The 72,089-nt window shown below is 40.9% G+C and overlaps 3 protein-coding genes across 8 annotated transcripts; all 3 read right to left on the reverse strand.

Moving 5' to 3' along the window:
- Positions 1-206: 206 nt before the first annotated feature.
- Positions 207-11,287, reverse strand: tm9sf4 (transmembrane 9 superfamily protein member 4). The gene is made up of 18 exons (XM_041045804.1): positions 11,250-11,287; positions 8,727-8,837; positions 7,494-7,593; positions 7,143-7,299; positions 6,667-6,811; positions 5,965-6,088; positions 5,743-5,864; positions 5,537-5,648; positions 5,239-5,309; positions 4,913-5,045; positions 4,590-4,671; positions 4,405-4,480; positions 4,190-4,273; positions 3,141-3,316; positions 2,967-3,030; positions 2,700-2,819; positions 2,383-2,472; positions 207-1,637 (listed from the first exon to the last, which is right to left on the reverse strand). The coding sequence occupies exons 1-18, from the start codon at positions 11,265-11,267 to the stop codon at positions 1,488-1,490; spliced, it is 1,935 nt and encodes a 644-aa protein (XP_040901738.1). The 5' UTR covers positions 11,268-11,287; the 3' UTR covers positions 207-1,487.
- Positions 11,288-11,592: 305 nt separating this feature from the next.
- hck (HCK proto-oncogene, Src family tyrosine kinase) lies at positions 11,593-30,400 on the reverse strand. 4 transcript variants are annotated; one of them, XM_041048271.1, is made up of 13 exons: positions 30,211-30,400; positions 22,385-22,524; positions 20,687-20,720; positions 19,843-19,936; positions 19,529-19,624; positions 19,209-19,312; positions 18,107-18,256; positions 17,769-17,921; positions 17,494-17,676; positions 16,556-16,632; positions 15,438-15,591; positions 14,958-15,089; positions 11,593-13,934 (listed from the first exon to the last, which is right to left on the reverse strand). In XM_041048271.1, exons 2-13 carry the CDS (start codon positions 22,514-22,516, stop codon positions 13,732-13,734), a joined length of 1,512 nt encoding a protein of 503 aa, XP_040904205.1. In that variant the 5' UTR covers positions 22,517-22,524; positions 30,211-30,400; the 3' UTR covers positions 11,593-13,731. The 4 variants fall into 4 exon arrangements, with proteins under 4 accessions (XP_040904205.1, XP_040904196.1, XP_040904218.1 ...); XM_041048262.1 differs by having other exon boundaries at positions 22,385-22,527; XM_041048284.1 differs by lacking the exon at positions 30,211-30,400 and adding an exon at positions 26,495-26,645.
- Positions 30,401-33,975: 3,575 nt separating this feature from the next.
- Positions 33,976-44,460, reverse strand: rbbp8l (retinoblastoma binding protein 8-like). Of its 3 annotated transcripts, none has more exons than XM_041064010.1 (14): positions 44,334-44,460; positions 42,275-42,384; positions 42,096-42,138; positions 40,573-40,668; positions 39,693-39,805; positions 39,483-39,558; positions 39,078-39,259; positions 38,923-38,966; positions 38,401-38,486; positions 37,162-37,909; positions 36,961-37,057; positions 36,796-36,860; positions 36,463-36,604; positions 33,976-35,810 (listed from the first exon to the last, which is right to left on the reverse strand). In XM_041064010.1, exons 2-14 carry the CDS (start codon positions 42,333-42,335, stop codon positions 35,749-35,751), a joined length of 1,815 nt encoding a protein of 604 aa, XP_040919944.1. In that variant the 5' UTR covers positions 42,336-42,384; positions 44,334-44,460; the 3' UTR covers positions 33,976-35,748. The 3 variants fall into 3 exon arrangements, with proteins under 3 accessions (XP_040919944.1, XP_040919953.1, XP_040919935.1); XM_041064019.1 differs by having other exon boundaries at positions 36,796-36,857; positions 36,961-37,060; XM_041064001.1 differs by having other exon boundaries at positions 36,961-37,060.
- Positions 44,461-72,089: the final 27,629 nt, after the last annotated feature.

Raw genomic sequence — 72,089 nt, forward strand, 5'->3', positions numbered from 1 at the left:
GGTTCCACCCATATTCTGAATCCATCTGAAGTCTTTTGGCTGCAGCATACCTTAAAATTTCTGTTTCTACAAAAAAGTCATTTAAAAAGAAAAAAAAACAAAACAAAAACCCCACGAGTTGTTATGCAAGGATATGGGCACCAGTCTACACAAAAACACACTGTACACATCTAATAAGAACACTGAGGATTACATTTCAATGTTCATCCCATCACACCCAATGATGATCTACCTCTACAGGTAGAAACACACAGAGGTCGTCTTGCTGGCTTTCAAAAATCTTTTTTTTTTTCCATATTATACACAAAATGTATCATACATCAGATTTCAACTTGAAGAAACTACAACTGATATTTCTCAACAGAAATGGTCCTTTGAAACACCCTTCACAAACAGCTATTTTGCACTTCTTTCCATTACTGCATAGTTCAGCAGGCATCCAAGCACTGCTAAGGCTACACTGACGGCACGGCTAATGTAAGTTACCGCTGGGAAAGCTTCAAACACATATCTGTGTGGCAGACTTTCTCATTGAAAAGGTTACTCCTCTTTGTCACGTCTGAGCGGACTGTAAGCTTTTCTTTTTCTCAGACTCCAGCGGCTTCACACAACAGTCCACTGCTTTAGGGCACAGGGTTCATAGACCCATTCAGAGCTGTTCTGTCTCATTTAGAACAAATGGACCAATATTTTGACATTAATAAAAGACCCACTGTTTTGGAAGGAGAAGCTAATATTTTGATTACAGTTGTGGGTAACATGGTCACACCAGGACATGGAAACTGAAGTAAAAAATAATAGAACATTTAATTTATCCTTTCTCGTGTTACAATGTCGATCTTCCCAGCATAATTTCCATCCATATCAGTTCAACACAACAAAGTTACCACCATAACCATAGTTAGACTCCCCAATCCTTCCCTGATCTGTAAAGTCTCACATTCGAAAACAGCGACAGTGGAAAAAAAAATGTGAAGACAGAGTTTATGTAAGGAAATTAGAAGAAATTAAGTCAGAGATAAATCCTGGGATGACAAAAAATAAAATAAAATAAAAACCCAGATAAATTAAAGTCAAAACACAAAATGAAAAGACAAAACAAAAAAAGTGCAGAAACCATCCATTTTTGACAAGCTTTGGCCCACTGTGGTGTGCGCAAGGTGAAACAGCAGAAGAAATGAACTGTCCAATCAGACGAGAATTCCCTCTGAGTCTCTGTCCTGGAGAGAGGAGGGGGAAAGAGGCGAGGGAGAAAGAGAGAGAGAGAGAGAGGAACAGCTGGTTCAGCTCCGGCACCTTGCTGTTCTTTGCCATGAGGCCAGTGGGTGGGGCTGTTGCACCATAGAAACACCCCTGCTCATTCCCTCGACACACAAGTCAGTGCTTGTTGGACATGAAGAATAAAAAATATATATTAAAAAAAGAAACAAACAAATGTGACAAAAAAACAAACAAAAAAAAACAAAATCAGCAGCGATGGTGATGACTCAGTCGATCTTGACTGCAGCGTAGATTTTCCTGATGAACATGTAGGCCGCATAGAAGCCAATCGTGCCCGTTAGCAGCCAGAACGACAGCACCATCAGGGCCGTGTAGCCGAAGTACAACAGAGAGGGGATGAACTCCACAATGTCCAGCTGGGGAGGAATAAACAGAGGAGGGATCAGTTTCAGCTGCCTGTCCATTTCCCATCTTTAGCCTTCTATTAGAGAGGCAGAAATGTAGTATTCACATTGATAAAGTTGGATCTACAACAGCTGAGACTTTAAAAAACAGCCAACATTAAAACAGCAGAGCCGGACATATTGACTTTTACGTTCACGTGTTACAACTTTATTCAGACACAAGAAAACGTTGAGTTAGAGAGCCACAACGCTCGTATGATCTTTGGCACTGGGTGTGTGAGATATGGAGCATCATCGCTGCTGGGAGCAGCAGGTGGCTGTACAGCACCACATCGGTGAAAGAGTTCAGCAGCTGAACACACTCATGACCTTCTCTCTACAATGGAAATCAAACATTGTTTCAGAGGGTCCGTCCCATCACTGCTGCAGAAGCTGAACTTGCAGGTTTCTTTGCTTTCACCTTCTGTCCAGTTCATCCCAAAACTCTCCATCATGTGAAGCCTCCGTCTGGTTCTGTTCTTCTAATGTTCTGGGTCATTATGTTGCTGTAGGATGAAGCACTGACCAACCAGTCTGTCTCCACTCTGACAGAAATATACACAACTACTTCCTGCAGTACTGTGTTGTATGTAATATGTGACTTAGACAAGTGTGATGCAGAAACATGAAACCTACAGGTAACCTTCACTGATCTTGTGTGCAGCTCTATTAAGACACTTGTGTCTTCAGCTGCAAAAGCGTCAAACGGGGCTTTTACCTTGTTGACAAAGTAGAAGACAGCGTAAACGAGGACATAGAACGCTGATCCTCCTGAAACCAGGAAAGTTCTCCACCACCACCGGTAGTCCTGAGAGTGAGGAGACACAGAGACAACACAATGTGTGTATGAAGTCTGAGCACCAGAGTCCCTTCACTGCTCAGTTCAAGCAGCTGCCCTCTGGAAACCAGCTGCAGAGCATCCTGCCCAAATCACCATGTTCATCTTTTTAATCAAACACTTGGCATCCCAAAGACAGAGGGACATTACAGGCCACAGTACCTATGTGTATTCAAACCAAGCCTCACTCAACTTACCTCTGCACAGAGCTGGAAATAAACCATGACAATACTGATCTGAGAGCAGGAGACCACCAAGATGATGAATACCAGAAACAGGAAGCCAAAGAGGTAATAGAACTGATTCTCCCAGATGGCCTGCACGTGGAGACACAAACACATCGACGCTGGATTAAGCTAATGACTTCACATCAGTTACTTATCCTCTAAATGAAACTGTATCAAGATACTGACATAGTCAAGAACCCACACACTGATCTGGATTGAGCAGAGCGTTGTACTCACACTGAAAATGAAGAAGAGCTCGATGAACATGGCACCGAACGGCAGGATTCCAGCCATAAGGATTCTGAAGGAAAGAAAAGAAACTATTATATGACCAGAAAGCAAACCTCAACTCAGAAGTTCAAACCCTCCACCATGACAATCAGATCAGACTCAGACTGGGTAAACACTCACCCTACAAACTTGTTCATGTACCAGCGCTGCTCTGGGACCTGCCGAGGGATCTGGTTGGTGCGTACTGGGTTATCATACGGCTGTTTGCGGAAGCCAAAGTAGTAGCCCAGGTAGACCAAGGGCATGGAGATACCGAACCACATACACAACAGGGCCAACATTGTGGTGAAGGGGACCTGATGGAGAAGAGAGAGGGAAGACACAGGGAGAGTGGTCAATGGATAAAGCACAATGTTTAACAATCCATGTCACTGTACCGACTGTCGCCTACATGCTCTTAATTTGGAATAAATCAGAGGACAATTCAGAGGATGTTTTGTGTTGCAGCGTGCCATACTGTTGTCAATCATTTCACTCTAATGTACCTGCACAAAGCTACAGCTACACCTTCAAAAACAAGAAAAACAGACACAAATGATAGATTTATGTTTTGAATGTTGTCTTGTCTAAAGTGAAGCTGTAATTTTTTGAGAGAAAAAATAACATGTACTTCCTCTTATAAATGATAAGCTGAATTCATGAGCAACAAAACACACGTTTGCGTTTACTTCAGTACACTCAGCAACTCTGCTGCTACAGACTTATTCCGTCAGCAACTGTTTGTGCTGATGTGCCACTACTTCTCCGCACAAAGATTTCACTAACGGTGTGCTTAGTTCCTGGTTTACCTCAGAGATAAAACCATTGAAATGTGTGTCAGAGACATGTTAAAAACAGGGGGTGGCAGTGACTCAGTGATGTCAGTTACACAGTGATATCTAACATTAGCCACCGTAAGCTACTAGTCATACCAGAGCCAGTAAGTCCGTAGCTACAAAACCCCTGAGTGCACTAAAATGAGCAAGGGTATATTTTATTGGTTAAGAGTTTCACTTTCTATTTGTAAGAAGAAGATTTATTGACACATTCCTCTTTGCAAAGGTTACACAGCCTCACTTTAACATGTAAATCTTTTCTAGGAACAAAGTATTATAAATAAAATGATTAACCTTCCTGGTTCCTATGAATGTTCACTGAATGCATGCATTATAGATTGTCATGATACTCACAGCCCCTGAGGAGTGTTCTCCCCAGATGAAACAGTTCAGGATGAAGCAGATTCCGAAAACCACAGCGGGATACAAAGTCGCTGTCTGCAGAGGAGACATAACAATAAGACAAGCTAAGCCTTACAATTCTCCTTCATTCAGGGGGAAGCACAACTCAAAGCAAACATTCTGTTTGCATGGCTGAGGACTGATGATTGAATTTATTATTGACTAACACAAAATGCTCCTTTCTTCCACCGATGGCCCTTCAATGTGCGGTACAGCCTGCCAGCAAAGTAGCCACCAAATACCCTGGAGGAGAAACATCCACAGCGTAAAGCAGTGTAAAGTCAAAGAACTGTGCTATCTGAAAATAGGCATCTTTCTTAATATGGATCACTGAGATGAATATGGCTCTTACCCCATGAACATGAAAAGGAAGCAAGCAGTGGTCATCAAGGCTCCTCTGCTGGACGGAGACAACATGCCCAACATGGCAACAACTATGACGCACACAGGAAAACGCGGCTGTTAGAATGTTTCATAGATTTCACTGACAATCAGCTACTTGCTCCTTATGCAGAACTGAAAGTTAATCCACTTAATTGATTGATCCGATATAAATTGAAGTTCTTTTCTTATCACTCATTAAAGAATGAGAAGAAGAAAAGAACCTTGTGGGTGAAGGAGAGACACGCACTGTCAAGATCTACAGGGAGCCGACGACAGAGAACATAAACTCACAGATGACAATGAGGATCATGCAGAAGAGCTGGATCCCTGACCCCAGCAGAGAACTGAGGATCATGGGATACTGAGGCGGCCTGAAGACGTCACCGTGGACATTTTTCCATCCTGACTCCTCCATGGTGTCCTCCTGGTTAGGGAGAAGAAAAATGTGGTGAAATACCTGGAATATGCTGATTTCAAATCTGATTTCAGTAACAGTAAAATGAGTTACCCTAAAATCCTTTGGATCTATACAACATCTCAAAGACATCATTAAAGTTCTTTCCCCAAAGACTTGTTGAAACCATACCAACTGTCTTATTAGGTGTGTGTTTTCTTACTATGTCATCTTCTCTGTTGTAGTTAGCAATGTCCTTCCTCAAGGTCCTGATAATGATCATGCTCAGAATACCTGAGGGAGAAAAGGCAGGGAGCATCTCAACGTTTCACATGCTGTCATCAAACTATAGATTTACTTTTTGTATATGACATAATATATGGAATTAATTGCCCAACATCACATCCACAAGTGTTAAAAGTCCATGGGCCAAATGAATAACAGTGCTTCATTGTGTTGATATGGACATTTGAGGGACGACAGCTGAGCTGAGCAGGATTTGTGGAAAAGTTAGGACATACCAGACAGGAAGAAGACGACCACCACAGAGTTGACAATGGAGAACCAATGGATCTGGACATCGCTCATGGTCAGGTAAGTGTCCCATCGAGACGCCCACTTCACCTCACTCTCCTGCACAGAGGAATTTATTTGGGGTTGTAGATTGGTCTAACTCCTTGTTACAAGATGTTCCAAGCTAATGAGAATCTATGCAGCAGTCACTCACCTCCCAGTGGACAGAGTAGGTGAAGAGGACCTCGTTCTCCTTGGCTGGGTCAATCTCCTGGGGGGCTGAGCCACTGGCCTCAGGCAAGGTGCACGTCTTTTCATTTTCTACTGCTTTCAGATCTGAGAATAAATAAATACAGAGTGAGTGCTACAAGATGTCAGTGATCTTTTTTTTTTTTACTTTACTGACACAAGCTATTCAGAGTGTGTTGACACCTACCATCTACTTTTACACTTTGGGGTACGACCTCAAATCGCACCACCCTATAGTCGTGAATGTCCCCCTCTTCCAGCTTCTCCCTGTGGAAATACAGGATGAAGGACAGGTGGTTGTGCAGATAAAACTGGGAGGGAGAAAAGAGAAGAGGGAAGACAAAAATCAGTGCCTTTAAAACCAGAACGTCATTTTAGTCCTACATCTAATAGAAACCTGACTTCTGTTGTATTTCTAGCACAGCTGGTGACATACACTCCTTGTTTTCCACATTTCAATTTCAAAAAACGATAATAAAAAGACAAAAACATGTTTTTGCCTGTGTTACTGAATCCCCATTGTTTTCATCTTGTCTCATCCAGAACATTACCAGAAGATTTTCTACAAGAGACATCAAAGTTTCTGTCCATGAATGTTTTATTAAAGAGTACAAAGTTACAGTGTGTTATGTCTATGGCTGTACGTCTGAGACATGTCCTTGTGTCTGCATCTGTGGCTTTTAGTGTGAGCCTGAGAGCAGACAGTTCTCAGCAAATGAATGTGGCAATTTATTTCATGAAAGAAAACATTCCTGGTGCAAAAATGAAAGAAAGTGCAAAATACAGATCTATAACTGACGTCCTCTGATCATCTGCTACCAGTGCTCTCCACCTTCTCTGCGTCTCTTAACAGTGTATTCAAGACAGGAGGATTCGATATAATATCTACCTTGTTGCTGTCAACGAAGCCCAGTCTGTAGCCATGTTCAAACTGGATGTCTTTCACCACATCCTTCTTCTGCTCCTCTTCGCCTCCTGCCTCTCTGTTGGGGTAAAACTCTAACCTGGTGGCAACTGGCAGGTTATCTGCAATACTGAAAGGCACAGGGAGGTCTTGAATTAGTTTTGGTTTGCATAATGTACATGAAAAACCTTAAATGCTAGAGAACCAGGTTAACTCAAAAATATAAGGCCAAGAAAAAATATCTTCCAGCAATGTTTTTGGCTGCTACAAAACACTAAATAAACAGACCTGCTCTAATCAATTTGTAAAAACTGATTAGAAAAAAAAAAGCTCAAAGTTCAGAGTCACTGAAAAAAAAGACTTTAAAATAAACAAATGCGTGTTATTCTACTTAGTAATACGTCAAGATCAGCATTTAGAGGGATTCCCCTGCCAACAACAGTGATGAACAAACTGCTCACAGGTGAATATAATACTCCTCCTGGATGCGCTCAGCAATCAGCTTGCTCTCTTCTATGCTGAGCTTTTTCTTGCTGCACACCATCTCACATTTCTTGTCTTTGTTCATCTCAACATTATAAAGGGTATTCACAATACGGTCCCCACGTAACACCTCACCTATAAAACAGAGTAATGAAAAAAATTAACAGAACATATATCTGTGAAAACACTTTAAAAAAAAAAAAAGAAAAAATGTGTATTTTAAATTGAGATGCATGTAAGATAACATTACTTTTCCCAAACTGGTTCAGGTGAAATGAAGTGATATATTTACAGAGACTTTCCACACAGATCTGCAGCAGTCCACTTACCCAGGTTCTCTCCCTTGTAGAAAACAGCGTCTGGCTTACAGAAAGGGAGGGAGTAGTATTCATAAGGAAGCTGGGTACGGGAGCTGGTCAGCTTCACTGCCTGAAAAACAAACCATTTGACTGACTGTCTGATGGACTGGGTAACAAAAGTGCTAAATTATATTCACAACAACGTGGTCTGAATGACACTAGAAACTGTACTTTGTTTGTGGGCTTTGCAAACATGATCAGTAGGAACTAGCAATTACTTTCCTGCCAGTTAAACATCTTAAACAAATAATAGTAACTTTCCAATAACTGTTGGACAACTGACATAAGAAATAACTGATTTACATAAATATGTATTTTATATGTAAATGTCTGTGTACATGTATTTTATTATTATTTTACTTTTTAATGTGCAACCAAATGCAGTTTAAATAAAAAAAAGAATCACCTCTATGAAATAAGCTCTCATAAAAACACAAGTCCCAGGTTTAACCCACGGCTGCTCACTACTGGGAGCACTTTTCAGCAAATGTTCAAAGGCAGCTGGCAAGCTGTGAGCCTCTGAGGTGCTTTCCAACCATACCTGTTCGTTCAGTTTGTTTCCGTTTGTGTGAAACTCCACCGATCGCTCTCTAGTGTGGTTTGTTTTTGATGAGAACATAAAGCAGACCAGCCACAGGATTTGGTAATAACAGATATGGGATTTCAGCATGAATTCAAACTCTGCTAAATAGACTGCTGTTAAATCAAACAGCTGATCATGGGAACTGTCCTGGTCAACAAGAAAATCCAGTAGGGGTTTAAACAAAGGTCTGCTGTGCTTGTGTGCTACTCACTGCATTAATGCAGTTCCTCAACATAAAAGTGAGTGTTCTCCAGAATTTGAATGAGTTACCTGTTAAATAATATATTTTCATGGATACAGCTCTTAGTTTATTTATAGTAAGTCAATGGGAACATGAAAAGGACCAGAACTAAAAGGCATCAATGCATCATTTCACTCCTTGGTCTGGACCAAACAAACTAAACTAAAGGTCCGTAAGTGAGCTAACATCCATGTTTTCGGTGTGGGAGCTGGGCACCCGTACAAATACAGAAAGATCCACAAAAGCCACAGAGAGAGACCTCAGTTTGGTTTAAACAGAACAGTTGTCATGTAAGGCAAATGGTGACAACCAATGAACAACCAAATCACAATTTTTCAGCTAATCTGTGAAATGTTGATCAAGTGAATTTTAGTCTTACCTTGATATCTACAGTCTCACCCTCACGAAAGTTCCGGGGAGCAACTCCAGGGACATAGAAGGGCCGGACCACAGGCAACAAGGACAGCAGCAGCAAGGCCCACCACGTCTCCTGCAACACGGACGCCACCAAATATTTTACCACACAGACAGACATAAGCTGCTTTATCACATGCACTGCAACCCTGAACTTTTCTAGACATCACATGGAGGAGCTGTGTGTGTATGTGTCAATGTCTGAATCAGTTGAACCAGACATCAAACAGACTTTAACCTGCCAGCTCCCTACTAGGTCTAAAGTCTGCGTAATGTCCGAATGAGCCGATGTGTGAATAGAGCAGGCCATTGTTCAGAGGATTAACGGCAAGTGGGTGGGGATATGGATGAGTGTTTCTACCCTGCCTTCTGAAGTGCCTTCGAACGATGCCGGCCTCCTGCTCACTGTACCCAGGTGCCACCCCTCGCCTAAACCAAATCGACTCTTTCCAGTAGGTGAGACGGTTTCTCACATGGACAGTCTCTGGCTGTGTGCTGCATGTGTGTTCGGACCTGACTCTCCAGACACTGTCTGGAGTTCATATGTGAAAACAGCTATAGACACAAACAAAAACACTACACAGTTTGTGTTTAGCATGCGATTTGACTAATAATAATACCGTGTGAGTGTATGCAAGACAAAAAGCTTCTAAACATGAACCGATTTCATTATTCCATATAAAATACAAAATGCAGGCTATGCTGAGCTTCATAACAACTGCCTGTCCCAATGTAACTGCATTCACAAAATAAATGTTATACCTTATCTGTAACCTCACCTGCAAAAGTGTTGTTTCTGTTTGTGTGGAAGACAGTGTCACATCAAAATGCAAATGATGCCTTGTTTACCCAGAAACATAATTAGGGCTTTTGCATGTACTTTGCATGGTAAAATGGATACAGTCATAGTACAACATCAGTAAATAATGGAGAGGGATCTATTCAAGTCAATACAAACTGGCTAGCTGTTATTCTACTTAGTAATAGGTCAAGATCAGCATTTAGAGGGATTCCCCCTGCCACACACCACACTTCCAAGTACATCATTGAGTCAAACAACTTTCCAAACAAGAGAAAGACTTGAAAAGAACAAATTGTGGAATAATATTTGTATATTCTTAAGGCACTGAATAATCTCTAGAAAGTTTTTGGTTTTTTTTGGTTTTCATTGAAAAGCTATAGCACAACTGTAAACATGCCTGGAGCAGAGTGCTCCTGTGAGAAGAAATCTGTGATGGTTCTCAGTCAAACAGGTCATGGCCTGTAGACACTGATGGAGCTACACAGGTCCAAAGTGAGAGACAGGAGACACTCAGCATACAACTGTTGCCCAGGGGATTCAGTAATGGCAGAGCCAAAGAGAAAGACTTCACATGACAATTACCCTTGTGTTTGCCAAAAGGCGTGTGGGAAACAGAGTCCTCCACATGCCTTTAGTAACACTGGCTGCAGTCAGAACTGGAAGTGATACTATGGACGGGATTTAGCAAGACAACAATCTCAAACATGAAGCCACAGCAACAGGAAAAATGGTTTGACAGCAACAACGTTCATGGCCAAGTCAGAGTCCACACTAAAACCCAAAGCAAAATTGAAATGGACAAGCAAATGTGTTTATGTGATTTACAGTTTAGCCCTCTCCTATGAAAGGCTAGAGTTTCTGCCAAGGTTACCTTTACTAAATACTAACTCGACGGGAGGGTGGCTTTATTGATTTAAAATAACCATAATATGTCTTTAAGAGACTGTTTTATTTAAGAGTCATTTTCTATTGTTCCGTGCTAAAAAGCCTAACTGTGACTCTATGATGAAATAACAGATGATGAAGTCCAAGGGGAGCACATGTATTAGTTGATAGCCATTCTGAGTTATGATACAGTACTGAAGGAAGTTAGCAAGTATGGCTACAAATTAAATGACATTTGAGTTATCACAAAGTACCAGCATAGTTAAATAACACAAGCAGACTTTGTTCGTGTTGTGATTGTATTTTGTAACTGATCTGCTGCCTTCATCTTGACTTATTTCAGCACTTATAACTTGCTACACCGGCAACAACCTCAAACTGACGCTGCCTACTACAACTGCTAACAGCTAACATTAAGCCAAAGTTCGACCAGCTGACTGATCCTGGCTGTACAGTAAATGACAACCCAAAAACTGAGTGTGTGTTTATGTATACTCTGTCAGCACAGTTTCACACAAAAGACAAATTACACAAATCGGTGTTTAGAGCCACAGCACACTGACAGTTATGCTAGGTAACGTTAGCTAACTTAGCTAACTTCAGCAAGCAGTTAGCATGATTGTCCACATCCGAACAACATCGAACTCCTGAAAATCCGCATCTACTTAACGTTTAAATATTGTTTACCGACTATGGTTGATCCCTACTCTGCCACAATTATAGGGCTGTGTCTAAGTTAATGTGCGAAGACAGTATCAACGATGTGCAGTTTGAAGAAAAAGAGTTCGCTTTTCCACTCACCATAGCCGCGGTCGCCATTTTGAATACGTGTCATTAGTGACGTCTTGTTTCGATTAATTCATTTTCTTTTTTTTTTTATTATTTGAAATGTAGTCCTACTTAACAGCAAAGTCTTTTTTACGTCCACGGTGAACTAACGTGAATACTAAAACAAATAAATCGTAATATGTTTAAAATGAATTACTGATCTGTTAACTATCACCATAGACTATCACACGAACGATTTTTAAATGAGCCTCTTGGGATGCAGTTCATACACACCAAGAAACACATTAATCTAATGTGTAAATAACGATACATAAAACCTTGTACGGTGTTACACATATACACATTTAGATCAATAAATGTTTCTAAAACAATTTATTTTAATATTTTTATCACAGTAGTATTGAACCAAGCATCTAACAAAATACGCAAAGGGTTTTACATTGATAAAGAAGAAAACAAAAACATTTGTAACCTTATGAATAAATGTCCAGTGCTATGCAATGATTCAATATTGTCTAATATCAGCTCTTTACGTGTGTAAAAGCAAAATTCTCTCACATATTGTTGCTCACGGTTCTGTCTGATACCAAATCTGTCACAGCATGAAATCATCATTTGAAACACCCAAGAATATTCTGCTGAAAGTTTAGCCCACAAAATATGTACTGTAGTCATTTGGGTCAATTAATGAACATGACATTGTTATCATATGATTTATGTTTAATTCAATTATCTCCATATAACAAACACGTTATCCTTTCAGCATTGAGTGACTGTGCAACAACTGCTATACCATTTCCAACAACATGAGAAACACATTATTCAAACAGTATAGAAAAAACTAAAAAAAAAAAAAAAGAAAAAAAGGAAAAAAAGGATAGAAAAAGCATTTACTTTTGGATTGCCATTACATTCAAGATAAGATACAGTGATGTTCAGAGCAGTACTAAATGAACAAATAATTTATTTTACCAAACAGAGAAAAAAGGCAGAAAGATGTGAAATGTATGTGTGAATAATATTTAACATAACATTTTATGGCTGAAAAAAAAGCAACAATAATAATTAGTTAATATGGTTTCACATTAAAGACCCTATTCCTAAGCACTTGTATTCCTTTATGTATATCAATAAATATACAGAGCATATGGAAATATATTGTAAATGTTTAGTCTGAAAGCAACAACCACTGTAAAAGGCACTTTTAAGGATTAATGCTGAACAAGCCACAGCATTATGGAAAAAAAAATCTATAGAAATAGTGGATTTTTGCATATTTATCTGCCCTTTATAAAGTCCACAGTCCCCACTTTGCTTTCACAATGTAAAACACTGCACATTTAACAGCTTTGCTTGATCAATCATTGATATCAGCCCAGTGCAGCTGAACACTGTACATATTTCACTGTGAACATCTGTGTTGTGGTCATACCTTCCTTTGATGAATGCACGATGTGTGCTGGAACATAACTTCACTTCACATAACTTTTTTTGTGAAGATAGCCATGTACATTTGTATTGTGTAAAATAAAATTTTGTGTGTGAGATAGTCATGATTATACAATAGCTTGTACTGGACAGTATGGCCTTCTACATACTGTAAATGCTACATAGACATACCTTCAAAGCTGTTGGAATGTTAGGGACTGTACAAAAATGATAAGGCAGAAAAAGAGAGGGAGGGCTGTATAGAATTTTTTTTCTTTGGGGAAAAAATGTATACAGCACTAATGGGGGGCCCTGCTTTTTCCTCATGGTCTGTTTTACTTCAACCATCCTGTGCCATCCTTATTCAAGCACATTTTCTATTTTCACTTATACATGTAGAGACAAGTCCTGTCTGGGTCCAGTTTTGGAACCCACACGTCCCCTGCAAACCTCAGTAATGAAACCAACCTGTTACCCACAGTTATCTCTAAATAGAGATGTGCACTAAATGTCAGGGCACATGTTTACTGTACATAATGATGTGCAGCTTTAATGGTCAGTTTTATGAAGATAAACATCCAGTACATCTGATGTAGCTGTGGCCATATTAGCCTATGACCAAACCTTTAGAACATAATTCTACAGTATATATTGTGCTGTGTCCCTGACCTGAGTATGAGGTAGGATTGTGTTGTCATAACATTAGTAATAGTAATAATAATATCTACTGTCTGCATTGTATTTATATTTTGCATGTCTTAATCTCTCTACCATAGTTGTGTTACTTAACAATGTTACAATTCAAAGGGAGAAGGGCCCAATGAAAATAATCAAAATATTAGGTAGGGCCTGTCATTCTAAGAGATAAAGTTTCAACCCAATAATTTTTGTACAGTCCCTTGTTATTATAGATTATGTGTGTGAGAATGTGTAGGAGAAAGAGAGACTGCAGCAGTGCAGTCCAGAGCACTCTCTGAGTTGCACTGCTGCAGGTAGAAAATAGACTTGCTGTTAAGTATGAATAGAGCAATATTGTGACAGAAAACATGTTTGTGGATGTTCATTTTCATGGCTGCTGCTGGTACTGGCTCTCTGTGGCTGTGTAGAAATCCTCCAGGACGCTCTGCAGGTAATCAAAGGTCGGACGGTCCTCAGGCTTGTTCTTCCAACACTCCAGCATGATTTCATAGAGTTCGGTGGGACAGCTGTCCAAGCGCTGCATTCTGTAGCCCTTTTCCAAGGAACGAATCACTTCTGGGTTGGTCATCCCTGAAATCAAGAGCACATGATTGCATAAATCATGCTAACTTTAAGGCCATATGGATGGTACTGTCAGTGGGTTGGTTCACCAGTTTGGGACAAACTAAACTGCCATGAAACTTTGTGCAGACAGCCATGATACCCCTGACTTTCATGACCCCTGACTTTTCCCCCTAGTGCTGCCATGAGGTTGTGGTTTTGAGTTAAATATCTTTACAACTACTGGATAGGTTGCTGTGTCATGTCATCATCTGCCGCTTATCTGGGTCCAGGCCCAGGTCGCGGGGGTGACTCCCGCCCAGTCCACAATGCACCAAAGTCCTATGGCACCTCCCACAGGTTGTGAGCCCATAGGAGGTGGTGCCGTCCAGAGTGGGCCTCAAACCCATGACCCCGAGAGATTGAGTCTCGTGCTCTACCAACTGAGCTAACCGGACAGCAGGTTGTAAGTAGGTAAAAAAATTCACATTGCCCTCATGAGGAATTGGAATAACTTTACAGATCCTCTGCCTTTTCCTCTGACCCCATCATGACCACATTTTAAGTGGCCCAGCACTTTGTTGTATGATCACTTACCTGTTAAACTAATGACCTTCCTCAACTGTGTTAATTACCATTAAAACATTTTTAATGGTTATTAGCCGGTGTTAGCATGTTAAACTGTTAAGCACTAAGGTGATGTGTTGTTAAACAACACACGAGGAAAACTACAGATGGAAATTCCACACCCACACAGTGAGTCTTTATGGAGTGTTGCCCATCTGCCTCTAGCTTCAATAAAATCCAATTCACTACTGTTATCCCATTCCAACATGGACCTACAGTATGTTACCAGTCCTTAACACTTTAAACCGAGGGTAAGATAATTAATTAGTTTATTAATTAGGATAATGTGTTTGTTGAGTTGAGGTGTAGAAATGGGACAAAAGCATTGTGTACTAACTGCAAGTGTAAGGTTCTTGCTCTTCAGAGACATTATGGCAATTAGTATAAGCTTTATTATTATAAAGCTGAAATTAGTGATCCACTTACCTGGGTATGGTGTGCGTCCATAGCTGATAATCTCAGTCAGCAAGATGCCAAAGGACCAGACGTCAGATTTGATGGTGAAAGAGCCATAGTTGATTGCCTCAGGAGCTGTCCATTTGATGGGGAACTTGGCTCCTGGTTATTGGGGGAAAATTGCAAAATGTGAACCGGTGTTGACTTTGTTATTGAGATGTTAGCTGGCTGCTAATGCCACTGCTGAGGCGTTTCCTGCTGCACTTACATCCCCTCAAACGCATACTCAACACATTGTCTGCTCATTCAGTTAGCCATACAGCAAGTCACACTTGTCTTCACTATTTTTGCAACCCATGTTGAAATCTGACACCTTCGTGACACTAAGTAATTTCCCCTGAACTGACGAAACTGTGACTGTTCCCATTTCATCACTTCACCAGTTTCTTAATCACTTCTACTGATGATACCTGGCTAACACAACATTTGGTAGTGAGTACAGTGTCGTACCTTCCCTGGCTGTGTACTCGTTGTCTTCAATGATGCGAGCGAGGCCAAAGTCAGCAATTTTGCACACTAAAGCCTTATTGACCAGGATGTTGGCAGCTCTCAGGTCTCTGTGGATGTAGTTCCTCTGCTCAATGTAGGCCATGCCCTCTGCAGTCTAGAGAGATGTTAAAGAGTCAAAACATAGTTCCTCATTGTAAATGTCACTGGCAATGAAATTGCAGCATTATCAGTGTTTCCTCGTTAAAAACTTCTTCCAGTACACCAGCATTGCTGGTAATAACAGCAACAGACATTTACTATAATATGAGTGAGAATTTATTCACACAAGTATTCTCTCTCTTTAACTCTCTTGCGTTAGCAGTAGATAAGACTAATCTCTCTAACTATCTGATGAGTGATTTAACGTGATAAAATCTTTCATGGTAGGATTGAATCAAAACAGACAGATGTAACCCTTTTCCTCTTCCCTTCCCTCTCTGTTCTTTGTATTAGATGTCAAGCAGATCATGCAGCAGAGTGCTAACTCCCTCATAAACTCACAAACTCATGCACATTTAGAGGGGTGCAGATTTTCTTAAAGAGGGAGCTGTTTGGTCTTTGAGTAGCGCTATGCATGCTAACCCACATGTATAATGCATACATGTTGATGTTGCCACCTACAGGTACAGAAAGTAACAGCAGGACTAAGTTGAAATGAGTACTACAACCTCACTTTTTTCTTTGTATAACAGATGTCTTCATTGTATTTTTTTAAATCGCATTCGCAGAGTAGGATTTATCCTATCCTACCATGAGGTTGACAGTTGAGGTTTTGAGCAAGTTTGGCCAGTGCTTTGGTTTATGACTAAATAGTATTTGTAATGTCATTCCAACCAGCTTCAACTGTACTTTGTGTTTATGGCTAATTAGCACATTTGTAGCATGCTAAGTCAGTAATCTAAATGTGAATGAATATAGTAAACATATGCTGCAGCACTTTCACTTTCAGCACAATCCTTATCAATAGAACAATGGACTACTGAACTCAAGATGGTAATACAGGAAAACATGAAACAACCGAACAGCCAGAGGATCTGGTCTGTTGATTTGTATAATGGAGGACTGACAATGACACTCACCTGGGCAGCGAAGTCGATGAGCTTGGGGAGCTGGACACGGTTGCCCTCATCACTCTTTATGAAGTCTAATAAACTACCTGTAGGCACACACACACACAAACACATCAATAAACCACAGGCCACATGTAAAGGTCAGTGCACCTGATGAGGGAAAAAACAAAACAAAACAAAAAACTACAGATATCCTTTAAAAAAAGTTTCAACCAATAGATATATTTCATCTATATATCTATATATAATCTGTAGTGAGATTTCATTTTCTTTTTCCCTTTAGTTTACAGGGAAAATTGTTCACGTACAGCAGTGATTCCCAACCATTTTGTCTTAAGTATCTCCACAGTCCACTCAGATGAACGCCAGTCCACCTTTATTGACTTCACCCATCATGTTCCGAATGTGTTCATTTGAAGTTTTCATTTCATTTGCAGTGGCGGAAGCTGGTATGTTCCAATCAATTACTACTTCTAGCTAACTATTTCAACCATTTATCCATTAATTTAAGATAACTGTTAGGGCATCTCTGCTTGCTATCTAGTTTTTGCACACTCTCAAATGCAACACAGATGTTCAGAAGTTACAGCTGACTCAATATGCAGATTATTCGTTTCTTTTTCTTTAGTTTCAAATGATCATGATTTTATTTTATTTTTTAAAATTTAGTTCAGCTACTACACAATCTTTCCACATGCAGCCTGCAAACTGCAACAGCACTCCCTGGGACCTAAGTACTAGTCCTAAGTAAGAATTACTGTCTTGCGAGTTTCCTTTGGTTTGGTTTTAGTGTAATACAATATAGATTTTTTATAGGCTTTCCATAGAATAAAAGTTTAGGGGAAAAAATAATATTTAAATGGAGGGCTAACAACTTTACACAAGTGTTTTTACGTACTGTGCCTGCATTCACACACATACATTCAGTCAGGTATGCACACACATACCCTTCTCCATGAACTCTGTGATGATATAGATAGGCTCCTCCTTGGTGACCACAGCATGGAGTCGGACCAGTTTGTCGTGCTGAAGCGTCTTCATCAGGTTGGCCTCCGCCATGAAGGCTTCAACTGACATGCTGCCAGGTTTCATAGTCTTCACTGCAACCTTGGTGTGCTTATTGTATGTGGCTTCAAACAAAATAAGAAGTAGCATTAGAAAATAAAATGCTAGCTTCCTTTCTCCAAAAACTGTGTTCTAGCATGATTCATATCTATCTCACCCATCCAGACTTCTCCAAACTGGCCAGCACCAAGCCTCTTTTCCAGTTTGAGAGATGACCTTGGGATTTCCCAGGCGTCTTTCTCCCATGGCTTCTCAGGTTTGGGACTCAGGCATGGGTTGGTCAGGGTTTGGCACAGGCCATCTCCCTGCTCTAGAATAAGCAGATACAAATATTTGACCTTGGACTCTTTGGACTTTGCTCCTTACATCATTATTTTTAATGAGGACAGCCAATAACTCAACTAGTCTACTAAGAGAGACAGCTGTGAGGAGGTCAGATCATTCATTGTCAAACTGAGGAAACAGCCTGAACTCTGTAAACAGTAATGAACTTACTCTTGTAATGGCCGACCAGCTCCTGCAGGGTGCTGAAGGTGATGCGAGGAGAGATGTAGAATCCTCCGTTGTCCAGCGTACGGATCTTATAATGTTTAACTGTGTCACCAGCCTGGATGTCGCTGTCCCTGACAGACAGAGAGTAGCTGCCTGTGGTAAAACAGAAAGAAAACAGTAGTTACCAGGTGACACACAGGGGGTTTTTGTCATCTTGTCATCAACATCTTTGACTGGGTTATATTTTTAGATGATTCAAAATTTTAAAATCGTAACATTTTTGTGTCAGAAAACTAAAGATATCCAGTGTTTCCCAAAAATGCTACTTCTTGTGAGAGTAGAAAAGCTTCTGGGACTTCCTGCATATCAGCATGGGACGCTTAAAGGGACACTCCAGTGATTTTTAGTTTCTAATATCAGTCAAGCTATGAAAATGCTGGATCCTATGTTTCCCATAATTTAATGTAGGCTGTCTGTTAAAAATGTAAATTCACAAGCCCAAAACAATTTAACCTGAGAACATTTTTCGAATATTAGAAGCCTCCCTTCAGAGCCAGAGAAGACATTATACCACTGTTTTCACAGGCTGAGAAGAACTCCTTTACTCATCTTATCCATTCATTTGGAGGATTCAGTCTGTAGTCAGCCCTGAAGTTAATAATTTGTTAACAAAAATGTAATGATTGGTCACTTGGGGGCATCAGAAACAAGCTGTGAGTACAGCATTGTCATATTATCACTGGTTTAGCTAATGTAGCTGACGTGTTGGCAAACAGTTGCCACTTTGCACGTCCGGTAGACACTGAGCAACTTTAGCATTAATTTGGAGTCATGTTTGTGGCAACCTGACAAATGTGCAAATGCATTTCCAATGGCTTAAAATGTGTAAGGTACAAGAAATTAGTACACATCTGTTAAAAACACAGTTTTTGTTACAGCAGTAACTGCCAAAATCAATTTGCATTATTTGTCAGATGAGGTTTTTGCTGTCAATAATTTCTCTTTATGAATACTTAGCCCGCTGCACTGCATGTAGTACAGAAGTACTGAGTACTCACATCATAAAGGCCAAAATATCTGTTTATGAATGTGTTTTTTTACTCACCCTTGGTGGTCTCACTGTCTCGGATCATGAAGGATCCCACTTTGTTCCCAGGGGCCAGCAGCTGCCTCTCTGCATCTTTCCTGCTCACGCCCTTAAAGAACCACCTCAACAACAGGAAACAGGTTGGTTGGTACAGAAACCTCTTAACGGCTCTTTCTGTACAAGCCTTATTTTCCATTCATATAGTGGGCTTTGCTTCCTTATACATTTTCAGTTTGTGATAATGATAATAATAAGACAACAGTTGATATGTATAGTATTTATATATATAGTGAGAAATTAATCATGCATATACATTTATTTTCCGTGTGAGTACTTACTCCTCTGCCTCCAGAGTATCTTTGGCTACATAATTACTGGGGATGTAGCCTTCCTGGCCTGTACTGATTAACATAGCTCTCCACCACTCCCCTGACCTACAGAGAGAGAGAGAGAGAGAGAGAGAGAGAGAGAGAGAGAGAGAGAGAGAGAGAGAGAGAGAGAAAAAGCGAGAGAGAGAGAGAGCACAAAATGTGTGAATATTTGTTGACACCAAAGACATAGACATGATAAAGCGTACCAGTCCGGAAACTGAAGCTTATAACTGAAGCAACAAAGAATTAATGATCTTTCTCACTGCTGATATTCTACTTACTCCTCTAAGATTCGGAGCTTATCTCCCTTCTTGAAGCCAAGGTCTCCCTCGTGAATGGCCTCATAGTCGTATAGTGCCATGGCAATGCTCTCTCCTACAGCAAGAAAAGAAGAAGGCCTCGTGTTTAGAGATTGCAGTGTTAAACATGACCCCTTCGCCTTATCTCGTGAAACCTGTTTACATGCTGTGAACATCTTTGGGCTTGTAAAACACTTTCACACTCGATTCAGATAGATGGAAAGACTCAATGGCAATGATAGAGCTGAAACCAAATTAGTTTCTCTTAGCTTGTGAAAACTCTACACTTGAAAGGACATATGAGGTTTGAGGTGAGAGGTGAGAGTGTACATGGCAGATTGTGCATGTTGTTTTTTTTTTTTTTAGTGGACACAAGTCTGAACTGTGTCTGTCTTTGTTAGTAGCACTGGGTTCCCTGTGCTTTGCCTATGTAACTGACTTCCTTGTAAGCTTGATAATAATAGCAATAGAATATACTGAAGGCCTGTGTGGTGAGACAGTGAGAGGGGATATCACTCTCTACCCACACACTGACTCTCCTTCCTCTCTCTCTCTCTCTCTCTCGGATGTCGTGTTGAGTTTCAGGCAGTGTTGCTGTCTGTCTAACCAGCACTGACCAAGATGATGTTGTTTAAGCTGGCTGTCTTTTCTGTGGCGGTGTTGACAGTACAAGGCGGGAGGTAAAAAATAAACCAGAAAATTGACTGACCTTAGTGTCTCATTAGTGCTTAACTTTAAAATAAGACGCAGAGTCAATTACAGGGGAGCAAGGGTTGCAAGTTTCAAGCGGAGGTATAATAGTATGTCGATTAAGATTGTGACTCACCTTCTGAAGCGTTTGCATTGGATGGCATTTTGCTCTGTAGAGAGAAAGAAGACAGAGACTCCATCACATTTTCACATGTATAAGTACATACGTATACATATGTGTTTGTTTCATTGTAAATACAAAAACACTGATTAGTGCAGTTTTTGAAGTTTGTGTATCTGACATGATGCTTACAACACTTTGTATGGTATATACAGTACAGATTTTAAAGTTTAAAGTAAATTCTACGTTGTCAGTGTGAAAGATTGTCTAAATCAGGTCTGTCCTGCAATGTTCCTATATATTATTTTCTGTTAAAATAAATCAACATATATATTTGAATCAAATAATGTACTGTATTTATTTTAGTTTCAGCTTTTAAAGAGCACAATTATTTCTCACAGTAAGTAAGACCCCAGTTCAGCTTCAACATTTGAAAGGACGGGAGGAAGGAAGAACTTAACATCATATCAGGTTTAAATATCAAGTTGTTGTTAGCAGTTATCTCTAGTACAGGGTTCTGGGTCTGTAATTGGTTTTCTCGGCATCAGAAACCCCACTCTCAGCAAAGTGCCATGCTAGAGCTACGGTATAGTCTGCCAGCCCAAAAGACTGAGATAATACGTATCTTAGGCATTGCTTAATACTCAAGTTTTAATAATACGTCTCCTGTCTGAGTACGCTGTTCCTTTTCTGTCACTTCCTTTTTTTTTCATTGAGGGTACAAGAGTTGTTACAGTCATCACACAGGAAGTAGTCGCCAGATGAGCCACATTCGCACAGTAGCACTGCTACTTTACCGATGGCACAGATCAAAGTCTGACCAGTATGCAAACTAACAACAAGCCACAGGAATGTGAACAGTGTATGTCAGTGCACATACATCCTCTCTGAAAAGCTCTGGAAAACTGTCCACTATCACCTGTGGGAGTAACCAGTGAAACACTTTTCTCTCCTGTACCTCATCACACTTTCGCTGTTTCCGCATTTGATACCATTAATCTTCCTCATTCTCCATTTAAAGTCACTGCCCTTTTACTTGTCAACAGGTCCACAAACATTTTTTTGTTTACACATACAGTAATATGGCTTAAGATGCATGCTCAGTGATGGAAAAGTAATTACGTATATATACTTTAGAACTGTACCTGAGTACAATAGTTCTGTTTTTATACTCTACATTTATCTGCCAGCTACAGTTATTAGTTACTAGTTACTATTCAGATTGAGGACTTACAATGCATCAATGAACAATTAAACCAGTAGTTCCCAACAATTTGGCTTAAAGCAGTGTCTAATTAATGTCCCAGGTTATATTCAAGACCCAAGGAGGTAAAATGATCCAGGAAAATCCAAAAACTGAAAGCAATTCTTTTCTATCCTATTAGTCATTTCATGACCACTCAAATTTGGCTTGCGACCCTTTAGAGGGGATCAGATCCCTAGGTTGGGAACCACTGGATGGAACTATGAGTATGTTTACTTGCACTGTAGTATTTCTACATTGTTGCATTGGTACTGAAATCAAAGATCTGAATATGTCTTCCATCAATGGCCCTGTGATATTTATTTGTATTAGAACACAGCAATTTTAAGGCAAAGTGTAAATGATTACCTCTCTGTGTGTTCTATTATGTTGAGGTGTTATTTGCCACAAGATGAACAACAACTAGTTACTTTTCAGAGATTTTTATCTGTCACAACATCTGTGCTTACAGCTTTGCTTGAGGAGTTTCCTGTGGTGGGGTCTTTGACATAGTGGGCCGTGTGTGCGCGGTTCTGCAGCTCATCGTTACCCGTCCCTTTGCTGAGAGGCTCCTGCTCCTGCTTTGAGCCCACACAGCCCATGGTGCCTTCTGCTGGAGGACAAGAGGAGAAACAGCAGGACATGAGGGCTGAGGTTACCAGTTTATTGTTTAAAAGAACTTTTATCTGATAAATGTTCATTTCCAAGCTTTTGTCACACAAACACTGTTGTATTTCTAGTTCACACATCCAGAACCCCAAGACTCAAGGTTATGAGCAGGTTATAAACCAGTTTCTGTGATAATGTATTCACATGTGCACTTTGTAAATAAGCAGATAAAACATTAAATGACCTTTGAATACTACAAAAGACACTGTGCTGATCAAACATTGTCAAACACTACAAGGAGTTAATATAAGACTAGCGACTTCCTGGTACTCCTGGATATTACGTATAATAATCTTTCATGTTCTCTGTGTGGCATCTGGTGTTTGCAATTATTTGAGGTGTTATTGCAAAACATCACAGATCAGCACTGAGGCACTGAAGACAATTTCTTACTAAATAGCTTTGCTTGATAGGTAGAATCATATGTGTTTTTAGAATATCCAATGAAAAGAGCATTGCACAAAATAAGACAGTGGACTGTTTTTAACTTGACAGAAAAACTGTAAGACAATGGTAAATATGATGATGATGATGATGGGTTATCATATCTATGGCATAATCGTAATGTTCAAGGAGATGAGGAGATGATTTTTATCACAAATCCCACAATGTTATAGGAGTGCAATGCTAACCTGGGGGAGTCCTCTTTTAAATTAAAGAGAAAAACAGTCAACTCTAAGTAGCTTTAAGTAGCTATTGAACATTTAACATTGTGTGCTTTTATGCTTATTTGTATATTCATTTATTTATTTACTAACCATTATGATATTAACCACTTGTATTACGCACTTCTTTTGTCTCCTTTTTTTTTAACTTTCACTTGCATCTGTGGTCACATACCTTCTTGAGGATCATCACGGAATAAAAAAGTCAGTCACATGATCGGTCGCAGCCTGTATTACTTGGGCATTGTGCATGTATTGATCTCACATTTCTTTAGGACACGTAGATTTTAATGAGCAGGCAGCATCTAGAGTCGACAGTGAATTTGCCAACTGTGACACTTTAAGCTCTGTGACACAGAACTGAGACCTTATCTATTCTCAGCTGGGTGCTACTGTAAATATGTTTCAAAATGTTTCTAACAATGGGTGGATGTGGTGTGAAAGTCACATATCACATGATGCTGTTAGATATTCCTTGCCGCAGGGGGAAGACTGAGAACACAAAGATGTCTTATAGCTAACTCAGTCACTCAACTTCCTGGATGATCTTGACTGTAGGATTTTTGGGATGATGGATGCTTCTGCAGTCTCTACATGATTGGTGTTCATTCTGACTTAACAGATTTTTAAAGATGTCTGTAACCCAACAGCTGCAAAACCGTCCTGACTCTTACGTATCATGTATGTATACAAAGATCAAGAATGAACACTACAATGACTCTATCTACTATGGCAACACAAGTATTTACACACAAACCCCCATATCCAACTCTAACATCTAGGGAATACTTTGTATTATTTTGTATCTGCATCTACATGTAAATGTGTATGCAATTATGTGGAACAAGGTCTAACAGGAACAAAAACAAAGAGGGAACTGTGACAGGAGATAGAAGCTGCGTTTTATAGCACGCATTGGTTCATGTCCATGCAGAGGACAAAGGAGAGCTATACTTTGTAACTTATCTCTCTTTAGCTCAGAGAAGCTGATGATTGCACTCAACGAAGGAAGTAATGTTTATCGTGAGAACTGAAAAGCAACTGTTACCAAGCAAACAGATGAATGATTTTAGAGTTTTGCTTATGGATTGAGCAAAACTACCACTGATATCCCTAGCAGATATTTTTCTTTCACAAGCAACAGGAACCATCAGCACTGAAAAAAAAACTTGAAATGTTTCTGCCTGCATCTCGTGATCTGTTCTGCAATAAATATCTCCATTTTGTACCAAAAGTATTACCTGCTCTGGTGACATTAATACACTGTGGTAAGCAATGGAAAATGTTTCATTTGAACATTTAGACACAGGAAGTGCTCAGAGTTCTTGAGGTCAAAACTAGTGGTGTTAACGCGTTTGCTTCCCTTTTCTCGCTGTTCTAAACCTTGTTCCTCTTTTAGATGTGTAATCAAAGGAAGGGACAGGTTTCTTTAGACACTTTTGATTTCTATTTTAAACTTAGTGCAATTCCTCTTCCAAGTAATGAACAGATGTGGCTCCCTGACTATTTTCACTGATACAAAAGGCAAGGCTGACAGTGTTTTTTTTAGATTCTATGACTGTGGGAGGCAGAGTTGGAATTTTTCAAATTATGACTTCAACTGCAGGTTAAACCTTTCATATATCTCCATAAACAAGAACAATAAACATAACATGCACTATTAGTTACACAATATAATCTAGCTCTATGATCAGAGGCAGAATGCCCTAATGGGACTCCACCATTATCCACAGATCTTTGCATATCTTTGCATATATGTGCAGGTCTCTATCATGTGAAGCCTCCGTCTGGTTCTGTTCTTCTAATGTTCTGGGTCATTATGTTGCTGTAGGATGAAGCACTGACCAACCAGTCTGTCTCCACTCTGACAGAAATATACACAACTACTTCCTGCAGTACAGTATTGTCCTGATAAAACATCAGAGGGTGTAGTAACAGTTTGTTCATCACAGACAGAGGGTTTGTAAGTCATCAACTAAAGTTGGATCACCTGTAGGAACTTTTTGCATTAATATTCAGGGTTTTATTTCCTTTGAATGCTGCAGGCAAACTGTGAGTGAACCAGTTTCTTCATCCTTGAAAAAGACCTGTTTTCTATCACATTTACAGGATTTGTCAGTTTTTTGAGACCTAAACTTCTTTATGTCTTTTTCTTCTTCTTCTTCTTTTTTTTTTTTTTTTACCTTGGGGAGTTTACCACTGACCTTTGTACCACTGGTACCTTTTGTATTCACTGGATGTCTGATATTTCACCAATAAGGAACGTATTAGAGTTTGCTTCTTAAGTGTTTATAAAAAGAATGAACTCCGTTCTATGATGAGATGATGACTCACTAGGTGACACCTCTTCTTCTTATATAATTTTAACTTGATATTCACCTGCTAAGGGGACTTTGCGACTTCAAGGGGGAAAATCCCAGTAAATAGTGGTCCCAACTCCTGATGTGTCTCTGGCTGGAAACATAATATAAAAGGAATACGTTGACATCCTGGGAAACACCTTTAATTGCTTTCTTGCAGAGAGTCAGATCAAAAGATCGATGCCACCCTCATGTCTGTACGCTTAATCTGAAGCTAATGTAAGCAGATGTCAAGCCTGGTCCAGTATTTTAAAAGGTTAAAAAAAAATCCACCTTCCAACACCTCTAAAGCCCACTGATTAACATATCTCGTTCTGACAATAATCCAGGAAATAGCCACTCCCAGAAAGAAAGAGACAGCCAGTCTGTTTCCCCCCTGCGTCCACACTTCATATAGTGATCATGTATGGCTGGCTCCAGCCTTGCTGTCTCTTTAACTCTCAGGAAGAAAGCAAATAAGCATATTTCCCAAAATGTCAAACTGTTCCTTCAACAGCTGAGCTGAGAGAGAAGAGAGAGAGAGAACTTCCTCAACAACCAGCTTTAGAGCAGGTAGCAGCACAGTGACATAAACTCTGCTCCACCTGCTTTTGCTTCTGTGTAGAAGGTAGTGTATAAGATAGGTAGATGGTGCTAGTTTGACCAATCCGCCATTTAATATAAGCTGCATCCTCAATGATTCCCACACAACCACAGACACAGGATTAGAACCATAGAGAGACCTCAGTACAGTACCTGCCCTTCAAGCCTAAACTGAAGGCTGGGGCAGTAAACCAACTTGACAGTTCTCACACCTACAGCTCTCTTTAAAGCACAAAGCACAGACCAAAGTGGAAATATATCACCACAAGGTCATGAATGATAACACAACTTATTACGTACTCACCCCCCTAAACAGCACACAGAGAACGGGGACATAAGCCAACGTAAGCAGGTCTAGTCAGCAGCAGAAAGGAGGTCACACATCTCTTCAGGACTAAACACCTAAAACTCCCAAACAACACCATCAGTGCAGACACACAGTCAGTGGTTAAGCCTATTGAACCCTGTTAGAGCATGAAGCATGTGAGAAGTGTATTAACTACAGCAGAAGTTTAAAAAAAATGTTTTGCATGACAAAATCTGATGACTTCAAGAAAATAGACAGATGCTGGTTAAAGAATGTTTGTGCCAACTTCAGCAACAAGTTTCCATTTGGTGAGGATTTGAGAGATAGATCTATGAGAAACTGCTTATTTTTGACTACGCTAACAGTTTCATTTCTGTGATCCTGTTTTTCTCTCCTGTTTGTTCTGCTCTTCTTTGTGACTTTTGTGTTCCTGTCCAGACCACATCAGCCTTAAAAATAAACCTTTCACATACACAATTCAGTCTGTGGAATGTCACAGTCTGGGTTCATGTCACAATCATGTCTGAACAAAGATTATGTCTAATGGTGGAAACCCTAACCTATATCATTACTGTTATTATTATTTATTGTTTATATAATTGTTATATCCTGGTTACGAAGTAAAAAAGTTTCTGAATTCCATCAACAGATGAACTAGCCAACATGTGTAAAACTCTCTGGTAAACAGGATTTTTGTTGTATGCAGGAGTGGGGTTTTTTTTTGTTTGTTTGTTTGCTAACGTTCTCATTTTGGGACAGAATATTACAGCATCTTGTGTTCAAATCGTCAGAATAACTATATGATTTCCCATTACCTCCTGCCATATTACCTGCAATATGGCAAAAGAACTCAAGTGCGGATTTCTAACACTTAAAAGAATGATTTTACATTTTAGGAAATACACTTATTCACTTTCTTGCTGAGAGTTAGGTGAGAAGATTGAAACCACTCTAATGTTTGTATGCTAAAATACAAGGCCACAGCCAGGAGCCATGTTAGCTTAGCACAAAAACTGGAAAAAGCTAGCCTGGATCGAGCCAAATATAACAAGATTATCTTAGGTCAGCTGCTTTAAAGACACCATAATGTTTATGTGTCAGATGCTATACAGTCTATGGTCGGATGTTAAAATGCAATATGACAATAGCACAAGTATAAAAAGAGTAATAATGTCAGTGAATGCGCTCAGTAACATCAGTCACACAGCATCTAGCTAAAACATTAGCCACCATAAGCTACTGGCTGAACTGAGCGAGGACGTGTTTAATTTCTTATAAATTAAACTCACTTGAAAGAGGAGACTGTCAGTGCCATCTTTTAGATGTTACTGGTGTTACTGCTCAGCCTTCATCTCTATTTTGAACAGTTTTGAGAGGAAGTGTGATTGTTACTGATCAGGAGCTAAAACTGTAGCCAGTCATTTTATAAAAATGTGCTAAAAATGACTTTTTAATATAATGACTATTAAGAGTTCAGCCCAAAATTTCATCTACATCTCCACCACTCCAAAATATTAATCAAAAGAAAAAGTTGCCTTCTCTTCTGTCACACTGTATACTGATGATAGCATCATGTAGAGGCCCAGTTCAGAATTACCATTCAATGCAAATAAGTAGCACTGCAAACATCAGGCAGTGTGGTCATGAGTCTGTGAGACCATAAGACAGGCAGCCACATTCCGTGCAAACTTTCACAGTGTGTGGATAACAAGTGGGCAGTGATGCTTGGCCCATTTAAGACCACAACTCAACACAAATGCACAAAAATGACGTCCAAACGTACCTCAGCGTTACAGACTTCCATGTCACGTCTTTATCAGAGTTATGAAAGTTGCACAGCGTGTCCATCTGCACTATGTATCTGTCTGAGCAGTGAGACGGCAGGCTGCTACTAGTTCTACTCTGGCAGTTAAGCTGATTGCCTCGATTACACTACGGCCTCATTAATGCAAGATCTCATATGTTATTCTACCATCAAACTACAGGAACACACTAGAGCCAAATGTCTCTCAGGAGACAGAAGACAGGAATAATTCATGTGTGTGCTTATTTTTTTCTTCAGATATAAGTTTTCTAGCTGTTGAGCTGTGTGTACCTGTTTGGGACTGCCTCAAGCCATAACAACATCACCTGCTGGTCTGGCACACAACCAACAGAACAAATGGACAGAAAGAAGGAAAGAAACAAAGAAACAAAGAACGACAGAAAGAAAGACAGAACATATCTTCCCACGAGCTCAAGGAACTACTTGCTACTTGCATTATTATTAAATTACTTTAATAATAAAAGACAGAAGACTCTGGAGTAAGGACTGTCTCAGTCTCAGTTTCGTCTTACTTGTCACTACATGTACTGCATGACACAACTGCATCGAATATCATGGAGCTCCATTGTCCATTTTTAGTTATATAACAATTTCATACATTTAAGACTAAATTACAACATATTTTCTGTAGTATAACATAGTATTTCTAGTGTATGCAGAAATGTGGTATGTTGTAATGTAATTACATATGTATTGAGAGTTGTACATCGGTTATATAACTTCTGCTTGACAATGGTCGACATGGTGTAAGATTAGTCGTGAAACATTTAATCCATAGAAAATGAATCAGCAACTACTTTGATAACTGATTAATTGTTTTTGTCAATCAATGGCACAAAATCCCCTGGTTCCAGCTTTTAAAATGTTGAACATTTGACTAACATTACCTTGGGCTCTCAGAAATTTTGATGGGCAGTCTATCAATATTTACAGACCTCTTATTAACTGAATTATGAATTGAGTAACAGACATACAATGTTTTTTTTTTAAACAGGAAGGTGGGTTTTGACTCCAATATTCAAATTCTGCTGCTCTGACAAAACAAGAAACACTCTAGCAACCAACCATGAATGTGGTGTCATTTGAAAAAAAAAAAAAAAAAAAAAAGAACCCTGAGGTTGCAATCATTTACTCTTCTGTTGACAACATATGGGGAAACGCTGGCTGCATTATTAATGCAACATCCATGCTAGAAAGGGATTTTAACATTGGCCACCAGTATGATGTAACGTCGGCATTTCTGCATTGCATGTTACACAGTAATGTTTTCTGAACAAAGAGTTTCCACGTAAGATTCCCTGGGATTAAAGAGCTTTTCTTTAAAGGTTACACTATTCACAGCACACGTCTTTATACGGCACAATTTATATTCACAGATAGAGGATGTTTGTACTTTAAAGCTGATTCAACATTGACAGTCTAAGTTAATGCACAAGCACGGGAAGAACAGAACACAACTGAAACTAGACTAGTTTCTGGTTTAGTCTAGATGGACAGTCTAAAAATAACTGGCACGCGCGCGCGCGCACACACACACACACAGTCAAAGTGAAATTAAAACGTGGATGCGAATGCGATATACAATTGCGTTTATCTGACTTCGGACACACTTTCGCGCTTCATCGGCTCCTGTGCATGATGCTGGTGGACGGTGACTTCTGTAGGCGGTGGTTGATTCTACTCAAAGTTCCTCTTTTTGGAACTTAGCATCCTTGCTGTAAAACTACATGAGTTATTTTGTCGACCATCAAAGCACACCGTCTTATCCTGCCCTAAATTTGTCAGAGGCACTAACTTCATAGTGTGTCTGTTTTTCTTATAGTCACCATTCAGACGCTTTGACTACTCCCAGTCCACACACGCAAACTCAGATGAAGAGGACACTTACCGCGCTTCAATCAATCACTTCGACTCTTATTTCTGTGGCTTATATGTGATCTTCTAACTTCGGATGGCTGTGTTGAGAATACTCCTCATCTCCTTTATGTTGGTTCCATCCCTGTACAGTCGCTTCTTTCTCTGGGTTAGGTTGAAGATGTTGACGGGGCGACAGAGCGCAGCGCACTGGACTGGTAGGAGGAAGTTTGAGCTGCGTGCATCTGACTGAGGTGGCGAAAAGAGGAACAAGCTCATACTAATCGTACTCTTGGTTTCGCTGGCTTAAACTGACTTTGATGAAAGGGAGAGAGGAGAGCTGTCCAGTGTGTCAAAATGCATATAACTGTCTTTTTAAATATATTGTGTTTTATTTTTTTTTAAATATTTTATCTCTACGGTTGTCTTAAATCACAGGGTGTTCCAAATATGTTCTGGACATTTCTTCCCTAAAACAAAACATATCAGACTAACTAACTAACTAACTAAATAAATAAATAAAAATGTAAGGATGACACCTACTTTATGTCTCTACTGGTATCATGTTAGATGGAGGAGACTTTGGGTGGAGGGAAGAATGGATAAATGGATGGATGCCATGGGTGGGTGGACAGACGTGTGGGGCTCATTTGCATGGTGTGCGGGACAGTTTTAACATGTATTCAAATAACAGTTTGACAGCTATCATGCTCAGAGCATCCTCTGGGTGGAGGCAGGCAGCAGAGGGGGAGGCGTAGGCGGCTCAACAGCAGATCAGCAATAACACATCAGAGAAAGCTCCTGGCTCTTCAGCTGTAATCCTTAATCAACAGTCGGGATTAGAAACCAAGTTCCCGCTGAAACCCAGGCCATGGTGATGCAAAGAGGGAGGGAGGGTGTGTGTGTGTGTGTGTGTGTGTGTGTAGGGAGATGAGGATAAGAGTGAAATGAATGAGATCAGAAAAAAAAAGTGAGAGAAAGGTAGAATGTAAGAGTTTAAAAATTGGTGAAGGATAATACAAGATAAAACAATCATAGCATGGGGGATAAAGAGAAAGAATCTGTGTTTAGCAGCTGTTCACAGCTGCAGATGACCTGACGCAGTCTGGTGTGGATGAAGGTACAATGAGTCTTTTACTCTGACACACAGGCCTCAGTTTGTGGCTTTCTATATTCAAACGTCGGGGGGGAAATCAGTTCCTCATTAACTAAGTTTAAAATCCACAGATTGTTTAATTATTACACAGGGAATTACATCACATTGACATACAAATCCACTGACAGGTGTATTTTATTTTAAGAGAGTTTATGTATTCTCTGACCAATGTGTGTGTGTGTGTGTGATGTTTTGTGCTAAAAAATAATTACAAAGAGACTCCAGGGGCAGCTAATCAAACATTAATGAACCCTGATTTCTCTGGATGGGGCAACTTCTCACTGCATTATATGAGGGGTGATTGATAAGTTTGTCATTTAAAGTAGAAGGAGTCAGTTTTAGACAACCCAGCGCATTTATGGTTCATCGCAGTCCCCTCCTCCATTTACACACTTAGTCCAGCAGTCGTGGAGCATACAGGTCTCTGCTTTGTAGAAGTCAGTATTTTGGACCTCCAGGAAGTGATCCACAGCAGAGATGACGTCCTCATCACTGTCAAAACCACCACTGAGCTCCTTCTTCATCTTGGGGCAGAGGTGGTAGACTGAGGGTCCAATCAGGCCAAGGACCTCCATGGGTGATGACTGCACAAAGGCCGATGTCAGTTACTTTTCTACATAATTATTTAAAGAGCCGACCTGCATGTGCATTTAAACAGAGCTGTATAACTCATCTCCTTCTATCTTAGGTCACCAACTTTTCAGTCACCCCCTCATATTCCAGTCTCTAAACTTTCTAGCATGACTGTATTTTATTCAGTGTTAGTGGTCAAAGTTTTGAGTAAAATTAATAGTTTACCTAAGATTTCCCATTTCAGTTTTATTTTTCCAAACCTTTGGAAGATACTGTAGTTGGTGGCAGAGTTGTGGGCTCCCAAGCTCCAAGATTAACAAAACTAAGAGTCACTTAACTTATTTGTCATTCTTTACTTGGGATTTGTTGTTGCTGAAGTGGGACTTTTGTTCTTGAGTTTGTCCCTCCTTTGGTTCAGTTTGAGTTTGTTCATTGACTTTATTTGGTTGTGATGGACAGATGATGAGAGCTACAGTGGCCACATACAGATATGGTGACGCTTTCTTCTTTGGGAATGAGATAGCAATACACGTGCCTCAGCTTTTAAGATGTTCCTAGATACCAGAATCAATACTTGTACAAATAATAAAATATTTGTTTAAAGTTTGCCTAATGTGATTGTTGGGTTTTAGAACTTTTTTAAAAGCAAATGTACTTTTAGTCTGCAGGAGAAAAAAACTGACTCTGCTGACATTAAAATAAAAAGAAATGTGAAATAGAAAAAGGAAGGAAAAAGTTAGTTCATACTGAAATAGTTTAAATTTCCATTCGTCACTTCCTGTGGGTGGAGAAGAGACCATAAACCAGATCTCATTTGATAAAAAAGGACAAATATACCATACGTTCAAAAGAGCTGATCAAATGCTCTGCAGGGTTGGAAACATTTGTTGTCTATAGTCTGTCATGTGATTATATCTTTACCGAAAAAATAATTTCCAAATGTAAATTTAATCTTTGAGTAGAATGGTTTTACAGGATGACTATGTAGATGATTTCCTGTAACAGTAAAGTTGTACAACATCTTACTACTACATGACAAACTTTTGATAGTTCCCAACGGTTTCTCCATCCTCGATCATCACACCACAACTGTTTTGCATAATGTCCTGAGCAAAACGTCAGACATAATGTTACTTCTGTTTCCCAGAACATTCATCAGAGGCGTGTGGTAAATTTGTTGGGGCATGAAATTTATGAGCTGAATCATGTACAGCAGGAGAAAGGCAACATTTATTCAAGAACGGAAATTTATTTCAGCATCAGGAGTAGTGCATTCATACAACAGTTTCTAAAAGTGTGTCATATAACTCTAGCTAACATAATATCCGTAAAGACCACACAACAACACAGCATTTAGCTTGATTGATTAGCACACTGCAAAAGCACAAACAGTACACTTATAGTATCACAGTCAATCACATTTTAATTAACAGTGACATGTGAATGGCAGGGGAAGGCTATTTTGGCAACCGACCATTGACCAAATACTGTACTTAATGGACTCTAATGGCATTAGATAGACGTGATAGAAACAGTAGAAATCAATATAACTGCATTAGGACTGCACGTGTTTGTCACACACAGGATAGTAAAAAGTGCACACTTAAAAAATTCTGCCTGTTGATTAGGACATTTCCATTAAAAAATAAATTTATTACACATATTTTATTACACATAATGGACATGGTGACCTTACAGTGCTGTACCACAAAAGTATAGAGCATTTAACCGCTCTCTTTTTATCTCCTCCGTCCACCAGGCTTAAAACGGGCTGTCACAGCTGTGAGCGGAAAGTTAATACTTGCAAAATATGTGCATTCTGAAAATGAAAAAGAGGAAGAGGAACGTGTTTTTCTCTTCTTTTTTTCTTTGTAGGTCACTAAGAGACAGGGAGGGGAGGAGGGGGGCTCTCTGGCAAAAATAGCTAGGCAGTGACAGCAATGCCAGGAAAGTGAAATAACTATAATAGTAGTATAACAGATTATGAATAGTGCGTGATGAGTATTGGAGAGGAAAGCTAAGGTTTTAGGCATTAGCAGATGATACCCAAACACTGATTGGATTGCATTGTTTGGCTAAAAGACAAGGAAAAAAGAGAATTCTGACAATTCCTAATTTGATGGTATATATATATATTTTTTTTTTAACAGTACTGTGAATCTTAATCAGAAATGAAAGATTAAAAGTAAAATTAGTTGCTTATTGGCCTTGAATTTTTTCATTGTTTCAGAAAGGGGGAACAATGATGTAGCTGTGTTGTCCAATCCACAACTGGGAGGAGACAGAACAGGATTTACCGTCATTTAAATCTAACCATTGATGTCTTCGATTTGCACAAGAAAACTTTCAGTTATTGCCCTCGCCTTCAGCTGGCCATATTCACAGTAGGACATTGAGAAAATGGGCTGGCATGTGTTGCAAAATGTGTGACTTTGTCAGCCTGACTGTGCCTCAGCTCTCCACCAGACAGCTGAAAGCTGCTGAATAGAATGCCAAACTACATGCATGTTAATATTCAGCACTAAGCTTTAGTTAAGGCTAAGGTTTTAGTTGAGTAATGATATTTAGGAATGTTTTACTGAGACTAATTTCCATGGAAATGGAACTTGTATCTGTATCACCAATGTATTAACAAACCCAATAATCAAAAAAGTGTTTAATACTGGAATGTCCTAGAGAGCTTGTTCATGTGTTTCTTAGCAGGACTGAGACATGTACCGGTAACCGCAAACACTATGTGGAGTAAGTTTTAGCAACTACAGCCTTCTCTAATCTTAATTACAGTTTATTTTAAAGGCCCCATGTGTGGCATTTCAGCATAAGATAGTTAAAAGCTAAACTGTAACTTCAATGATAAAGTATTAAACTGTTTTCTGGCTTGAAAAGAGATTGACTTGTGGCAAACGATAGAGGGCGCTGTGTTCTGCCTTTCATTGGCAGACAAAGGAAGTGGTGAAAAGCAATTGGTAAAAAAAAAATGACTTCCAACCTGTCAGTATTCATCATTGTTTCACCCATGGTTAAATTTGGTCACATTAAAATTTGTTTAAATTTTTATATTATCCATTTTCACATCCTTCATCTTCTATATTCACTGTCTTACTGGTCAGGCTCAGAAGAGGAAATTGGGGCCTGTTACAGAGTGAACTGGGACAAAGGCAGGGAAAAACCTGATGCTTAAAAACACCAAGAGGAGAGTTTAAAGCTGCTCCAATCAATATTTTTATTTTGATTTAATAGCTGCTATACTCAAATTCTTGTTGTCAAAATTATACAATGAATAAGCTGTCTAAATGTAATGTGAAATGAGTCCTAATGATGAACTGAGGGAGAATTATCACCAATTCTGCATTTCCCCTTGCATTCTCTCAGACCGTGTCTTGATTTTATGGCTGCAGCTTTACTGTTTTGGTTCACCACTGTAAAAACTCCTTGTACACTACCTGCCTAGTTCCCAAGAGCAGACAGTCAAAGTTAGCCACCAGATGAAGAACGTAGTGGAGCATTTTGCAGCCAAAGAGCTTGGTATTTCCCTCAGCAGTTGGTGGAGACCAAAAAATAAAAGTAGAGTCAATACTGGACTTAGATTTGTCAGGTGGCGAGAAACATGACTCCAAATTAATGCTAAGGTTTCTCCATGTTCACTGGATGTGGGCATTTTCCGTTGTTTGCTAATTTGCTAGATGTAACAACTTGATAACATGATGACCTGTCAGTGTCATTTCTCAGTTTCTCAGTTTCTCAGTTCTGTCTTTCACCTTGTTGCACTGGCTCCAAGTGGCCAAAACAATCAGTCAATGCAGGTTTAAGTGAGATCACCAGGTCAGTGTGATACCATCCTCTTTAGCTGGGGCTGTTCTCCTCAGTTATGACTGTGATCTTGATTTTCCTTTCACCTTGGATATCTGTGAGGAAGAAAAAGAAATTGTTTCAGACAAATCCTTTTGATGAGGGGACAACAGCTTTGGCAGGTGGCATACATACATGGTTTTCAGGTACTTCTGTATCATTAAGTGCTAAGCTGGATATGTCAGATCTTTCAGAAAAATCAGTTTCTCAGTTGTAGTTACAACGGACGATCAGATGTGAACACTACTGGAAACTAATAACTACCATAACTCCAATATGACATAAAGAAGTTAAAGCCAGCAGATAATTAGCTTAGCAGAAACACTGAAAAACACATTTATGAGGGGTTATGGGCAGGACTATTTCTTGGTGATGTGCAATGTCTTCCTGGAGAAATAGTCCAGCACATGACCCCTTGTAAAAATGAATACTTTTTTTCCCTCAGCTGTTTCTCCCTGCTTCCAGTCTTCATGAAAAGCTAAGCTAATCAGCTGCTAGCCATAGCTTAATTTTTAACCGAAAAATCTGATAAAGGTATCTGTGGTGTCTTCCCATCTAAATGTCTGCTGAGAAAGCAAAAACAAAAAAACAAAACAAAAAAAAACCTTCCCATGTGATTTTATTTGAAGACCACACCCAAGAGGGAAAGATAGAAAGGAACAGGAGAAATAAGACACACAAAGACTAGAAATGTGAAATGATGCCCACTGTCTGTGTCTGACTCTCGGTCGGTTTCTGTCTCCATAGATGCCCTCTTCCTCTTGCAGCCCTGGCTGCCACCTTCTTGGCCTGACACCTCCTCGTCCTGCTCATCCGAGCTGCTTCTTGGCTCAACTGTTGGTAATGACGACTGTGAAATGAGGCAGAGGAAACATAAGGGCTCACAATAGAAATAAACTTTTACATCAAGCGAAAATAAACTACAAACTGCTAATATTTTTGTGTGAAAATGGTGATACTGAACGAGCAATTATGATTGTAAATATGATAACGCTAGCACCTGCTCCACTGTATCTGCTTTACTAGCTTGAATGACCATACCTTGCCATTTGTTGATAAGGCTTCTTGCTTTTGCAGAGCAGAATTCAGAGTCTCCAGCACAACTACTGTTACGGAAACATGACAAGATTAAGTTTTAATCCCCTGTGTACAGTAAATATATGGCTGCCAAACACACATAGATATATGTGAATCTGAGCTCTTTACCTGGACGTAATGATATAGTGAGGACAGGCACCTTCTTTTCGTTGCTTTGGTCTGTCTTTCCATTCACCTCCTCTGTCTGCTCCTGATCTTTGACTACCTGCTGGGGTTAGACCATCACACTGTAAATCCTGTTTGTCTCCTGTTTACCCTCACCCCCATGTCTTTGTCTTTTAATTTTATTGCCAGAAGGCGTAAAACTACCTTGTGGTTATGATTGGTGGTTGGCTCTTCCTCCTGTTGTTTGACAGGTGGTGTGGAGCTGGATGAGGGTGGATGGACAGGTGATGGTGATGATTCTGGTGCGTGTGCAGATGTTTTTGTCTTCACTTCCTTGTCAGGGCTTTTCTGTGCTCTCTCTCCACCTTGTAACACTAATGGTGACTCATCTCTTGGCTTTTGGCTGGATTTGGACTTTCCTCGATCCGATAGGTCCAAAGGCCCCTCACACGTCTCTCGAAGTCCTTCTCTAGAGGCCTTCTCTGCCTTAGTTGGCTGAATTTCTTTTTTCTCCTGCGACTTAATTTGACTCTCCAAGTGCTCTGGCAGACTCCTCAACCTGAACACCACAGTTGGCTCTGTTACTGGAGACTGAGGAGCACTGTGTTTGGGCCAGGGAGACCCAAAAACCTGCCTTCTAGGGCTGGCATGTTGGCTAGTTGGGATCAAGTTGGTAAAGCGTGGAGGATTTGATTTGGAAGAAGGTTGTATCACCTGGCTGGTGCCTGCAGCAGCCACAGGAACCCACTCAGAGGACTCAGATAAGGGCCAGGGGAGAGTAACAGGGCTGTTATTGATTGGCTGAGGACGGCAGGGGACAGGAGTGTGGAGCATGTGTCTACTGGGATTAACTTCTCCACTGGTTGAGGAAGAAGAATTCTTTCTCAAGCTGTCAAGGATAGCTAGAGGATGGATGGAGGATCGCTGGTCCAGTCCTTCAATACTCTGAGACCTAAGTTAGGAGAAACGGAGGTCAGACTGGGAGAGGTTAAAATGTCTGTACTGTCCATACAGGTCATAAGACCACAGTGTTGGGCTGTACCTAAACATTGCAGCAGACATCTTCTGTGAGTCTGTTCCAGATGTGGTGGAAAATGAGTGACACATCTGCATGTTGAGTTTATACACCCTAATGACTACAAACAGACCTGTCTGGATGAAGCCTGGATGTTTTGGAACGTAGTGAACCCAAGTGTCTTTAGGTCCTGCTGAGACATAAGTCTTTTTAATTCTGTATAAGTATAAGGTGACAGTAGGCTGATGTTGTAATTGTCTTAAACTTTACATCTAAGTCCATGACAACATCATGATGTATGACCTGGTTTGTGGCTTTCATTAGAACTGATTGAAGCTGAGTCCTCAGTCACTGATCAGTTCTATTCAATTACATACTCTCATTTAGTGACAGCCCACTCTGCTATCTCCTTTGTTTGCCCGTCTCACCTCCTTTCTCCAGCACGGGTTACACTTTGTTCTGTCTTCCAGGATGGGGACGGAAGAGTCAACAGTGAAACAGGCTTGTATGACTCCTGAGAGAATGGACAGAAATGAAAAGAAATTACTTTGGATTATCCATAAACTCAAGTAATAGTTTGATATTCTGGGGGAAAAAACCACTTTCTTTCCAAAGGCTGACAGTTAGCTTAGTTCAGCATTAAGAAAAGAAACAAGTCAAACAGCTAGCCTCGCTGTGTTTGAAGGAACTTAAATTATATTTGCAATTCTTAATGATTAACAAAGTAAATGGTTTTTAATAGTGGGCAGAACCAGGCTAGCTGTTTCCCCCTTTTTCCCACTCTTCATGCTAAGTCAACCATCTCCCAGCTACACCTTCATATTTAATAGATATGAGAGTGGTGTAAATCTTCTCAACTCTCAACGAGAAAGAAAATAAGAGTATTTCCCAAAAATGTCAGACTCTGTAAATGTTTATTCATATGAGAGTGAGCTGACTTGGAAACTTACAAAGTGGTTTCTGTTTATCCCTCTCGATTGTCTGTGTTCACTCTCTGTTTGATCAGAAACAGAAAACATTAACTTAAAATGAAAAAGAGAGCATGAAAATCAACAAACAAGCAAGCGAAAGGTTTTCTTCCTCCCAGCTCTTCCTCAACTCTCACCTTCAGTTCTGTGGTCTGTCTCAGTTTTCACTGCAACATCGCCATCTGATGGCTGCTTGCTGGCCCTGCTGGTTGCAACAGTGATGAGGGCCATAGGTCCAGGGGACGGTGAAAGGTCAGGGGAGCTGTTTGGTTTGACCTCTGTGACGGTGCTGCTGTTTGAAGAGTGGTCACTGTGACCTCTGACACACACACACACACACACACACACACACACACACACACACGCACACACACACACAAATAAATGGTGGTCTTACATTTGCTACAGTGACTATTACTATGAAAAATACAGTGAACACTAACAAAAATAATTATTGAAATGTGAAAACTTTTTATAGCCTCCTCTAAAAAGAAAATCAAAGTTAACACATCCTAAAACTTTATCAAACACCATATACTCACTCCAGCGCTGCTCTTAAATTCCTGATTTCATCTCTAAGTCTCTTGTTCTCCTTTTTCAGGCTGTTCATCTCTCCCACTACAACAGAGACTACAAGTCAGGATCAGAGCACTTAACAAGTTGTCTACAATAAATATTACATAAGAAATAAGTGGCAGATGAGGGATGGATAAATGGTTGGATCACTGATCAGAAAGATATGAACAGAATACCCAGGCGAGAGATGTGCTGGAGGGTCTGTATGTGTGAGGCTTCAAATTCCTGCTGTCTTCTGTTGGCTACCTCCTGAGTTACTGTACATCTGTCACACAGTCCCGCTCTCAGCCTATACAGGCAGCAGAAAAACACACAAGAGTCACAAACACAACTAATAACTGGAGTGATTTGAAAACACAGTGTAATACTCATAATCTTGCTGTTCAGGCACTAAATGCATCAGCCTGTAAACACCCAACACCCATTTAACAATCTATTAAAGCAAAATAGTATTTTGAAAGAAGGAATAAGACAAGTTTCCTCTTACAAACAAAAAAGAATTGTTTAAGTGATAAAATGCACTGTTGCTCACTTCAATACGCTCAGAGGTTTTGCTGCTACAGCCTTGAGTGGTCTGGTGTGACTAGTAGCTCACAGAGGTAAAAATATAGCAGTATGACCTATATCATTCAATCAGTTCGTAGGTTTTAGCCCTCAGCATCATCCGTCAGTTTCAGTTTCATTGACAGTGGCTGCTGAACATTGTAAACTTGAGTTTGGATGCCCATGTTATCTCTTTCTGTTACCATAACATCTTTAAAATGTACATCCTGAAAAAACAAAACAAATCACATGACTGAAAGCTTCTCAGAGTTTATGTAAAGTTGTATGTAAATGTACATACATCCTGTAATTGTCACTTGTGGCCACAGTGAACTGCAAAAGTTGCACATTACATTTTAATGTTGAGGTCTTGACTCCCCTAACTTTGCTGTATACACATTCACACACACACACACACACACACACACACACGCACATACACACACACACACGCATAAATATACCTGTACACTTGCTATAATGCAAAACTAAAGCAGAACACAACATCAGTACCTGTTTTCCAGAGTCTTGATGTTCTCAGTGAGTAATCTCTGCTGTTCTTTCATCTGCTGGTTTCTGGTGAACAGTTCCTCCATTCGCTTTGTATCACTGTTTGCACACACACACACACACACACATATAAAACCAGTCTTTCTACCAGTCCGACTGTGAGTGAGATACTGAATAATAAAACTTTTCTAGAACAGGAAGTGTGGCTGAAGAATCAGACACAAACAGGTTCCATATCTACGTGAGACTGCTCCAGATATCTCCTATTTCCTTTTAGCGTAAAGGCTGCTGCTGCAAATCAGTCAATTCCAGTACTCTCCAGTGGTGGAAGAAGAATTCACATTTCCTGAACACATCATGATTTCGTCTGAAAAATCTTAACATTAAAAGTATCCACTACCTGAGACTGCTGCTGTAAATAAATGTGGGGTAGCCAAGAAAACTTCATGTACAGATCAAGTATCTCAGAACTGGACTTCAGTGCAGTATAAATGTAAATGTAAATGTCGCTGTCCTCCAGATAAGTAAGGTGAAGTCCATGAAAAAGTAATAATTTACTAATATGAGGCATTATGAGTTAGCACTAACATTACTTTACCTTACGTTACCTTCAGCTTCAGCTGTTTTCACACTCACACACAGAAACACATTAACAGACTGAGGTGAATATCACACTGTGGTACTGATCTTTTAACGCCTTGTTTATATGTCATTCATATCAGTTACCTGGATCTTTTTTTTGTCCCCTTGCCAACTGAAGCAGCATGCATGGACACTTATATATTGTCCTTCTAGTGATGAACAGTATGGCACCTATAGCTACAGTAGTCAAATTAGACCCAGAAGACAAATTATGTAAGTAAATGTGTGTTATGAAAAGGATGCTGGGAATTTCTTGCATGTAAAAAAGGTTGCTGTTTGCAGCCAAATCCAAGGTCATAAGCTCTTGAATCCACCCACAGTGTGAGTTTTCCTGGCCCCATGAGGACCTTGGCCAGGCCAAAAAATAGGGCAATATTAGCTTATTGGAGATGTACTGATATCTGAGAATGCTGTATGTTGGCCTGTAAGTGAGCACAGTGGGTGGGTTTATCTTTAAACTGTTTAAAATGTCCTGTTATTATACATGTTAAACAAGACTGAACACACTGAACGTGCTTCTGAAGCGTTTGAAATGGACTCTGTTACTTCCATTAACTTCCAGTTGTATCAAGAATCTAAAATGATCTCACTCCTTTCCCGTTGTTTGTTTCACCAGTTCTATGGAGAAACAAAACCATGATTTTGTGACTCAGTACCAGACAGAATGACTTGTTACAACAGGAGCTTCCTCACAAGCTAAACATGACATGAATGAACGCCGGGCCAGGTGCAGGACCAGCATGTCTGCCTAGTCCACAAAGACTTAAGGCCTGAGCAGAGCTCTCACAGTAGCTGAACTTGTGCATTGCTAAACTTGAATATCTTGTCAGTGTTGTCTAAACATGATCCTCGAGAGATCTCCGGGAGATGAAGAATCCACTCACCAGCCTTTCTTGTTGGACAGCTCCTGGACTTTCACCTGCCAACCTAGAAGTCCAAAAACACATCTGGTTGGGGGGACTTATGCTGAAATCATTTCTGAAAATTACAGCCGCATTACAACTTTTCTCACTCTTTTTTTTTCTGTTAACCATTGGCTGTTGTCTAAGTAATTTCCACCCACCCTCCATTTCTCGCTCGTGGACCTCCCGCAGTTTAAGTAGCAGATCGTTGAAGCACTCCATTGCTGTAAACCACCTTTACAGCAATGACCACCTTTGACCTTGACCCTAGCTGCAGGAGAAAAGAGACATACAGATCATAGATGTAGGAGACACTACAGCACTTGACATGACACACCCTGAATGCCGCTCTTTTACAAAATACTAAAACTTCAAATGAAGTGAAAACACAGTAAATCAGTTAGAGTTATTAGGTGCACAGGCGTTATAGCCTGAGGACTGTTATGTATCTGAAGACATACAGTACTGCACAGCACACTTTGCTGGCACTGCACTTTCATACACTGCGACTCAAATGTGGGAGCAAATTTCACTGTTATATTGACGATGATGAAAACCAGCCAGACTGGTCCTGCCAGGTGTGGGACACAAGTCTGCAGTTTGTGTTTCAAGTACATGAAACACAGCTTTTACAGTTTGTGCATATGTATGCATTCATCTGCATCACGTGGCGTCAATTTGAAACAATATAACTGCAAAGTAACGTAATAAGATCGTTTGTTGGTTGAAAGTTTCAGTGCAGACGTCGACTTTGTTGCCCTGCCTGTAAACTAACACGTTTAATGCCTGTCACGTCTGCTCTCTGTCTCACTCACACACTCATACACATGATCACTTTTAAGCACAAATACGTGCACTGAATACTATTTAGTATTTTAATCAGCATGGATTAGGTTCTCTCGACATGTCAGGATATGTCAGGAAAGTGGCTGTTCAGATCACCTCAGCAGAGCAAGAAAAGACCTGTCTGCCTTCATGTGCCTACTCTGCTATCTCAAGATCATTATTCACACACACACACACACACACACACACACACACACACACACACACACACACACACACACACACACACACACACAAACTAGTAGTTTTGTGCAGTTAACACTGTATTTCCAACATAATCATCATTAAACTCTATTACTACTGTATCACACTTCTCCACTTATTGACAAAAGCATTACCACAATATGTGCAAATGTGTAGTCATGGATGGTCGCACACCTATGGACAGATACAGGCTGTGCAGATAAATAACTGGCAGCATATCTCAGTGCTGCAGCTTTAATATAAGCCTTTCTCAAACACATCTCATGCACCGGGAGGTTTGTTATTTGATTGAAACCAGACCTAAGTGTATGAGACAAAGTTTTTGGTGTCCAGACCTCAGTCACTCCTGTCACACGATATCACCTGATGGAGCAGCCAGGGTCTCAAAAGAAAAATGTCATTTGAATGGCTATTGTCAGAGCGGCTTTTCTTTCAAAACTGCTCTGGCTTCTCATTGTCAGCTCGTCCTACTAATGATATGAGCGGAATGACCATCAGTGAACAGTGATGCTGAGTAAACCAACTTGGCTCTCATTTAACCGTGACAGCCACAGGAAAAATGTAAACGGAGAGAATACGGCTTTTGTGAAAATGAAGATAAATGAGCAATAAGGATGATGATTGAGGTATTTTAATTTTAAAACCGGTCTGGTTCGCCTGAGCTCCACCCTAAACACACATACAAGCTTGTAAATACATCTCTCGTCTCCGATGTCATCAAAATAAAGAGAATATGTAAAAGTGTTTTAAGAATCGTTCTATAGTGCATAGTGTTTGCTTAATTACAGGCTTCCATGTATCTTATAATTGACAAGCAGCTTAATATTTATTCATAAACAATCTATGTATACGTATTGTAAATGTAGGCCTGAACACATTTTATAATAACAGAGTGTGAAGAAAGTGTGGCACCTGATCCTAAACCTCCCACATTAACTCATCCACACACACACATACACACACACACACACACACACACACACACACACTCATATGCTCTACAAGTAAGCCTTGATCAAGCCTTTATCAGACCCTGATGATAATTTCCCATATGTCAGCTCAGTCCTTGCCCTCACTCACAGCACATGCCTGCACTTACTCTACCCACCTGTCAACCAATCTATTCTGGCCGTCAGGAAATAATTCACCGCTTAATCAATGATAACTCACCTCATACAGCTGAAAACGGTTCTAGACGTTCACCGGCGGGCGCAGTTTTTGCCGCTCAGATTTCAGAGATGGACTGAGTGATACACAGACAGAGGAAGAGAAAGCGTGATTATGAAGAGAAAGAGCAGAATGAGGTGCACAAGAACGCCCCACACCCTCCCCTCTCTCAGCTCTCCACCCCAGAAAACCGGTTGGAGCGGTTGTCCCCTTGAGGAACACAAACACTGAGGCCTGGGCAAGTTCTCCCTTGATATTCCTGTTCTGCTGAAATCCTACATAACCGGCTAAACCGGCCCCTTAAAGCCCTGTGGGGATAGAGGGACAAAACCAATTGGACAAAAAGAAATGTCCAACACGTAAGTCTGCAGTGGTACTTTTGAATCAGAGGCTACGTTTCCATCTGATCAAATGATATTCATAAATACAATTAAAATGTTGGTGTGATTCAGAGCCCTCAGACCATGACAGCGTAATAACAAGTATGAAAGACTCACAGACTTTACCCCACCCACACAGGTGTGTGATATTCTGTCCATTGTACTATTTTGCAATAAAGAAGTCATATCTTGAACACTCTTTGTACGTACAGTTCATATATGTACAAGGTCAGATGTGGACATCAGCCGTGAAGGAGCCGCAGGGAGTGGTGGACCCGATGACTCTGATACTTGTGTGTAAATTCAGTGGCAAACCAGAGACAATAGTAATGGCACACACACTGTCTTTGAAAACCAGGTATGATGCACATTTGATGTTGAAAATGCCATTTCCTGATTCCTGAACCAGATTCCTCATCTGACTGGGCTCAGGCAGCATCTTCATCGTCGTCCTCTTTCTTCTCCTAAAGACTGCCACTCCCTGCTGCAGTGCTACAGTGCTACAGTGTGGGAGGGTTAAGAGTGACAATATGATTAGAGTACATGTTTTCGTCATCAGTATTCACAGGTTTAAAGCAACACTTAAACTGATACTGGTGGCAGGAATTTTTCATCAGTAAGAGAGGAATTAAAGAACTGTGAATTTCCTGATTACTGAACCTACACCCTGACATTATTCTTCATACGTAATGCTGTGTAATTCCTCTCGTAGCATGAATATGTGTTTTTATTTTTGGTTGTTACCTCTCTGTGTGCTTCTACATTCAAATAATAATAGAAATGTAAAACCACCATAAAGACATGCAAAGCAACTACAAAGAATCTCAAAGTGACAGCAGTGGGCCGCTGTCTCAGTCTGTCCACGGTGGAAATTGAGACCAAGCTGTAACCAGCCAGAAGGATAATGGCAAAAAGAAAGAGGGCACAGTGTAATCAAACAGGCTGGAAAGATGGGGCACAATTGGAGAAGGCCCTGCAGCCTGCTGAGTGCTTTTTACCTCTGAGGACAGAGTCCTGTGTACTGAGAGTGGAGGACACGGGACTGGATGTAGATTTAGAATTCCAGAAGCTAAAATTGGTGTTGTCAAATTTTCTAGTTTTTAAATCGAAACTGACTAAAACTGACTTCTAACCTGCTCTTCCATGGATGCCAATGGATAAAGTTAAATTGAATGCCCTCACATAATAGTGTAATGTTTATTTTCATCCACCAGATGGCCCAGTTGACCCTTGAAGCAGAGGGAGGATCAACACAGGTCTGACAAGTGCAGAATATTTTTAGAGGCTTTTCAGTTTATGATGACCCAAAATTTTCCCATACTCCTCTAAAACAGGAAGCACAATGAATGACTCTCCACTGAAGGGAAGCCACATTTAGAAGGGTGAAGCACTTTGGGTGATTTGGGAAGTTGAGCAGGCGACTGTGTGAGTGGAGTGTGTGCAGGGTGACCCAGGGGTGAAAGGTCAAGCCTGCAATTTATGACTGTCCAGTTCTCCTCTTCTGCAGAGACCCCTTACTCACTTGCTTACCTCTCAGTGGTCAAACTGAACAGAGCCTGACAGAATTATGAAAAAGCTGCAAAAATAATACAAACATTATGCCCAAAATCTAAGACACGTCAGGAAGAAATATTGTCCACAGATTTTAATGGTTTGGACAGTTGACTGTGTCACTTCTTGTGCACAGTTCAGCTTCCAAGTAAATGGAAAGTGTAATATTTATTTTCCATCCAGTTTTAGGTTGTGCAGTTATAAACTGATAGGAGAGAAGTGCAGTGCAGCTCCGTTTGGCTGGTCCTCTGTTCAACACAGCCAATCCAAGAGGAACATGAGTAACACGAACAAACAGAAAGCTAGAACAACACAATCCTATCAGAATATGTGTGTATTTTACAGGGTGAGTCTGTCTCAAGGGCTTTTGGGTACAACAACACAAGCCTTAGTTAAGTCTGTGACTGTATGACTGTGGGTGTGAGAGTGTGTTTGCCTGTCTGGGTTGATGCATTCAGTTAAATCTGTCCATGGAGTCACTTGTTTTTTTTTTGTTTTTTGTTACTGTTACTGAGACATTTAACAAAAATGCAAGAAATTTCGGGCACAGGAAGAACATCACAATGTCTGCAATATCATTAGCAGGACTGAACAGCACCAGCTATCTGTAAACCCATCACTAAGTTTGTGTGCAAAGACCTTACCTTGCTAGTTTCAGTGATTTACTTCACTGTTGCACCAGTAAAACTTTATTTGTGAGAGTAGACTTTAGCGAAGTGTAAATTTGTTGCTAGGAAACATCTGTAGCACTGTCACCTCAAAATCAATCAACTAAATCAACAGGGAAGATCCCAAATTGTCACATAATTTGAATGAAAATATAATGAATAAATGCTCTCATATCAAAAGTGAATCACACCACCACTTGAATGTGAAAGGCTTCACTCAGTTTAAATTATTCCCCTCAGCTCTACAGAGGTTTCTAGTATCTTTCAGTTCTTTGTTTTTTTTTTCGGTTTTGCTTTCTCATTAGCGACAATATCCACAACAAACATTGCCTCGTGTTCAATCTACTGCCATTCCACTGTGCGGCTAACACTTCTTCTGTGAGCTCTGCTATCTTTACTTACCCGATCTATTTTTGCCCGATTGGCTTGTGCCTGAATTGTGAAATTCACTTGTGAATCCGGCTCAAAATGTGTTTTTAATGCCCTTTTTCAATTGTAAGGCTACTGAATTTGTCTTAACAGATTTACAGCAAAGCAATTTTTTTCTTTGTAAATAGTTACAGAGAGGCTGATGGGGGAGACGCTAGTGTTCTGGCCTGATCTGCTCCCTGTGATCACCTACTCTGTATTTTAATGCAATTCAATTTAGGTATCAGAATTCGTGTGACACAAAATCACGGCTCATAAATCGGCATCTGTATTAACCAGCATCCATACCAAGCTGTGGTGTGGAGGATAAAATCAGTATCGTGGCTGGGAACGTGACTCCAGATGAATGATAATGTTGCTCTGTGTCTACAGTTGTGTTGATAAGCAACTGTTTGCTAACATGTTTGCCAGATCAACTTCAGGGGTCAGTGTTGTGTTTACAGTTTGTCTCTGCTGCCACCAAATGGCCAAAAAATGAATTGTTTGTAAAAGTTAAGGACACGAAGAAATACGTGTCAGAGTAAGTTGTATTTATGTATTTTAAAGAGAGAGTTGGGAATATCTGATTGTAGCCTAACTGACATGACAACAGCGTTGTTGGCTTAATGATTTGTGATTAGAGATATGTTGTGTTGTTTTTGTTAAATTTTTTAAAATCGTCCTTCAAGCATCGATTGTCAGGTCAGATACACTGACCATATCCCATTTCCTTGTTTGTTCTTCAGTCTAAACGTGTTGTATTACGAAGCTAACGTTAGTTCTGTGAGTTAGCCTGTTCGGTTATGGTAGCTATGCAGCAGCTACACCTGGCTGTTACTGGCTGAAAAATAATCTCAACATAAGAACTAGTTTGTGTGGTGAAATGTGTTTTATTTTACTAACACTAAATCTTCACTTAGTAAACGATTATATTATAACTTAGCTGAATTTGAATGTACGAACAACTGCTGCCACTGGCTCCTAAAAAAACACGTGATTTTCAGTTTCAGTAATAACATGTCATGTCATCATCTGCCGCTTATCTGAGTCCAGGCCCAGGTCGCGGGGGCGACTGCCACCTAGTCCACAACGCACTGAAGTCCTACGCCACCTCCCACGGGTGGTGGGCCCGTGGGACCAGGAATAACATATGTTGCCAAAAATTATTCTGCACAAATGTCATGACAACATGATGCTACGTGAGTATATGCAGATGTTTCCAAGGCAGCATGAACAATTTCTAAGTTGCCATTAAGCCCATCAAACACTTTCACAGCTCTTTTTGGGTCAACACAAGGTGCTGTAAGTTACGACACCCGTGAGCTGTAGGAATTTGAACCCATCCTTAGACTTGTTATGATGTTCATCCACCCTCTCTCACTTGTTCTTTCTCCCCCCACCCTCCTCCTCCTTCTCTCCTGCACTTCTTATTTATGATCATTACCTTGACCTGCACCAGCCATCACTAAAACACTCACAGGCTTGTAAATCACTGGAGTCTCTCTCCCTCCGTTACATAAACAGCATTTAACAAATCTCTTGAGGAGGCAATAGACCTGAGGGGCACTAATCAGAAAGACATTGTCACTCTCTTTCTGGGAATATTACGAAAACACTTAGATATTGTGTTTAGTGTCACTACTTCAATTTATTGTATCAATTCATCCATTTCCCATCCAAGAGGAAATGGACTGTGAGAGCAACGCTTGAATTATCTGTGGTTTTCAGATCAAATACTCTCAAAGGGAGAATGTGTCTCAGAAAAATCCTCAGTTAATACATTGACTCTGGGCCTCAGCACAATTGCTGGCTTGTTCTTGCTTTGTAGACCAAAGTGTAAATCACAGTTAAGCTTATCCAAAACATTATGACCGCTCGAAGATGAAGCGAATGATGTTGATTATCTTGCAACAATGGTGTATGCCAAGGTCTGGGATATATTAGATGGTAAGTAAACAGTGAGTTTTCACAGTCGACATTATGGATCTGGGTGAAACGAGCAGGTGTAAAGACCTGAGTGACTTTGACGAGAGCCAGATTGTTGTGGCCAAATGGCTGGGTTGGAGCATCTGTGAAACAGCAAGGGTTGTGGGGTGCTCCTGGTGGTCTGAAGAGGGACAAACCATGAACCGCCATTCATCATCATTCATGAGCAAGGGCAACAATAGTTGCCCCGTCTGGTTTGAGCCAACAGAAGGGCCCCTGTGCCACAAGTCGGAGGAAATAATGTTGTGTGTACATGTAAATTATATTCAGAAGCTGCTTTCACACATGCACTGAAACTCTGAACCTTGAAAGATATCACCTGAACGTCCAAATCACCTGAGCTGGACATTAAACAGACTTAACACTGCCTTCCCCCTGCCTGCCTGTGTGAATAGAGCAGGTCATTGACCGGAGAATTCATGGCGAGCAAGCGGGCGGGTTGGTGAAGTTTCTATCCTGCCTCCTTCACGCTTTATCCAGACTCAATCCCTTTCCCAAACCAAACCAAACCAATCTCCAGTTGTGTGCTACAAGTGTGAAAGGGCAACTCCAGACAATGTCCAGAGTTTGTATGTGAAAATGGCTCATGTTAACAGTTAGCAGGTAAGATGCTCAGTGGATACTTCAGCGGGTTGCTTTGCCATTGATGAACACATACACCACCAAACTATGATTTAACTTGCATTTTGTCACTGCTTTGTGAAAACTGAAACATGGTTTTCACTGGACAGTGATGATGGTTATGTGCACTTTGGCTTTGAATTGAAGGAATTTCGTTATATTTATTTAATTCTGTTTCTGCTGCTGTAAAGTTTTATAATAGTCACTATTTTTTCAACTGGAAATAGGAATGTAATTCTATAGGACTGATGATTAGCAGGAAATGTACCTACCTGAAGAGCAGTTAAATGCAAACACACACACCCACACCCACACACACACACACACAGCAGATAAGACATCAAAGCAGTGGGCAGATTTACAAGACATTGCAGAGGGCCTTTAAAAAATACTGCTGCATAAATGTTTATGCAGCTCTCTCCATGTCAGGCACTAGGGGGAGGAGAGCATGGCCGAGCAGCGCGAGACCAGACACTTTGGAAATTAATGGCTGCCTATGAATCTGACAAACCGTTTGCATTTCTGAGAGGGAGGCATTGTAATAGCTTTAAATGGCTGGTGGCGTAAATCGGTCCCGCTTAAGAAGGCCCAGCAGCTTTGACAGGTGCGCTCTGGAAATCTTTGACTGTGAATGCAGAGGCAGTTGTGGAGCACAGGACTTGTGTGAACCACACTTTAAAAAAAAAAAAAAAGAAATAGAAAAGAAGATATGCACTGTTATTAGACAGACAGCTTAGAGGCAATGCAGGTGGTTTTTGTAGGAGTGTCCATCAAATATGATATATGATTACAGTGGCTCTTAAGAGGCTTTGTTTCTGTTATACTGAACTACACAGAATGTCAATGTACATATACTGATAACTATACATTTAGCCTATTATTGCATAAATACAGTTAACACCAGAGCCCACAAATCAGCTAAATACATTATCCTCGAATATAAACGACCAACCATCCCAGCACCAACATGAGCCAGCTCCATCTCTGGCTGTAGTGAATGACCTCATCAAACAAGGGTGCGAAGAGTAACTTTGCCAACCACTCAGCCAGGCCTGTTGTTGATCTCCTGATAAGGTTGTGTGTGCGAATGTGTGTGTGTATGTGCACATGGAAATTCTTACTGAGCTGAAAACTCTCCGCCACCACCCTCATACTTCCCACCCTGTGAGTGCCCATACATACCCAGTGCATGTGTCTGAGTGGGTGCTTTTGTGCACGTGTCACTAACCCTCGGTCAGTGGACTCAGACTTGGGCATGGGCGTGGGAGACTAAAGCAGGGCTTTGACAAGAGGGTGGAGCATTTGCTCTGTGTGGCTACAACAGTATGTCTGCTGGATCCATGCCCATGTTTAGATGCACATGGTAGGGTAGCCCAGGAGACACACACACACACACACACACACACACACACACACACACACACACACACACACACACACACACGGAACTCTAAAAAGTGCGCTTTAAGAAACAAAGGTGCACAATTTCACTTTTGAAGGGAACTATTACTGTAGAACAAAACTGTCCTTTGTCCAACATGCAGCAAACATCCAGCAGAGACAGATCATCACTTACATGAGGTTTCTGGCCACCTGTGGAATATTAGTCTACTATTTAGACTCATTTTAGCTCTTTAATGTTCTATAACAACTGCTGACGAAAGAGTCAACTGTTTAGCTGTTACATTCTCCTTTATGTTCATCATCTAGTCACTAGCTTTGCCTGTCTACCATTTGATGCCGGGCAAGTAGGTTACAGTGGGTTTATCAGAGCTTTCACCAAAACAATGCGCTGAAAGATGCCAAAAGCCTCTGTAGAGCTGGGCTACTCTCTGTGGGTTCATTAACATTAGCAACACCTTTCATATCACGTGTAGTCATTTTCTAGGTCACAGTCTTCAAGTGACGCCCTACAATCCATATCTAAAATTGCTGCCAATCTCAACGACAACCCACAAACAAAAAAACAAAGCATGTGAGATACGATTTTAAAGAAATTAGCCAGAGGAACAGCGTTGCCACTGCTTTATATTAGGCCGGAAAAAAAAGCTACATTCCAGAGGTTTAAAATATAAATGTGCTGATGGTGAAAGGGACAGGTGCATGAAGGTGTCTTAAAAACAACAGGAAGTTTGTTATTGTGGCTTCACCTACAAAATCAGTAGAAGCTCATTGAAGATATTAAGGCAGGCTACACAGGCAGCACTGACGGGGGACAAGAGGGCTGGTGTAGATACTGGCAGGGATAATGACAAACTGGGAACAGGTGTGTGAGGGCAGGGAAGCTCTGGTGATTGAGGATCTGGAAAACAGGTGAGCAAGTGGATATGGAGACAGGAAGAAAGTCCGGGGACATCTGGTGGGCAGATGGGGTATATACAGTACATTCTATGAGTATGATAGCTCTTTAATGTTCTTTAATGAAACAAGGTAGGAGGCGCAGGCCAGATAAGAGCTGGTTCTTGGTCTGTAGGCTCCAACTGGACTCCTTTTGTCTTCTTTGGCTATATACCATGTTACAGGCTCTGCTGAGACCTCCTGCTGGGTGTGATACCTATGGTGATACCTTTAGATACCTATGGTTAATCTTACCGCTACTTATGAGGCAAGTTGTGTAGCACTATTCCCATTAACCCAAATCACAAACAGATATTAAAGCAAATCCACTCTGTATATCATGTAACTGTGTATGTATGTGTGTTTTTGAATTCAATCTTTTACATCATGCAGCAACTGGACCTCTTCGTCCTCCATTTGAGTATGAGGTACATCCACCCCTGCTGACAATTTCAGAACACTTAATTTATGAGTACAATGTCACAAGTAGTTTCAGTCCCCTCCTATTGCTTGCTGAACTGTAAAAAGCACCAATGTATTTGTACATATTAGTGTGACTGAGAATAATGTGGTGTCCTCTCTATAGCTGAGCCAAAGAACATCAGGAGCTGGCAGTGCGATCCAGGCCACCCAGAGCGATGAATAAACCTGGGACGTCAAACAAGCAGAGAGGTAGGATAAATATTTCAAACCCCAGCAAGACAGAAGAGAATAGAGACAGAACAGGCTGTGGTGAGAGGGACAGTGTGTGATAATAAGAAGGAAGAATAAAGCAAAAGAGAGGAAAATAGTGTCAATGACTGGAGTTTGTGTGTGGTCAGCGTGCATCTCTGTACACAGATGTGTGTGTCCAGTGTGAGTCTGTCTCCAGGGTTCTATGGTACACTACTACAAATCTTCACATACAGTTCAGTATGAAAGTGCATGTGTGTGTGTCCTTGTGTGTGGCGGTGATTTTTGTTCTTATCCTACGTAGCTATCAAATTAGAGTCAGTGTATATAGTAACAATACAGGAAAGAACCTAGGAGTTAGAGGATGTCTTATCTCCTTGTGTGCCCTCTGTTGAACACACACACACACACACACACACACACACAAACTCACGGTTCAAATGCAGTCAGAAACCTTGTTCTATGCCATCTGCATGACTCTCGCTCTCTTTCCATATTCAAGGTTCCAGTTAAATCAAAAATACGTAGACACTTGTTCTTGTTAGATCCCTGCTAACCAGAGGGCTGTAAAAGTCCACTTGGTTTTGAGTCCAAATCATATTCAGTCTAATGGGGTTGAGTAGAATCTTGTTATACTGCCTCAGTCTCAGGTTTGTTTGAAAACCTCACTTGGACCAGGTTGTCACGTCTAGCCCCTTAAGTCAGGTTATGTTTTCTGGATCCCTCCTGAGTCGTTTTATTTTGTGTTCCTGTTTTATTTTGTAAGTAGTAACCGTCTGTCTCTTTTCAGAATTCTCCGGTGTTTCCCGCCGGTTTGATTACCTGCCCTAGTTACACCTGTGTCCAATTGTCTCCCCACCCCCTAGTGTATTTAACTTGTGTCTTCCCCTTTGTCTGTGCCAGATTGTCTTTGTCTGTTGAGTCAAGTGTTCCAGTCTGTTTCTTTTGTTTCTGCTTGTTTCATTGATCCTAGTGTGGGCTGCCCTGAGATTTCAGACACCTTTTGCCTGTTGCTATTGCCTTTTCATGGACCGAGTTCTGTCGAGTTGTGTAGTTGAGTCCTTAGTCTGAGCCCTGTGTGATACAGGTGTGTCTTGATGGTGTGGGCAGTGAAAAGGTCTATTACAAACATGTCTGGACCAGCAGAGACCTCTCAATTTGTCCATGTGTTCAATGGTTTTATCCAACTGGTGATGTTTCATAAACCAGTAGCACTGACAGAAACCCATTTTATGTGACATGTTTTATTTCTTAATGCATCTACTGAAGTTTTTCTTCAAACTTCACTGGCAAAAAAAATTAAATCTTTAGTGAACTGAATTGATGGAGAGGTTTACCTCTGGTAAAGTTTTCCACTCCTACATCTTACTCCACTTCTCTAACACACTTGAGTGCCTACATATATACGCAAACTGCCAGCCAGACAGGCAGGCACACACGCACGCATGCCTGTCTTTCAGTTGATTTGTTTGTTTGTGTATCACTAGTTTACAATAAGCAAGGATCTTTGGGGGAGTCAGCGTGAGCTGTGTTGCCGCTGGCTTCCTGTCTGTACCAACCTGTTTCCTGCATGCCTCCATGACAGGACGCCAGGCTTCCTCCCCTGGATCAGTGTGTGGCTGTGCTGATAAAAGCATGGTGATACTGTGTTTTTCTCTCCCTCGGTCTATTTCTGTTTTACATTCTCTCTTCTTCGTCACTGCCCGACTCCATTTTTAGTCCTGCGCACCACTACCAGCGCAGGGGTTTGAAATTGATGTCCATGTGAACGTACACAATGTCCACATCTATCTTCATTCAAGCTAATAGAGATGGACAGAGGACAGAGGGTCTGAGAGAGACAGACAGTATCTATCACATGGGGGTTTCCAGCCAGACAAATGGACTGGAGACAAACTGAGAAGGGGGGGGTGGGTAAAAGATGGTTTTGAGATGGCCAGTATTAGGCATTCCTCTCTAAATTTTTCTTCCTCTTGATCCAGTGAGCTCCTTTCTCACTCAGCCCTCTGTGCCTCAGCAGACAGATGGCTTGGCCTTGGATGGAGTGAGTGTGCTCGAGGAGAGGGAGCGTTGGAGAAGGGAGGTAGAGAGTTGCAGAGACTTTGCCCTGATTTATGCCCTGTTTCTAGGCCACAGCCTTCAAGTAACACCATGCAACTTCCAGTCCTCCTGTCTTCTGTAATGTTCAAGGAGTAATTGTTACTTAAAATGCACTAAGGCATATCACTCTTGTGCATGTGTGAACCAGCCTCAGATGCTTTACTTTCAATTTCTGTGAACACAAACTGCTCAGATATTATGAACGCCTTTTAGTCTCCTGGGAACCAGAACTGGAAATATTACTTGGAATTCCCAACAAAGAAACCCCTGCATGTCCCTGACTCCAGAAAAATGCTGTTTACTCTCTCGCTCGCCCTTCTTACCCTGCTGTGGCCCCATTGGCTGTCAGCGGGGCCATTCATCCTGGGAGGAGCCAATGAACGATAGGCCCTGGCTCTGAGTTAAACCAATCAAACTGCACAAAACAGTGACATTGAGGGAGATGCTGGGAATAGCTGGCCGGTGTTTATGAGCTCCTGCCTGCCTGACAGAAAGCAGAACTCCTTGATGGGAGAAAAAAAGCAATTAGGCAATTACACCATCTAGTCCTATAAGGATCCCACATCACGCTGTTTTCTTAGCCTCTTCGAGGGCCGATAAGGGACAGCTGCTGCCACGGCTGAGGCAGAGCTGAAAGATGATCAGTGGAAGGACCTGTGGAGAATGGCAGAGAAGAGGAATGGGAAGGGAAGAGGGATGGGGAAAGGCTGGACAACGGAGAGGGATAAGAGGGGGAGCAAAAGGAAAAGAAGGGCAGAAAGCAAAGGAGAGGGAAGAGGTATAAAGAAGAGGGGAAAGTGAGGCATAGAGTTCAGAGAGGGGTTGACAGGAGAAAGTCAAGGAAGAAGGATGTTCAGGGAGGAAGGACGAGTAAAGTAAGAGGTTACACGTTGAAGACCTGATGGAGATTTGTTTCCTTCGAGCAATTAACATCCACTGAAACGGGTTTAACTGAACTTAGGATAGTTTGAGTGGTGGAAGACAAAAGTCTCACCTCATGTAAATTATCATATTATATATTTGTGATGCCAGACTGATCAGATGATGACAAGTATATTACTTGTTATATTATTAAGTATATTGTAATATAAAAAGTAACAGTAACTGTAAACTAGCAAAGTGAGAGAGGAAATGAGAGCAGACAGAGTTGGGGAACCACATGCAGCAAAGGTCCCTGGCTGTACGCGACTGCAGATGCTGCGGCACATTAACCCCTCGGCCACCAAAGCACCACCAGATATTGCAGAAAGCAAATGTTTGCTTTTAAAATAAATGCACATGGTAGCTACAGTATGGCTAAGGTTCTGGAAAGATCTGCACTTTTGGCAAATGAACTGTGATTAGGGTACGGTTGAGGCTAGGCAACTAAAACGTCTTATGACAAAGACAAACATTAGTTGCAGGTCTGTGACAGGATGTAAAATCTGTCTGCTGTATGAGAACCCATCCAGTACCCTGAACTCCACTGACTTACTTTCCATAAGTCCTTGATACTGGGCAAGAGTTGCATTATGGGAAGTGAAGGATCCAGCTTGACTCCTCTCTTCTATGCATTTGACTGGCACCCATACTTACAGAGTCAGGTAGTTCTCCTCTGTGTGTGTTCCACTGTACAAATTCAGTGCAGACTTATCAGGCAAGAAGGGAGACATTCAAACTGAGGTGGAAATTTTGTACTAATTGTACATTTTCATTTTTTTCACTCCAGCTTTTCACTGCAGCTTTTCACTGCAGCTTTTCATTCCATGTTGCTGCACTTTTCACAGCACATTTGAGAGAAAGAACAATGATTAACAGAGATACGGGTACTTGACTCAGATCCACCCTCACAAGGACACAATATACATGCTGACCCTCTGATCCAGGTCAGATATGCAGAGTCACGGTGCTGTGGATGCTGAGTTACATGATCAAACCTGAAGTTGGCAATGGACCAACCAGAAACCATCCATCTCACAGCAGTGAGGAGCAGGACACCTGGGTGGTCTAGCATCTCCCTCTCTCATTCTCTCCTTGTATGTCTTTCTTTTCCTCCACTGCTGTTCATTGCTCCTTCTCTCTTTCACACTCCTGCACTGCTTTCTCTTTATTTCCTTGTGCCTCCTTTTCAGCCATTCCTTTCACAAGGATACCTATCCAACTAGCAGGCCTCACCATAATAACCCAGATAAAAGTCATAAACAGTGTTCTACAGCGCTCCTTCATTTTTTTTTGCCTCTCCTCCACTTCCTATCGTCTGACTCTCTCTTTGTTTCAAAGCCAGTTATTCTCTCTTTAAGTATGTCATTGAGAGACACGTAAGATCCTCTAAGACCATTTCAAAACTAATAAACAATTGTCAAGTCAGAGGGAAAGCAGAGAGAGCATGGGCCACTTTAAAAGCACATCAAAGGCCAGAGGAAAGAGAGGCATGAGCATGGGAAATGTGGACGGATGGGGACACACACACAAGCGCACGCACACACTTATATTTATCACACTTTGTAAACCTGTACAAAACACTGCATGAGAAAGAAAACGTACGTACATACGTAGATCGTGTGGAAAAGATTTGAAGTTGCGGGAAAATTGAGCGCAAGGTTATATTCCCAAAGGTTTTCATGAAACCCCATATTTGATGGTATTTATGGTCAGCAGTTTTCTGCAATAGTTGCTCAGTGTGTTTACAGTCAGAAAACTGCTTCACATTAAAAGCATTGAAATGGTGAAACACGGGGTGCCTTTTATTGTGAAGCAGCCACAGGAAACTCAAGGTATCAGGCACAGAAGTTTGAGCTGGTCACGATCGTTTATCAAAAACGCAGCTGCAAAACAAGACAACAGTCATTTTGTTTAGTTTGTTATGACAGTAGATCATTTTTAACTTTTGTGAGGGAGGAATGGAAGAGTCAGGAGCAGCCACAGCGAGCTGTTAGATGAAGGGCTGCAGGCGACAGGCTGTAACCAATGGTACTGTGTCCTACTGTTGCGTAGAGAACAAATGCCCAGTGTGCAGCACGAAATCAGACTGCGGTTGCGATTATTGTTGACTGACTATTTTTACTCAAACACCATGAGTTTGTTTGCTTGCTGTATAAACAGACACACCAGTTGCTCTCCTGGTGTATTTCAGACAAAGTATCTGCTCAAGGAGTGTTTGCTGTATCACACTTGATGTTACTGCAGTAACCAAATCAACCAGGACTGAAATCTCAAGACTACAAAGAGACTCATGATGAACAACTTTTTCACATTTGCAATTGTACTCCCCATCATCTGAAAACAGACTTAGATGAGTAAAACGCTGTGTTTTATAACTTTATAACTTTAAATTGATAAAATTTTGCACAAATTTTACCATCAGTGTGGCTACAGAAAAACTCTTTTACATGTAGCCATACATGTAGAGCTGCCAGAGCGCATATTAACGATGCCACCTTTTTTCACCAAGTGAGGAAAAATAAAATTTGCAGTTCACGTAATCTGGTTGAAATTCATATAAATTAAAAATAAATCATCAATAAATCTTATGTCATGCAAGAAAGCCAGTAAAAACAAATGGAGTGGTCAAAGTTGTCATAGTGACATTTAAGGTGTATTGATTGAGCCTCACCTCTGCCTGCACTCTCAGTTTCCTCAGAATGGAGGTTTCACCTCTATTGCTTGATGCCATGATATCGTAATATTCTCAACACGATGAAACTATTCATGAAGTCAGTCTAACATTTGATCGTGTGATCAGTTACAGGTGACTGATGTGTGTTAACTTGCCACTGTAGGAGCCACAGATCAAAACTCTCAAAAACAAATCACAACTTAACTGTGCACATAAGTTTTTTTTACATTCTATTTTTTCTACAGATCTTTTCTATGCATTTACAAACACATTCAACCTCAGGCTTTGGAATGATGGAACATCATTTCACAGTCTCAAAGTCTTATTGACCCTTAGACTATTTGAGCCCATGTGCGTACACACAGAAAGCTAATAAGTCGTACTGAGGGTCAGTAAAATGCCTATAATTTACAGGACAGGTGGATGTCTGGAAAGGAATTTTCCTTTCACACCTCTCATGTCTCACACCTCCCCCAACCCAAACCTCTCCTCCCTGTCCCTGCTGGAGGAGCCAGGCTGGCTGAGACGGAGGGAGCCAAACCTCCGCTGGGCTGTGGAGGAGGTGAGGAAGGTGGAGGAGGGGCTGGGGGAGAGAACTGGGAGAGGAGGGAGATAAGTCGACTTCACAGCCCGTGACATAAATCACATCAAGACATGACAGTAGGACATTGACCAGGACCACTGATAAAACCCAGCAGGGAGGGAGAGAGAGGGAAAGACAGAGAGAAAGAGGGAGGGAGGGAGAGAGAGAGAGAGTGAGCAAAGTAAAAGGCAGAGGAGAAAGAGGAGGAGGAGGAGAGGCCCTTTCAGGTTATTATTACCCCTACAAACTCCCAATCTCCAGCTATCAGTGGTCACTAATGAGTGCGCTCGCAGAGGTTCCACAGAGAGTGGGTGGCATTGTTTAATACAGCTGTCTGCTTCTGCTGCCCTCCATTGTAACTACGAGGCTGGTTGTGTTGCGATGGGGGGGCTGGTGGGGAAAAAAACCTCATGAGCTCATATTCTGGGAAGAAAGATCATCTGCGAGGTGATTGGATGGCGTGTGTGTGTGTGTTGGGGGGGGGGTGTCGATTGATGCAGATGCCTTGTGTAATTGGGTTGGACAACTGAGGACGCTTCTGCAGCTATGTTTTGACAGTAATTTATAGGACATTAGTCATCTGAGCTCACATGTTTGGCACACTTCATTTTCAAAAAGGCCATCGTCAGGTTTCACAAAGACTCTGTTGAAACCAATTCACACGTCTTTGTGAAATACATCAAGCTTGATGTTTTACTGAGGGTGAGGACAAGCTACATGCACAACACGATACCTGGCTGGGAACATGGGATCACTAATCACATCACAATGGCTCCCCAGGCTTCTTTCTATTTTCTCTTTACTTTTCTACATATCCCCCTTTGGTATTTTGTTCTAAAGGTCATGCATAATTTTTTGAAAGCTGACAGTTTACTCAAAAGATGAATTTGTAGCGTTGACTTAGGTCTCATAAATGTCTGCAAACCATTCCACTTTCATGAAGCAGTCTACACTTCGACAAGGGAGGTTAAATAAAAGTAGATGGTGCAACATAACTAAGCTGCAATAGCTTTTTCCTCTTTGCACTCTCTGGCTGTCTGCATAAGTCAGCGATGCAAATTCACAAATCAAACCTCAGCAGAGATGTGCTCAAGTCCTATAAAGTCAAAGGACACAATATTTTGCTCGCCCGTGCCCTCTTGAATGACACTTAAAAACATTTATTTTCTGATCTAATGCTAGTGTGGGCTGCACATTATTTGCCTCTGCCTTCCTAAACTGTTACAAATGACTGTATGTTGAAGGTTTGGATGGGTTCAGATACACAAACAACTTGGTCAGGTTTAGGGGAAGATCACAGTTTGATTAAAATTACTACTTCAAAAACTTTAGGCGGCCCTCATTGTTAAAACAGGAGGTATCTGAGAACATGCTAAGAATGGAGCTTTTTCATTGGTGAACTTTTTACGCCTGCTTATTACAATGTTTCATCAGGTGACGTGTTATTAAGTGTGACATACAGAGGAATCATGGGTAACATGAACATGTTGTTTTGAGACATTGGCTGAAACAACTGATTCTGTCTCTTTTAATGATTCCAGTTACATTAGAATGAATTAATTTAGCCATTTTAGATGCTCTAGAGTCACCAGGCCTTTAACTAAAACACAATCAGAACATTTTTATCTTTGATAAAAACACAATCTCAGGACAAAAACTGAATTTTCAGATTCTGTCAGGCTCAGGTTTGTTCATCAAACTGACTAACAGCTCCTTTTTCAGTGCTGTCCATGCCTCTGAGCATTTTCTCCCATAGCTTCTGTTCTCTAACTCATGTGGGCACAGTGAAAGAATGAGGATTTGTAAACTGTTTGACAGCTCTACATTTCTGCAGCAGGGCTTAAATTAACTGTTTATCCCAATGGGCTAATTTGTTACAAAAGCCAAATGTGTCTCTGTATACCCAAATGCCCTCCTTGGTTGCAGATGGCCTGTAGACCACTGCGACAGTCACTAAAAGCCAAGCAAAGTGTGACGATTATAAATGGACAGTCCATCATTCTGAGGACTTGTAGCTCATACATGCAGGCAGTGTATTTCACAGTTTAGGTTTTCAGTTGTTTGGAGGCCCATTTCTTCCAAGAAAAGAAAAGCTAGAAAGGTTAGGCCTAAACAAATAAATACAAATATTCATGGTGAGTCAGATGTTTTACTTGATAAGAAATGATAAGAAATCTTGATAAGAAATCAGGTAAAAGAAGTCTTTTACCTGCCAAGAAATTGTCTTTTCTTGGCAGAAATGAGCTTCCATACCACTCAGTGACCAGAATCCTGAGAAAAACACCTCTGGTGTTCAGTACTGAGTTATTGAACCTGTACCAAAACAATCAAACCATGTCTTTGTGTGTTTTTATATTTTCAACCTCTAACATCAAATTTCTGTATGACTCTAGTAAATACTGATTCATCTGAATGCTTCTTCCATCTTCCAAATTTCAAGGCGCTGTGCAAAGTGATGATGAAAAATTGATGATGCAAAATGTTTACTGCTGTCAGTTTACTGCTGACTGCAAGGTACTATAACTACAGATTATCTATTGTATATATTGTATGTTTTGGACAGTCTTAGACACAGCACCCATCTACCAGGTCTACAATATATGTGGATTTCAGTATGAAATATTCTAATCACACAACTTTTGATTCTACTGAACAGACTAAATGAAATGAAAAGCTGAAGAAAACATCATCTGATGGCACATTCAGCAGTTTAAATCCATTCATTTTCAGATTCTGTAGCAATGTTACATGAATGTCAGCAACTATGGTGCGACAGTTTGTTCCACACTGCAGTAATGGCACATTACAGCTCTGATCCACCCCCTGATTGGCTTCTTCTCATTGTGTATGAGGAGATTTTATTTTAGTATTTAGAGCGATCTGCTGTATCAAACTGATGGTAAAAAAAAAAAAAAAAAAAAAAGATTTTAACTAAGAGAAACACAATAGCCTATGTTTCTATGTTGAAGAACATCATCATCATTCAAACAATAACAAAAGAATTTGAAGTGAGATAACATCTGGAGTCAGTTGGTCCCCCCACACACTCTCTCTAACTCCTATTGTGCTCCGAAAAATACACAAGACAGACACAGAAGAGATACAGCAACTTTGTTGCTTTAAATGGTTTATGCTGTCAGCTTGGGACAATCCTGAGCCAGACGAAGACTAAGTGGACATTTCTCAAACTGGCTCAAGACATCAAAGTTCAAGAATTCATGATCCTCCACTACAGTGTAAGCCCACAGACCCCTTGTAGACCTTATCAGAGAGCTGTGATGTAAAGCTGAGCTCCAAACACTAAAACCCTCACAGTGGGACATGACAAGCAGGAATGAGTGTGTTGTGTTTGCCAGACTAGCTGCTGGAGACGGAAACTAACTGGCTTCTACCCACCAAACCACCAAGTTCAAACCTGGACCTGCTGGCTCGTACAATGCTGCCCGCCAAACATCAAACACTCAGTGGGTGATTTACTGGGTGAGGAGAAAATGGTAATTCCAGGAGTTAAGTATGAAGGTGTGTGTATTAAAGAGAGAGCGGAGGGATAGATGATTGTAATGCAGAATGTGTGTGTGTTTTATATATGTGTGTGTGTGTGTGTGTGTGTGTGTGATGTATTTGGGTCTGGCTCCCCCAGGGCAGCGGGGGCCTGCTGCCTGTCAGGGTGAGTGGCCTTATCTTCCCCAAACATTTACTTAACCCTTTGTCTTACAGGGCCCAGGACAATGAGACAGGCGTGAGGAATCCCAGCATGCACGCTCGCACACACACACACACACACACTCACACTCACACTCACAGACACACACACACACAGACAGGATGGGCAGGCCACTTGATTTTTGATACCCGACCTCCCTGATCACAGTTTTCCTCACTCTGCCCTGCACACGTCCTGCTCATACTTCACCCCATGTAGACATTAATACCAATCAGTCATCACACACTGTATCAGTGTCAGCTGAAGTATCGTCATACTTACACACACTTCAGGAAACAGTTGTTCATTCATGTATATTCTGGAATAACCTCTCTCATTGCATTAGTTTCACTGTGTATAATAATAGTTTTTTGTGGGATTTCTGTTACAGTTTTTTTTATATAAAGAGGAACTCAAAATATTCACTTTACAGGTTTGACTTCAAACTAAAGATGGTGTTTTTGTCATTTTAAATAATTCCACTTTCTCTTCACAAACAGACAGGTGGCAAAATAAAAGAGAGACATGAATAAGTGAGTGCTGAGACATAATGAATGAAAAGGGAATGAGGGGTCACTGGATGGTTTGATGAGCATGGAAACAATGTGAATCAACACCTACGGAAGACTTTGGAGAGACTGACATGGCAGTTTATTAAAACTAGGGTTTTGTATGTGTATATGACAGAAATCATCTTTGGGAACAAGGTCGAGTTGTTGAAGAATCAGTTGCCATCATCAGATCTGATTGTATATGAAAGGGAAGACATAAAATTTCCTTTGTGCAATGTGTGTTATAAAGAGAGATAAGACCCAAATGGTCCCAAGTTAGAATTGAATTTGAGATGAGCTGTTAATAAGCTGTTAATAAGCTTGCATCAAAGTTAGAAACCTGACTAAGTCACTAATGGTGTATGCTCTTGTTTTTTTTTTGTTCTAGTACATATAGCTTGTGAAGGCAAAGCAGTTACGGGCATGTAATCAACTTAATGATTATAAGACACTGTTTGGTATAATTAGGCCCTTCCTTTGATTGTCCTGTCTCTTGTTCTGGCCGAGCTGACTGGAACTATTTATTTCGTCCTTGCATTTGAGACACTTTAGCTGCTGTAAAGCCAGTTATCTGTATGTTTAGCTAATGTATGAGAAGAATGCAGCAGTCAGCCATTGTTTCTGTGTGTATGTGTGTGTGTGTGTGTGTGTCTTCACATGTGCAGTATCTGTCTGTATCTATTCACTAGTATATTAAAGACGTACCAGAGATTTTATATGAATGTACAGTAAATGTATATATAACACATACATATGTACTAGCTCCTTCCTGTCCATTACATGGTCCTTCATTACATTTAATTTCCTGTCAGCTGTGGATGTCAGCACTGCGACAGTCGAGAGGTGTATTCTAAGTTACATTATATCATGTACTTTGTGATATTGAGCGATAGTGGGACAGGCACACAATTAAATAACTGCCCAGTAACTTTATTTACTGTATTGGAGACTAATGCTGTGCAGATGCTGTGTTTACATTCATGCATTCCCTACAAATACAGAGTGGTGATGGAGAGGAGCAGAAGGTTGGCACTAACAAAAGCATTTTCATAAAGTGCCAACATTATGGTTAATGTTTGGTTGGGTTTAGGCACTGAAACAACCTGGGGAGTGTCTTCATCATGGTTATGTAACCATGTTTTCTTGGTGTCACTCTGGGCGGTGTGACCAGTAGACAGCAGTATGGAAAGACCGGTTCAGCACTTCACTCTTTGCCAGATTGTCAGTTTACTCATGGCGATGTTTGGCAGACTCCCTCTTTTTGTTGTTCCCTGTGTTGCTTTGCTTCTCCCTAAGATGTATCAGTGCTCTACCTGTGCCTCAGGTTCATCAGTTCCTGGTCACCATTTATCCTGTCATGCTCAGGGACCTGTCTGTCTCCTGCCACTCAGCTCACTGGATTGCCTGCTTTGCTCAGCTCCTGGCTCCATCTGCAAAAACTCTCTCTTTCAGGTAGTACACTGAGGGGCCAGATCATCTTGAGACCGAGGTAGCAGATGACTGCATGAAGGCCGATGTGTTCGTTTTCTCAGGCAGAGCTGATTTTTCAATTTTCAAATACCCAAAACAGGAAAAACCACAAAAGTTATTAACTTCAAACTTTCTCCATAATCACTCAAAGAGATGACCTGCACGTGCATGTAACCAGAGCTGTACAACTCATCTCCTTCTACCTGAGGCCACAAACTTGGACTAAACCCCCGCTCCCAGGACTGAACACCCACTAAAGAATTTCTGTGAACTCTGGATCCCAAATGGAATATGAACATGCTGAGAAAATAGGCGAAAAGCAGCATAAAATACTTCCCACTCTGTGCTCATTCCTTCATCTAATCAAATAAATCATTATTGAAAATCTATCACAGAAGAGAAGGTTCCTGGGTGGATCTAAGAATCCAGCCATCCCTTTATTTTTTTTCTTTCTTCTTTTCTTTTTTCATTTAATTTGAAAAAAAAAAAAAAAAAAAACCTCATTGCACTGCCAAAAGCATTTACAACATGCAAATTTTTAACAGCTCTGAGCAGAGACTGCATGGCTTCAGTCCAAATTTAAGAGTAACCCAAGGTCTCGCCTTGGCTAAACCCTCTGCAGCCAGTCAGTCTTTGGTCTGTGCATTCTTTCCCTCATGAAAATCAATGAAATAAATAGGGTGCATCTTGGTGCAGGAAACAGAGGGGAGGCTGCTCTGTGGGTTATCCAGAGTGCACGTTCAGAAGCTCAGACAGAAACAGATGAGCTAGAAAGACGGATGAAGGCAAGGACTGAAAAGTTAGAGCAAGAGGGAGAGATGGAGGAAACAAGGCAGCAGACAACAGGCGGGGGAGAGAGAGAGACAGATGAAGGTAAAAGGAATGGAGAAAGAGAGACCAGGGAATGAACTTAAAACAACAAGAGGGAGGCTTTCTTATTCCAAAGTGTTCAGTGGAGAATTGGGAAAAATGAACAACCAGTACTGCAGCTGGACAGACAGACAGAGGTGTGTGTGTAGCATGAGATGTACGGTAAGCAAAGCAGAAGATGAAGCCATTAGAATGACATGTTTAGTACAGGGAGTCACATACTCTGACAGCAAACAGCACAGAGATAGAGAAAATCGGGGGGTGGTGGAACAAAAGAAAAGAAACAGGGGGCGGCTGAAGGGAGAGATAATGGAGAAGGATGAGAGAGAAGTCCACATGCAGCGCTTTACGATGGCTATAATGATCATTATTTAGTGCAGCGCTTAGGTGCAGGGGCGGCGACGGCTGGGATGACTTCACCAACTGGAGCTTCATCAGAAGATCAAACACAGTGCCTGTCGGGGGCCGCTGGCAACACACTGCACAGCTTAACTCCACTGATGTATATTCAAAGTGTAAGTGGAGCAGAGAATGGGACTTCTGGAGCAGACAAAGAAAAGGGCTGTAACGGTGTTGTAGCAGTGGTTGTGGTCTATAGAAAGTGGAGAGCTACACAACAGACAGAAAACATGATGGAACAAGAGTAAGAGTCCACAGCAGCTCTGTGAGGCTGTACTTTTAACATGGTAGATCATCCAAGAGTTGTTCAGATATCTCACTCTGGACCTACAAGGTGGACCACACCTCATCTGATCTGCAGAGCAGTACTGCTGGCACGGCTGGAAAAGCTATAAGACGAAAAGCTCATCCTTGTCTTCTCATGTCATGTACATTTTTTATCAACATAATCAGCATCCAAACACAGGACCCTGGGGGCCCATCTTAAGTGGCTCCCACTCATAAGGAGCAGGCAGAGTTGTGGAAATTATCTTTGACAAATTATCTCAATTTGTGATGCTGTCAGGGTAAGAGTTAACTGATAGAACACATCCTTTATAGCAAACACACTGGTATTATTGGAAGTTTAGCAGTAACTTCGATTGATTTCAGTTTACTATGGTGACTGTGGAGACGTCAGAGACGTGTTCTGATTTAAATCTGCAGTCTGATAGTCAGCTGGACCAAGAGTCAATGTATCAAAGAACGAAAACACAAAGATTTTAAACAATATATATATTTCTTTTCTTGTGATTCAGAGCCATGAATATGTTTAATTACCTATTGTTCAAAGTCCGGGTCTGCGGTGAGCTTTAGAGCCTGAAACATAATGAGGAAGCATTTTTAATGAATGTGGTTGAGGAAAAGATAATGGTTTAAAAACCCAAAAGTGACTTAAAGCACGAGACTTTATCAAGAAATCCACAGAAACCACAGTCTCTCCCTGACCTTCACTAGCGCTCAGGTGTCATTAAACAGAGACATGATAAACACTGATCATGCTGTTATTTCTTTTGTTGCCTAAACTTTACCAAGCACGGGGACTGCATGATGCAAACGTCTCCCTCTGCACAGCTTGTACAGTGTGATCCAAGTGTTTCGTGCAGTTGCACTCAGTCTCTAAGAGTATCCCAGCAGCCTTTGCATCAGTATTGAAGTTTTGGCTAAATTTGGGCTAAAAATGTCATTTCTTAACATATTTGGTATCAGATAAGATTTGTTTTTACCAGCAGTTTAACAAGTGAAGTCATACAAAAAAAAAAAAAAAAACCAAAACGTATCCAGTACCACTGAGGAAGCTTCTGCTTGTTGTGACTACAACTTACATCAGTTATTTCTTAATGTATTTATTTATTGGAGAGCTGACTGTTACTTAGACACACATGAGGATGCTTTAAGAAAACTTGCCTTTCTGGGTGAACCTTCCTTTAGGATTTACACGTTGTGTTTTTGGTTTGAATGACATTGTTTTTGTTTTGAAACTATACAATAAAATTCGGAGTGTCCTGTCAGACACACAGCCTGGACTATGTCATTTTTAAATTCAAAGTTTTCACATGACAGAAGAACTTTTTCTCAGATGAACCTTTACATGCCCACACACTTCCCAGCTGAGAACTAATGTCAGACTTCATAGTACAGTTCTACTTTTATGGTGGGTCATGATGAGCCAAGATGGGGAGGTTAAACTCTGGCATGTTGTGAAAATGGAGAAGCTTTGAGTTGCCAAGATATGTTCATGCCTTTTTCCTGTTATTATCAGACTCACACAGGCACATGATTTTTTTTTATGTATTATTTTTTTTATTGAGGTATCTGCAGTTAACCAGGGCATCATATCCATATACTGAAGATTTTTATTCCAAATATAGATGCTGTGCTCTGCTTCAAATGTCCACTATGATAAGATTAAAAAAAGGTCTTTTATCTTTTGTCTTTTATCAGAATAATACTTAATCGATTGTTTCAATAAATTCAGAAATAAACATCACGCAACAATCTTTTTCACATTAAAAGCATTTTGGAATTAAATTGCTGAAGTATTTTTGTCATTTTGACAGTTTGTAATACTGCACCGTGCTCTCAGTTAAAAAAAAAACAAAAAAACCCACAGTTCTGGAGTCTGTGTGTTGGCCTGTCTGAGAGAGATCAGGCAGTAGTCCATCTCTGATGAGTCAGTGACCTGCAGGCCAAGCAGGAGGTGATAGTGTGTGTGTGTGTGTGTCTGCGTCCATGAGTGTGTGTATTTGTGTGCATTTGTTAAAAATACCAGCAGATCCTTGGAGCCTCTGTGCCGGCCATCGCTGACGCCACCCTGACATGGACTCTGAGGTGGTGCTCTGAGAACGGCGATGACGCCCACTCTGGAGGGCTGTACCTGGCACACATCACTCTGCACCTCTCTCGCTCTCTCTCTCGCTCTCTCTCTCTCTCTCTCTCTCTCTCTCACACACACACTTTCTGATTTTCTGCCCTTTCCATTCTCTCTATCTCATCTTTACCTTACCCTTTTATCTCTTTTTATAAACCTATTTTTCTGTTTTTCGTCCCACTTTCGCTCCATTACCCACATTTTACTCCCTGAATCCCTCTCTCACTTTTTTCTTTTTTCCAGTTCTCAACCTCGGAGAGGAAGCTTGGATAAACTCCCTCCCTCCCTCCAATCTCCTGTTTCTTCACAGTACACCAAGAACCAGCCTCACTTAGCATAAATTTAATACAGACCAGTAAAGTCAGGTGAGGAGAGATCACATCATGTTATCCCAACCAAAGACCAGTATTATGAAAACAGCAGTAAAGAGCCATTTCCCATGAGAACAGTTTGCTGTGCTTTACATCACATGAATCTACAAAATAGATTTTCAGAAGCAGCTAAAGAGGCTGTTCTTTAAGACAGGCCTCTGATAAGAACTGATGAAAGTAATAGGTCTATCAAAGTAATGATAGTACTTTCCGCAGTAATGAGCAATGTAATGAATGTAAGATTTTACAGTTTACAATAGGCAGTGTGGCCCCTGGACACATTTAAAAGAATATATGTGTGACCCAGACCACCTCCTAATGCGGTCTGAGCAATGGGATCTCAGCACATCCTCAGTGCATTTTGGGAGCGTTCACACCTGTGCTTAGAGCTGTCCACTTGGGGTCGGACCACCTGAGATGCATGTTAACGCCAGGTCTGATCCTCAGGTCCACATACACCATCCTGCTGTAACAGATACTCACTAAAGCACCAAATGAATATTAATCTGCAGCTAAAAATGTTCCCCAACAAATGCACTGTTTCCTCCTGTTCAAGTCATGTTTGCTAAGAACTACAGTGGAAGCTGTTTTAGGAATTACTGCCACTAGCTTGTACAGACTGTGTGGGGATTTGATTGTCTTATAGCTGTGAGACTTTAAACATGATCCATCCCTTCATGCCTTCTCCTGAACGGGACATAGAGAAAGTAAAGGGTTTGAAAAAACCTTCTTGTTTTATTCAGGATCCTAAAGAAAAGTCTCTGTTTGGAGAACAATATTAGCTGAACACATACTACATCGTGTCATTCTGCACATTTTGAACATAAATAACAAGACAGCATTCTCTTTGATGAAACACCAAACTTTGTCTCCTCTCATCTTGTCTCCTCTCCTCTGGGACTCTTCTTGTAACCTAACTATTTTTAAGGACTCTTTATCCTATTAAATCCCATCATCACATTAAACCATACAGCTCAGTGTGTTCAGTTCATGCTGGACTGTGCACCTTATGTGTCTTTTTAAATAATGTTGTTGATTCCTGTAACAGTTGTCCACCTGTTTCAGTATCACTGTGGTCGTCTGATTCAATGAGAGAAGTCTCTGAAGCTTTGCTTTCTCAACTCTTTCTCAAGATTCTTCATCAGTTCTTCAGTACCCACATCCATCTGCCTCTCTCTCTCTCTGTCTCTCTGCCTGCCTCTCTCACCATATATTTGCTCCTTTCACCAGGAATAATCCTCAAACCTTCCATTTCTCAATCCTCCCCTCTCGCTCCCTTTTATTGCTCCCTCTCTGTTCATAGATCTCCCCCTCCTCTCATCAGCTTTTGTCTTCACCCATTCCATTCCACACCTCCTCCCCCCTTCCCTCCTTCGTAAACTCAAGTAGACCCCCCCCCCCCCCCCCCGCCCTTACACCCCCTTCCTCCCTCATCTGAGCATGATGGAGAGAGGAGAAAGAAGGGAAGGGGAGGGCCTGTGGGGGTTGAGTAAGCCTGGACTTGACCCCTGCTTTCTGGGCTCCGAGTAGTCTCCTCTCCACCCCGGGCCAATGACGGATGGAGCGAGAGCTAGGCACATACACACACATGCACACACACAAATTTGCACACGCACATTCATGCATGCCCAAACACCTTCCATTAAACATTCACATATACACACACACACACACACAAGCAGGGAGAGTGATCTCTTTCTACCATGCTACTCTCCCACATGTAAAATACAGATAGCACTCATCCTTGTATAAAATCTGAAGCAGCCTGAAACACACACACACACACACACGCGCGTGCAATTTCAGTCTTGGAAATGGGAGACATGAAACCATGTGAAGGATGTCCATTTGGGCGCCTGCTAACAAATCCATCTGTCTTTACATCACTTTGCATCCACATGTATCCTTGGACAGTGTGTGCATGTGAATCAGTGCAGCATTTATTCCACACTGGTTTGTGTAGACATGCATATTCAGCAGTACCTGTGTAGAATTTTGTTATTTGCTCTACTACAAACTCAGACAGTTGTGTAAACCTGTTCTGGCTCTTTAGCTGCTAAATGCTCCACCATATCCACCAGGTGCTGTTTGCTGCTGAGCAGGTAGCACACAGTGGCTTTTTAGAACTTTTTCTCTGAGAACAGCCGCCTGCCTGAGAGCAGTAAAGCTGTGGTCTGGACAGATTAACAATGAGTTGAAACTCTCTGCAAAGCTCTGTGAAGCTGAGGACAAAATTGTTAGGTCAAATTGTCCAGGTTCCATTTCTTTGAAGTTACCTTGACACTTTGAGTTTTGCCTTTACATTCCCTGACTAATACCTGCTACATGCCAGCCTTCACCCTGGGTTTAGAGTGATGAGATGAACTGCGGCTTGGCTCGGCTCGGCTGCTTTCAACAAGCTTAAACCCCTGTGTTAATAAAGAGACAGAGAGAACGGAGAGGTCGACATAAAGAGAATCCAACATACGTCATTTTTACACAGAAAAAAATCCCCATTCACCTCTGAAATCTGGACAAGGAATCAAAGCATAGAAAATGAATCTAGCTCACTGGCACTTTAAATCTGAATCCTACAGAGCAGCCAGTGCCAACTGACAATAAATATTATCTCAGTGTATATAATATACACACAGTCTTAAGCTGGCGATGGATGCGGTGCCAAAAGCTTATGTTATTACTGTTAGGGGCTGGTTTGTGCTGTGGAGTGCTATGAAGTGCTATGGGGTGCTGCAGAGCTATGGGGTTAGGTGTGAGGCAGATGTTAAATCAGCTGTGCGGGACTGAGTGTAGACGAGAGTATTAACAGGATCATTCATGTGGATGGGAATATACAGTAAAAGAGCATGTATGTGCTGTGTGTAACTGCACAGATGGAGGAAGGTCTCTCTATTGATTTCCCTTTCAAGGGTAGATTGTGCCCCCCTCCCCTCCCTTCCTGTAACCTTTTTTTTTCTCAAGGAAACAATCAAAATCACGGTCACGGAAGTCATCGTTCTCGGGTGTCTCCGAGTAATCCATCACCCCGTTGTTTTCTGTCTTATTTTAGGCCCCGCTCGGTCTCTCCTGTTGTTGCCTTATGTGTTT

Source organism: Toxotes jaculatrix, chromosome 2, assembly GCF_017976425.1.
Source record: "Toxotes jaculatrix isolate fToxJac2 chromosome 2, fToxJac2.pri, whole genome shotgun sequence".
Classification (NCBI taxonomy): Eukaryota; Metazoa; Chordata; class Actinopteri; family Toxotidae; genus Toxotes; species Toxotes jaculatrix.

Excerpts from the sequence above, each read along its gene's own strand:
- rbbp8l (XM_041064001.1), bottom strand. The coding sequence starts at position 42,335 with ATGGAGTGCTTCAACGATCTGCTACTTAAACTGCGGGAGGTCCACGAG. Across the intron at positions 39,806-40,572 it reads ATCAAGACTCTGGAAAACAG|GCTGAGAGCGGGACTGTGTG; the intron begins GTACTGATGTTG and ends CTGCCTGTATAG. Across the intron at positions 39,260-39,482 it reads AATTTAAGAGCAGCGCTGGA|AGGTCACAGTGACCACTCTT; the intron begins GTGAGTATATGG and ends TGTGTGTGTCAG.
- hck (XM_041048271.1), bottom strand. The coding sequence starts at position 22,516 with ATGGGCTGTGTGGGCTCAAAGCAGGAGCAGGAGCCTCTCAGCAAAGGG. Across the intron at positions 20,721-22,384 it reads GAAACTCCTCAAGCAAAGCT|AGCAAAATGCCATCCAATGC; the intron begins GTAAGCACAGAT and ends TTCTCTCTACAG. Across the intron at positions 18,257-19,208 it reads AGACAGTGAGACCACCAAGG|GCAGCTACTCTCTGTCTGTC; the intron begins GTGAGTAAAAAA and ends GTTTTACCACAG.
- tm9sf4 (XM_041045804.1), bottom strand. Across the intron at positions 6,089-6,666 it reads GCTTCGTTGACAGCAACAAG|TTTTATCTGCACAACCACCT; the intron begins GTAGATATTATA and ends TCTCCCTCCCAG. Across the intron at positions 5,865-5,964 it reads CCAAAGTGTAAAAGTAGATG|ATCTGAAAGCAGTAGAAAAT; the intron begins GTAGGTGTCAAC and ends ATTTATTCTCAG.